General features: G+C 54.4%; 2 protein-coding genes across 3 annotated transcripts; one reads left to right on the top strand and one right to left on the bottom strand.

Moving 5' to 3' along the window:
• Positions 1-9,833: 9,833 nt before the first annotated feature.
• On the top strand, positions 9,834-13,805 carry PRF1 (perforin 1). Its single transcript, XM_040975894.1, has 3 exons — positions 9,834-9,942; positions 10,760-11,331; positions 12,414-13,805. Exons 2-3 carry the CDS (start codon positions 10,793-10,795, stop codon positions 13,543-13,545), a joined length of 1,671 nt encoding a protein of 556 aa, XP_040831828.1. The 5' UTR covers positions 9,834-9,942; positions 10,760-10,792; the 3' UTR covers positions 13,546-13,805.
• A 12,583-nt stretch (positions 13,806-26,388) lies between these two features.
• Positions 26,389-51,700, bottom strand: PALD1 (phosphatase domain containing paladin 1). Of its 2 annotated transcripts, XM_040975893.1 has the most exons (20): positions 51,487-51,700; positions 49,515-49,617; positions 48,836-49,015; positions 48,288-48,452; positions 47,858-48,018; positions 47,668-47,743; positions 45,455-45,606; positions 45,099-45,186; positions 44,872-44,964; positions 44,281-44,292; positions 42,323-42,418; positions 41,964-42,092; positions 41,555-41,671; positions 41,321-41,476; positions 40,995-41,210; positions 39,648-39,788; positions 39,378-39,449; positions 37,937-38,077; positions 29,161-29,316; positions 26,389-28,103 (listed from the first exon to the last, which is right to left on the bottom strand). In XM_040975893.1, the coding sequence occupies exons 1-20, from the start codon at positions 51,672-51,674 to the stop codon at positions 27,951-27,953; spliced, it is 2,595 nt and encodes an 864-aa protein (XP_040831827.1). In that variant the 5' UTR covers positions 51,675-51,700; the 3' UTR covers positions 26,389-27,950. The 2 variants fall into 2 exon arrangements, with proteins under 2 accessions (XP_040831827.1, XP_040831826.1); XM_040975892.1 differs by lacking the exon at positions 44,281-44,292.
• Positions 51,701-70,273: the final 18,573 nt, after the last annotated feature.

The following is a 70,273-nucleotide window of genomic DNA, read 5'->3' as shown; positions in this document are numbered from 1 at the left end:
ATGGCACCCTCCCAGAAAGTGCTGTATCTGCCGGCATCACACCTCGCTGTCCAAACTGGAAAGGGCTCTGAAGGGTTGAGCTACTCCAGGGTTAGGCCAACCGCAGCTGAAGCCACCAAGAGATTATTCCCCTGGGGCCATGGCAGCACGAGCCTTGCTCACACTCCCCTCACTCCCTACATCTCACAGGCCACTCTGGGGCCAGGCCCAGGGAAGGGCTGTGCCCAGCCTGGGGGCCTGCCTTTTGTAGAAGACTCCCAGTCTTACATGAGGGTTGCTAGCAAACCTGCCCAACTACATCTAACAAACCTGCTGCATGAAGATCTCTCTCTTTCAGGGCCCTCGGCTCTGTAAGATCCTGGAAGAGAGGATCAGGAGCAAAAACGAGGGTGAGATGTAGATACCTGGGGGAGTGTCTCCTAGCAGAGACTGTGGGACCAAGAAGGGCAAGTCCATGAGCTGAGAGGGGACAGGCACCCTGGCCCCTTCACCATGAGAGCAAACAGAGCAGCAGCCCAGAGACAGCCCTCACTGCTTCCCTGTCCCTAGCCACAAAGAAGGCCCAGGAAACTGAGACTTCCTCCAGCGGCTCAGAACCGAACAAAGTCCACAGTAGAATGGGTACCTGTGGGAGACCTGGCTCAAACCTCCCTGCTTCCCCCATGCCTTCCCCTTCCTTCACTGTAAAACTGAAACCTAGGGCCAGCACTAAGGCATAGCAAGCTAATCTTCTGCCTGCAACACCAGCATTCCATATGGGCACCGATTCAAGTCCTGACTGCCGGACTTCCAATCCAGCTGCCTGTTATTGCACCTGGGAGAGCAGCAGAAGATGGTCTAGGTCCTGAGGCTCCGGAACCCTTGTGGGAAACCTGAAAGAAGCATCTAGCTCCTGGCTTCAACCTGGCCCAGGCCTGGATATTGTAGCCATTTGGGAGATGAACCCTCTCTCTATAACTGTGCCTTTCAGAAAAATAGATCTTGGCGGATTGGCAGGGGTGGGGGGGTGCGGGATGGCGGGAGAACTGAACCATGAGAAATTGCAGAAAGATGAATTGGAAGTTCAAAAGGCAACAGTGCCATGCATGGAGCAGACAGTGGAGATGCACCAGCCAAGGTCACACTGTAGCAGAAAGGCAGCTCTGATACTTGCACTCTGGCTCCCCAACATCAGCCAGCAGAACCCGAGGCTGCTTATCAATGTGTCTACCATGCGCAAGACCTGGGAGGGCCTGGCAGAGGCAAGCAATGCTGACAGAGGTCAGACGGGTTCCATTTAAATCCCAGTCCTCACCACCCTGTGGCACCACTTTTCCCACTGTGTTTTGTTTCACTGCACTCATGGTGAGTTACCCAGGAACACAAATTGTGAGCTCAGCAAGTGGGAAAGTGAGGAAAAGCGAGGGGCTCCCAGCTGAGCCTGTGGACGGATACAGAAACCCTGTGCAACCCACGCGGAGTGGCACAGGCAGGAGAGGCCATACTGAGCCTGATGCAGGCAGTCCCGTATGCTACCAGCGGACAGCCCAGCAGCAGAGCCCACACATGGCATCGCGGCCACAGGCTGAGCCCAGCTCTCTACTCTTTCCCCTCACCAGAGGAAGCACACAGCAGCAGAAGCACACGCTGTCGGCCAGCCCTTCATCTTCAGTGACCCTCTGTGACTTGCAGAAAGAAGCAGAACAGAGCTGCTTTGGCTGAGCACGTAGGGACTCAGAGTCAGAGGGCAATCACAGGATCTGGGCGTCCTCTGACCCCCCACAAGGCAGATGGAGCGTTGGCTGTGTGTGACACCAGAGTAACCATGGCCTGGCTTGCACAGAACTTCCTGGTGTCAGTACATAAAGTCCCTTTCTCAGAGGTTTGTGGTCTGCAGTCAGCTCCATGGTGCCCCTGAGCAGGAGCACGTAGGCCAGATTGAGGCCAGAGGGTGAGTCCTGTCTCTCACTGGCTAGCGCCTCCTGGCCTGCTCCTCTTGGGCATCCTCCTCCTGCTGGCTTCTGCTCGCCCAGACCCCTGTGCCCACGGCCGTTTCTGGACAACCAGTGAAGGTGTGGCCAACCTCCACCACACGGGTTTCTTCCCAGGGGACACACGCAGGTTCCTGCAGCCCCACAGTACTCACACCCTCTGTGAAAACCTCGTGCCCATGCGTGATGCTCACTCCCAGGGTGGGGCCAGTGCTCTGGGCCAACATTTCCTGGTAAGGACCAGAGGCAACCCAACTCTGCTGAGAAAGTGGCAGAGGAGGAGGTGGCTAGCATCTGTCATAATGGATGGGTCAGGCTGTACATGAGCCCCATGCTAGAGACCCACACTCTGAGGCTGCCAACTTCACAGATCAGAAGATGGATCCCATGCAACACAGTAGGTGGTGAGGGGTTTTTCCAGATGGGCAAACACCGGGGTGAAGCCTGCAGAGCTGGGGATGGAGGAGGAGCAGTGCCTCACTTACACTCAGAAGCAGAAACCAGAAGAGCAGAAGCCTCCCACAGCGCCTCCCAGAGGCCTGGCCTGGAGTTGCAAGACCAACCAAGGCACCTCTTCCCAGTGCACATGCATCAGACACTGCTCTCCCTTCCCTTTGCACTGGGGAGTTAACTACTTCAAAAGGGTGCTTCTCTCTCTCTTTCTGTCTCTCGCTCTCAGTACAAGATTGTCTTTTTCTACCTGATGGTCTAGCCTTGGCTATGGACACCTGAGCAAAACCCCTTTGTCCAGCAGCAAGGAGCCCAACTCACCTGTTTCCTCACAAGCCTTCTCTTGCGCACAGGTGCCTCCCGTCCTTGGCACATTTCAACAGGCTCCTGCTTTGACCCTCACAACAGCCCTGGCCATGGACAGGACTAATTTGGGCCTGGGTACAGAAGTGGACTTTGGATAGCCTGCCCCAACACCTCTGGTTCGTGCATGCGTAGCCACATTCCTTGGCCAGCAGCTGGTTTCAATCAGGTAGCTGTTGCTCCCCAGAAAGTTCCAGGATCATCTGGCCTGTGTCAGTCCTTTGTACACACTGGTTCATTTGGTCTCCACAGCAACATCGAGTTAGTGGTTGAGTAGTGGCTATGGGTGTTACAGCTGAGGACACAGAATCTTCAAGAGGTTCCATACTTATCCAAGGTGGGCTTTTCATTGCAAAGCAGAGCAGGATTCTGGATCGCAGAATTCTGAGCTCCTTCATGGTACCAAAACGTCCGTTGTTTGTAGTCTCCTCTGAGTACACATTCTTGTCTTAGTTGTCTCTGTAACCATCAGTCCTGGCACATGGCAGGTGCTAAGACTTCCGTGGTGAGCAATGTGCAGGAGCACGGACAGCATGCTGTGCCTGTCAGATGCATGGAGCACAGAGGCAGATGGAAAAGTCCCGGGCACTGCTCAGCTGCTTCCAAGGAGCCGTTAGTCAACTCTTACTCAGACTTTCTTTTTGTCTTTCCTTTCAGGTTTCAGCTCAGTAAGGTATTTACGTTCTCCCAAGTCATGGCCACAATCTATCAGAAACTCCCAGCCGTGGCCAAGTAGGGCTGCCTGGACAGACCCAAGTCATTAAGCTGTGTAATCCAAGGGGTTTTCATGGAACCATCACAGATCTACTGTTCTTTAACAGGAATTGAAAATCAGGGGCTCAGAGACAAGGGTGAAATTCAGTTTTTCCAGACATTGGAATTGAATGTTCTACGCAGCTTGCTGAGCTGGTCTCCTAGAAGAGCGCTGGCCCTAAGCCAGGTAATCTGGGTTGGGTCCCTGCTCTGCCACTTACTGGCTTTTGGACATGGAGAAAGTACTTCCTGCTGGGTCTCAGAATTTTTTTTATTGAAAAAAAAAAAGAATAGAAGTTCTGCCTGTGTCATGACATTGGTAGGCACAGATGAAATCATGGATGTGAGACTCCTTGGAAACTGTAGTCTGAACTATCTTGAAAACAAGAGGGTGAGTTGTGGACTCCAAAAGGGAGGGGCAGGGGCTGCCATTCTTAAGTACATCTTAGGGAACCCAGACGCAAATGAGTGGGTGAGGAGGAGGCACCAGTGATGGTGGAGAGTGAGTTGGAGAAAGAGGAGGAGGGGGAAGGTCAGGAGGTCAAAAAAGGGAAACAGAAGGGCAGGGAGGAGGTGGAGCCTGGTCCTCGGAGGACTGGCTGCATTCCAGGAAGTGCCTTGGGTCAGAGACCCTCACAGCAGTCTCCAGGGTGTGTGGCCGCATCGCAGACGTACACAAGCACACGCGGAGGAGAGGCTGCTGAGCCGTCCTCTGCTGCTTTCCCAGGCACATCATCAGGACGTTGCAGCAGCTGGGGATGGAACCAGCGCTCTGACATGGGATAACAGCATCTCAGGCAGTGGCTTGTCTTGCAGTGCTACAGGCTGGGCCCCTAGATTCCTTCAGTAGAGATTTAACATGGCAGACTGAACTGCAAATCAAGGAGTTCCAAAGGCCCCCTGCATGCTGCTAAAGTTGAGTCAACCTCATAGAAAAATGCTGTTAGTCTGAATTAGATTCCAACAGAAACCTATGCAGAGCCAATATCCACCATAAATTTAGATCTCTGGGTTAAAACAAAACAAAAAATTCCTTCAGTAAATTTGGTGAATTAACTGATGGCTGCCTAACCAACCAGAGTCCTCGGAGTCTTCCAACATAAAACTGGAAGACAAGAATTATCCAGCACATAGTAGGCAATCAATAAATATTTACAGAAAGAACAAAGATCAGATACTACAGACTAGCTCTCTTTCAAAGCTCCCCTGTTACAAAATACCTAGGAAGCCTGGATCAAGCACAGTAACATCCATCAAAAGGGAGAGCTGAAGCCTTTCAAAAGGAAACAGAGGTGTCGAAAAGTCAGAGAAGGGGCAGGGTGAGAGTGAAGGAGGTCACTCTGCCAAGGAGAGCCTGAGGATGTATGCCCGGCCAAGAAAACCAGAGGTTCACTCACATGCCAGTGACCACATGGGCAGGGCAAGCAGCATGTTCTTCTGGAATTGGAGAGAAGGGGAATTACAGCAGGGCCCACCCCATGTGAAGCCCGAATAAATATGCCAAGGGTGGACGATGTCAATGAAAGGACAGACTCTAAGAGGGAAAGGCAGTCGAGAAAGAACCGTGTTTGTCTCAGTCTCAAGTGGCAGTGGGAGGGGAGGGTCTCCTTAAATTTCATAACCACAGACCTACCTTCCCATTCATTTGAGGTTCTAATTATGCCACATGCCAAGCCACCAGATAAACACAAATAGGTGTGGGTGAGTGGAACCTTAGGGAAGTAAGCACAACCTGTTTCAGAAGCACATTTTGCTTCTCTGGCTTCATGCAATTCCTGCAGGTAACAGGCAGCCAGGAAAGAGCCCACGATCTACAACTGCATACAAAATTCGAAAGGAAACACAGGTCACCCACGGGAGATCCAGCTGCTGCAACAAAAGGACTTGTTAGATATAAAACCCCAGACTAGCACGTTTGAATGTGTGTGAGTTTTTAAAGAAAGCATGATCATTAAATTTGAAAGAATTAAAAAGAGAGTTTATGGGACCAGCATGGTAGCTTAGCAGCTAAAGTCCTCGCCTTGCACCCGCCAGGATCCTATATGGGCACCGGTTCTAATCTCAGCAGCCCTGCTTCCCATCCAACTCCCTGCTTGTGGCCTGGGAAAGCAATTAAGGATGGCCCAAAGCCTGTGTCACGACTTCATAACACAAGAGAAGGGAAGATCCCTAAGGCTTGAAAAGTTAAAAAGCTCACCCAGAACCTTCCTCTTAACTCACAGGCGAAGGAATAAGCCAAGCGGAAATGTAGAAAGTTAAGAAATGCCCCCATGCTAACACTTGAGAGATAAAATAAAAAAGATTCTTAATTTCTTACATTAATTCTTAATCCTTACATTAATTCTTAATGTAAGAAATGCTTACATTGAGAAGAAAGACTGAAAAATAATGAATATGGATCAACTCACACAGTTATAAAGGGAACAGTGGGAATGTAAAGAATGCAGGAAAGGGACAGAAATGAAAAGATAAGAAGGAAAGTCATAAAATGGAGAATAATGTAACCTACAGGCCAATAAAACCAGGAACACATTTCCTTGCTTAAAAAAAAATCATACAATCTTAGCCAGACTAATCAAGAAACACAAAGAAAAGCCATTTAAAAAAAAGTTTTTTTGACCAAAAGGGGGCATTTTTTATAAAGACAAAGGAAGTATATTACAGACAACCTCATGCCCACAAGTGTGAAATTTTAGACTAGAAAAAAAAACAATGTAACTCGGTCAAGCCAATACCAGAAAAGGCAACAGCAGGCATGAACCTGAATAGAACTGTAACAACTAACGAAAGTTTACCCAACTTCTGAATAGAGGGCCAAACTCTTCCAAGGTACAGAACAAGAGAAAAAGAGTCGCTGGCTCATTTTATAAGACTAAAGGCAAAACAGGCAGAACTGTGGGTAACACGTTTGAGGGGTGTCAAGGAAGAACTTCAAAGTTTCTCAAGCCCATCAGGAAGGGACCAGAGAATGAAAACAGCATCTCTGGCTGCATTTGAATCTTTAAAACACGCACAACAGTTAAACAGTAAACATTTGCTTTCTTAAAACACCTCTGGTTATAGTTCATGGCTGTGGGGCTGGAGTTTAGGTAGCAAGTACAATGGATAGAAACAGACATAATCAGGATCAATCTGCCCTTCATGTACTCTCTTTTAATTCTCTTTTTAATTAGAGAGAAAGAGAGTGCTCCCTTTTACCGTTTCACTCCCCAGATGCTAGCAATGACTAGGGGTAGGCCAGGGCTGAAGCCAAGAGCTGGGTGGCAAACCCACCTATTTGAGCAAATACCTGCTGCTCCTGAGTGTGCACATTGGCAGGACCAGGAAGCAGAGCCAGGAATGAGACCCAGGCACCCCATCACATGGGACACAGGCTCCTTAATTAGCATCTTGACCACTGGACTAAACTACCCTTTCCAAACCATGCACTATGTGCAGAGTAGCATCTTAGTCTGTTCCCACTGGTAGAATAAAATATTTCAGAGTACATATGTCTCAGGAATGTATGCCTCCAGTTCTGGAGGCCAGCTCGTCCCAGATCCAAAGACCAACAATGCAATGTACCTTATACATGGCTCCTTGTGTTATGTCCTATATAGCAGAGGGACAGAAAGGGACTCACAGTGTCCCTTGAGCCCTTTACAAATGCACTGATCCCAAGCCAATGCCATGACATAGCAGGCTAAGCCTTTGTCTGTGGCACCAGCATCCCATATGGGTACCAGTTTGAGTGCTGGCTGCTCAACTTCCAATCCAACTCCCTGCTTATGGCCTAGGAAAGCAGTAGAAGATGATCCAAGTTCTTGGGCCTCTGTACCCACAGGGAAACTCTGGAAGAAGCTCCTTGTTTCTGCCAGCCCAGCTCTTATTATTGCAGCCACTGGGAAACAAACCAGAGATGGAAGAGCTCTCTCTTTCTGTAACTCTGCCTTTCAAATAAACAAATAAGTCTTAAAACACACACACACACACACACACAAGTGAGAGAGACCACTTCATACTCACTGGCTGTAACAAAACAGAAAGAGAACAAAGAGTGGACATGAACTTGGGGGAATGGGGCCCTCATATATTGCTGGGGGGACATGACAGGGTGCAGCTGAAAATAGTTCCAGAGAACATGACACCTGGAGTTACCATATGGCCTGGCAAAGACAAAATCTCACTTAAAAAATGCACATGGCAGCATGACTCACAACAGTCAACAGTGGAGAAGCTCAGGGTTCATCAGCAACTGGATGTAAGTCTGCTTCTAATGAAACGTTATTCAGTCATGAAGTAGGATGAAGGAGGCATTCCTGCTACACCCACAAACCCTGCAGACACCATGAGAAGTGAGATAAGTGGGGCACAGAAGGTCCTGGATGACTCCACGGGCGTGGAACGTCTGACACACGCAATACCATCAAATCTAGGCTCAGAAAACCCAGGGCTTCTTTTGAGAGGTAACAAAACGCTCTAACATGGCCACGGGGACACCTCTGAACATACTCCAGCAACTGTGTCCTGGGCATTAGATGCACCACTCACCTATGCAAATGATAGTTCCATAATGATGCTCACAAGAAGCCAGCGAACAAATGAATGACACCCATGCTGAGGGAAAACTGAATGCACATTTCAAGTACTATTAAGTTTCAATTTGGCAGGGCAGCAACAAGCATCAGCTGGTCCAAAACTCTGGGCAGCTTTGGGACACGAGCCGCCCCACCAACCTCTTGACACCTGCTAAAGGCACCTTGATCATGAGTGGGAAAGATTCTCAGGAATCCCAAAGGCTTCTCTTGATTTTTCCAATACTCATCTATGTATTTATTTGAGAGGCCAGGCCAGAGAGCCCTCCTTGGCTGGTTAACCTCCTCCATGGCTATAGTGCCAGAGCTGGATCAGCCTGAAGCCACGAGCTAAGAACCCAACTCACACACGGAGCGGAAATCCAAGCCCTTGAGCCACCACCTGCTGCCTCCCAGGGTCCCTGAGTGAGAAGCTGGAATTATCCAGAACTCCAACATGAGGTGCAGCATGCTGATGTCCCAAATAACAGGTGAATCAGAAGGCAAACACCCCTCAGAAGACAGGAAAGGAGAAAGGAGTTTCCAAAAATCTTTCAGAAGTCACACAGCAGTTTCTGGTGCAGCTGGCATGAGGACCTGCTGAGAACTGGGCCCCCTTCCCTGCAGATCGCGGAGCCTCTCCGGTAGACAGGACCTAAGCTCCCCTTAGCCTTGATATCCAGGCCAGGCCATTAGTGGGGCTGGAATGGACTTGGAAGGCTACAGTTACTGGAAAGAGAGTGGAGAGGAGGTGGACCAGGTTCCTGGAAGGTGACACAAGCCCCTGTTCCCGTAAGAGCAGGGCAGTAGGGATGAACCTCAAGCCATGACCCATACGACACAGGTCACACGTGGTCTGGGCCTGTGGCTGTTTGTCCCCACTGTGCCTGCCACTGGCGATGGTGAGAAGGGGCCCCCTCATCACTTGTCCCCTAGATGGTGCTCCATGAGTCACCCCACCTGTGGAAACCACCCCCACCATGACCACTGTCAAGGTCACTGGGAGACAGCCCCAGCCTCTGGTCCCACCAAAGTTCTCTCACCTGCAAGTTCAGGTCAGGTTGGGGGCGAGCACCAGAACCACTGTCATTTTCACCAAACAGGTAGACAAGCCTTCATGTCCCCAGAATATGTTAAGGGGTCAGACCTGGACTTGGGGAGAAGGGGCAGGCAGGAAGTGGATGCCAGGTATGAAAACATTTTTCCCCTCATCATCAGATGAGAAGGTGACGGTCACACATGTTGACGGTACCACGGGCAAGCACAACTCGGGGAACCTTTTGTGTGATACTACACCTCATGTTCATAACCCCGCTGAAGTCTGCAAAAAAAAAAAAAACCCAATCTTGGCTTTTTTGATGAGGATACTAAGGCAGAGAAGCCCCATGCCAGACCGCACAACTAGTGCCTAACAGAGCTGGCACAAGCCCAGGTGGCCCTGCTTGCATTCTGGAGTGCCTGGAACATCCTGCAGGTGCACTCCTAGCATGGCAATGGTCCTGCCAGCCTGCACATCAGTACAGACTCCTCAGGAGGCTCTGCTTCTTCCACCTGCCAGCCCTGGGTCCCACACCCAGGGGGGCTCTGCGGTGAAGATGATCCTTTGGCCCCCCTAAGCTTCTTCCGTAATAGGCTGTCAACAGGGCCGGATGAGGAGCTGGCGGTGACAGGGGGTGTGCTGGTGAGACCTGTGGCCACCGCTGGGGGTGGGACAGGAAGTAGATATCATGTGAATCACCCCAGGGATAGGCTGTGGGTAGGAAGGCCTGCCTCAGGGAGCTGGCGTCAACTCTTCAAGAGCCCCAGGTTAGGCAGTAGACGCCTAGCAAGAACTTCTCTCCTGTCTACTCCAGGTAGGAATGGGACTGGGAATTGCTGGGTGGCAGGGAACGGGGCTGCCCATCTGTTTGGGGAGACTGAGGGGCAGGAAGTACCCGGGACGTTCCTGCTATGTTGTCTAGAGGGGAAAGTTTTCCCTGTAGCCAAGATGGGTCGGGCCAGAGCACTCCTCTAATCCTGGGCGCAGGGAGGCACCTGCCAGCCACCTGAGACAGGCCTCAGACAGGTGCCTGTCACAGCCAGGGCTGGGCAGTGAGTGTGTGAGAGGAGGCTTGAGTAGGAACCTCACAGACCTGCAGACATGCGGGAAGCGGCAGGTCAGCAGCTGCCAGTGTGGAAGTCAGCCCACGTCCCACTGCTCCCCACCAGCTGAGACTCACACTGAGGGAAGAGAGGGACAAGGATGAAGCCAGATTTAAATTCTGATCACAGCCTGGTGAGAGAGTGAAGACAGACAGAAAGAGCATTGCAATGGGGAAAGAAGTCTAACACTTCAGAATGTGGGCTCCCCAGGGCCCCAGGCCCTTCCCCAAGCCTAGCCCTTCTCCATTGGCCACACCCCACTCTGCACCATTAATTTAGAACCCCATTAGGCCTCCAGTGGAGAAACCCTAGCAAGGGGGCGGCTTTCCGGCTTTGTGGCCCCAGGCAAGGCGCTTGCCTTCTCTGGGTTCATCTGAACAATGTCGGGGTAGACCCAGCCTGCACAGACCACTCCAGCCCTGACATTCAGTGATTTCAGAGAAGCCTCAGCCCCTCCCCTTCCCCATGCCTTTATGCCCCACCACTGAGAGCGCACGAATCAGCCATCCTCTCTCCCTTTGCCCACAGCTTCTGCGACCCAGAAGCTCCGCCAGCAGCTCCATGGCCACCAGCCTGCTGCCCCTGGCATTCCTCCTCCTCCTGCTGCCCCTGCCCGTCCCAGCCCCCTGCTACACGGCTACACGTTCTGAGTGCAAACGTGTCCGTAAGTTTGTGCCAGGTGCATGGCTGGCCGGGGAAGGGGTGGACGTGACCACCCTCCAGCGCTCAGGCTTCTTCCCCGTGGACACACACAGTTTCCTGAGGCCTGATGGCACCTGCACCCTCTGCCGAAACCCCCTGCAGAAGAGCACCCTGCAGCACCTGCCTCTGGCACTCACCTCCTGGCGTGCCCAGGGCTCCAGCTGCCAGCGCCAAGTGGCCAAAACCCAAGTCAGCTCCATAGAGGAGGTGGCCCGGGATGCGGCCAAGAAAATCAACAATGATTGGAAAGCCGGGCTGGACGTGAATCCCCATCCTACCAGTAATGTCCAGGTGTCTGTGGCTGGCTCGCACTCCCAGGAGGCCAACTTTGCAGCTGATATGTTACATAAGGACCAGTACACCTTCAACATGGACTCGGTGGAGTGTCCCCTATACAGGTGAGGGCTGGGCAAAGGTGTCACAAACCCTGCAGGGTCAGGGTGGGGGCTGAAAAGCTGCTACTACCAGGAGGGAACCAGGTCCTCACTCCTCTCACTCATGCTACTGACCCCAGAGCTTCCTCCTGCCCACCAGGGTCCCATCTGCAGGTGCCCCGTGGATTATGGGAGCAGAATTATGCCCCAGAGCCCTGACATGGTGCCAGTGAGCATCCAACCCCTGCTTCCTGGGCACCGCCAGCTCCCTAGGGGGTCCTTCATGGATTGGGGGGTTGGAGGGACAGAGGCAAAGAAGCTGCCCGGGTCTTCCCTCCATAGTGCTATGTGGCTTTGGGCATCTTACTTCTCTCTGAGCCTCAGTTATTCCACCAATGCTCATGTCTTCCTGTGCCAAGGCTACAGTGCTGAGTGACAGTCCCTGGGGAGCAGGCAGAGGTCTGGGACCCAGGTCCCATGTCACACATATCTTGCTGCTAGGCTTGAAAGTCCCATCCACTCCATTCTCCATGGCTGACCCTCCAGGTACCTGGTTTGACTTTCAGAACTGGAGGCCATACCTTTAGAGCAAGCCAGGATATTCTACAACTGTCAGGAGCCAGGTACTCAGGGTTTAATCCAAGCGGACAGACCAGGTTCCAAACACAGACAGATACCATACCATCAGGGTAGTCTCACTGTCGTGTGTGTGTGTGTGTGTGTGTGTGTGTGTGTGTGTGTGTGTGTGTTGTGTGAAAGGCAGAATTACACACAGATGGACAGAAAAGGAGAAGAGAGAGGACTTCCAACCACAATAGCCAGGGTTGGGCCAGCCCAATGCCAGGAGCCTGGAGATTCATCCAGGCCGCCAAAATGGGTGCAGGGGCCCAAGCACTTGGGCCATCTTCCACTGCTTTCCCAGGCCATAGGTAGGGAGCTGGATCAGAAGTGGAGCAGCCAGGACTCAAACAGGAGTCCATATGGCTGAATGACACAGCTCAACCCATGCACCGCAATGCCGGGCCCCAGGAACAATCTGGCAGGAGTTCCCTAGTGAGGGAATACTGCTCTCTGTGCCCCTACCTTGTTTCTTTCTCCCCACCCAGTTTTCACGTGGCACACAAACCCCCTCTGCACCGGGACTTCAGGAGAGCTCTCAGAGACCTGCCCCCCTACTTCAACACTTCCACGGAGCTCGATTACCAGAGGCTCATTTCCAACTACGGCACCCACTTCATCCGGGCTGTGGAGCTCGGCGGCCGCATCTCAGCCCTCACTGCCCTGCGCACCTGTGAGCTAACCCTGGGTGGACTCACAGCTGATGAGGTGGCAGACTGCCTGACCGTGGAGGCCCAGGCCAGCATCTACGGTGAGAGGGCCAAAGCCTCCTCTGAGTACAAGGCCTGCCAGGAAAAGCAGCAGAAGCACAAGATGACCACCTCTTTCCACCAGACCTTTCATGAACGCAAAACACAGGTGGTGGGCGGCCACCACACCTCCATGTCTGACCTCCTGTTTGGGAGACAGGCTGGGCCCGAGCAGTTCTCAACCTGGGTGGCCTCGCTGCCTGCCAGCCCCAACCTACTGGACTACAGTCTAGAACCCCTGCACCTGCTCCTGGACAGCCAGGACCCACGACGGGAGGCGCTACAGCAGGCAGTGAGCAAGTACCTGAAAAGCAAGGCACGCTGGAGGGACTGCAACCGGCCCTGCCCCCCAGGGCAGCAGAAGAACCCCCGAGATCCATGCCAGTGTCAGTGCCCCAGCTCAGAGGCCACCAACCAGGACTGCTGCCCACGGAAGCGAGGCCTGGCCCGGCTGGAGGTCATGAACTTCCAGGCCTCGGGTCTGTGGGGGGATTGGATCACAGCCACAGACGCATATGTGAAGGCCTTCTTCGGTGGTCAGGAACTGAGGACAGACACCGTGTGGAACAACAACAATCCCAGGTGGAGGACACGGCTGGACTTTGGGGACGTAGTCCTGGTCACACAGGGGCCCCTAAGGGTGCAGGTCTGGGATGCGGACCATATCTCAAGTGATGACCTCCTTGGCACCTGTGACCGATCTCCACAGTCGGGAACCCATGAGGTATCGTGCAAACTGAACCACGGCCATCTGAAGTTCACCTATCGGGCCACCTGCCTGCACCACCTGGGTGGGGCTACCTGCCTGGATTACAAACCCCACAGACTCCTGCAGGAAGCCCCTGGAAACCGGAGTGGGGCTGTGTGGTAATAGCAGCGAGCAGCTCTCTTGATGGGAACCCTGGCCACCCTGCTTATTCCCACTAAACAGATGGAGCACAGAGGCTCCACCTTTTTTCCCCAAGGTGACTGAGTTCACAGACCAATGCTGAATCCCCTATCTGAACCACCTTGGTTCTGCCACCCTCGGGAGCTGTACACAACCACCACCAGAGTTGAGGCAGAGGCCAGGAGGCCCTTCTGTCCACGTGGTTCAGAGCTTGTCCCTAGAACCCTCCCCTTGCAATTCTCTTTTTTTTTTTAATAGACATCAGCTGAACCAAGTCAGAACTGTGTCTTTTTCTTTAAAGTTAATTTTGATGTGTTTTGAAAGGCAGAGTTAACAGAGAGCAGGAGAGACACAGAGAGATCTTCCAACCGTTGGTTCACTTCCCAAATGACTGCAACAACCAAGCCACAAACAGGAGCCAGGAGCTTCTTCTGGGTCTCCCATGTGGATGCAGGGTCCCAAGGTTTTGGGCCATCCTCTGCTATTACCCCAGATGCATTAGTGGGGAGCTGGAAAGGAAGTAGAGCAGCTGGGATTTGAACTACTGGCATCCACATGGGATGCCAGCACAGTAGGTAGTGGCTTTACACTCAGCACCAGCTCCTGCATTGCTTTCTAGGGAGGCAGTTCTTTATTCCCACAGATCTAACCCTCTGCCTTGCTTTTCTGTTTGAGCCTTTGCCCAACACACATTGCCTCTCAGTCTCTCCCTGCCCCACTGTACACACAGCTTGACGAAACCAACCTACATGATGCAGTGGCACCTGTGACAGAGGAGAGAACAGGGACCAAACACACCCCAGGGGTCAACTCCTCCATCTGACACTCACATGCCGTGGCAGACAGGCCACATATATAAGCTCTTTCTCACTGGGCTGCAAAATATCTTACTATCCTAACTTTCCAATTCAAGAAATCATGGCAGGAACTGGAGGGCAACCAGCTGCTAGCAGGAAGACAGCAGCGAACAGAGAGGATGGTGCAGGGCTGAACAGCAAGTGTCTCCTGCCCACAGGTTGGGGCTGGCCACAGGTTGGCTCCCAGCTGGAATGGGAACCCAGGCATTCCCTTTCTCAGAATAATGTGGCCATGAGCCTGACTTCATGAAAATAAGCTCATGTGGAATCTATGACACAAGCCAGAAGGAACATGTACACAGGTCGGCCCCGACCCAAGGCTGTCCATTACACAAACTCTGTTTCCTACAGAATGTTCTGGCACTGGCTGGAAAGTTCCCCCATCTCAACTTGAAGGGGAAGGGCAGTGGGCTCAGCACTGCAGAGTAGGGTGGGGAGGGTGTCGCAGAGGGCCTCCTGCCTCAGTACACAGGACCCTGGGATAGGGTCAAGATTCGGGGTAGCATCCTAGATATGGTGAGTTGCCTATGCAGGGTCACAGTGAGAATTAATTCCCTCCCAGGGAGTGAGCTCACTGCTTCCTAAGGCAGCTGCAGCACTCTCACCATGCCCTCATGTATGCTGCACACCTCTTTGTAAACCCAGCCCTGGCCCCAGCCCCAGGGAGTCGATGTATCTAAACCTGCGGCCCGTCTCCAGTAGGGTCAGGCCAAGGGCCACTGGCTTGATCATGATTTGTGCAGCTGCTTCCCCTCGTTCTTCTCCTGTGAGACACGGAGGGGCCACTCTCTGCCTGCAGGATGTGGAAATGGGATGGACTGGCACCTCTCTCCTCTGGTACTAATGACAGAAATGAGAGTCTCTTGGGGGGAAGAGTCTTAATTCTCAGTGCTCCTGTTCCCCGCTGGAGTCCACTCCTCCACTGCCCAGTGAGGTCCTGTTCAATCTTGACTTCCATAACCCCGCCGGCACAGCTCTCCTAGAACTAGAGACTGAGCATCAGCCTGGGTGTTCACTGTTGGGGACGGGTGTGTCTGGTACAGTGGGACCAAGGTCATGGGGGAGGGTCTCTTGGGGTGGGGAGGGTTAATAGGGACACTTGGTCACAGGCAAGCCCCAGGCAGTGGCCAAGGACTGGCATCTGGGGCCACAGAGATGAAACGTCCAACTAGCACTCACCCCAGGCCTGTCCATTGAGACCAGTCCTGTGGACCTGACTTGGGGTCAGGACTTACCCCAACCTCAGATGGTTCTCCTGAGGATAAGAGGACCAGAGAATGCCCTCATCCATACCCCAAGGTACCCTGTTCACCTCAGCCCCTGGCACCCAGAATGGGCAGGCCCGGCAGCCCCATCTTTATCAGCCCACAAGGCTGGCCACATCCCAGGAGCCCCACCCTCCTGCCTCTGTCTCTGCCAAGCAGAGCCAGGATGGCTGCTATTGTTTCTGCAATTTGTTGCAATCTCAGAGCTCCCAGCTCATCTCTGCAGCAGCTGTGACATCAGTGTGACATCAGCCTCAGACCGCTGGTGGGACACCAGCTGACCCCCAGGGGAATGTCATGTGTCTCTCCTTCCCTTCATTCCCAGGCCTCTGGTTCCACTTGGCCCCAGGGCCTCCGCCCCAGGGCCTGCTACCAGCAGGAGGCTGTGGTTAGGACTGGACACACCTAGCTCCCATGTCTAGTTTGGGGCTTCCTGGAACTTCATTCAGTAAAGCATTTTCCTAAGTTGGAAAAGTTAATCGCTCCCTTTTCCTGCCCATTCATTCCATTTTCTTCCCACAAACACCAGAAGTGAAATGGGAGTGAAGAGCGCGTCCCAGGGCTGACTCCCCAGCCTTCCCAAAAGGCTGGACTGGTGGCTTTCCACCACCCTGATGCTGGATTGTTTCCAGCAAGGGTAAAACGTAGGCAGCATTCCCAAGCATGCAGTTGGTCATCAGTGGTACTAACTGCATTTCCAATGCTTTAATATTGCATGAGGTTCACAGCACAAACTTCTGCATTCTTCTCCACAAAAAGTCTGCACCCGTCAAACACTGACATCCCAGCAAGTATTTAGCCTAGTGGTTAGGACACATGTGCCCCACATCAGGGTGCCTGGGTTCAAGTCCCAGCTCTGACTCCTGCTTCCTACTACTGCAGATCCTGGAAGCAAGTAGTGACGGCTCATGAAAGCTGGCTCGCACCACCCACGAAGGAGCCCTGCATTGAGTTCCTGGCCAGCTTCTGCAGGCATCTGGGTAGTGATCCAGCAGCTAGCTCTCCCTGCCTCTCAAATACAAAAATAGCGGCTATTGTTGTGGTGTAGGGAGGTTAATCCACTGCCTATAAGACTGGCATCCCATATGGGCACTGGTTCAAGACCCAACTGTTCCACTTTTGATCCAGTTCCTTGCTGCTGTGTCTGGGAAAGCAGCAAAGGACTGCCTAAAAGCTTGGGCCCTTACACCCACATGAGAAATCTGGATAAAGTGCCTGTCTTCAGTCAGGTTATATCCCAGCCCTGAGAGCCACTTGGGGAGTGACCCAGCAGATGGAAGACCTCCTTCTGTGTCTCCTTCTCTCGGTCACTCCTGCAAGTAAATAAAAGTAAATCTAAAAAAATAATAAATTAAAAAACAATGACTGCCCCAGTCCTTCTTCTTTCTCTAAGTTGCCTATTCCAGGTTCTTCATATTAAAGTGAAATCAGATAAGACTTTCTGCTGTTTCTGGCTTAGTTTTCCTAGCACCGTGTTCTCAGGATCAGTCCATGACACAGCATGAACCAAAATGTCCTTCCTTTGTGGCTGAAAATGCCCGTTGTGTACCAGGACCACGCTTTGTCCACCAGTGGGTACTCGTGTGATTTCTGACTTTGGTGTCATGAATAACACTACCATGGACATTGCCTGTTGGTGTCTCTGTTCTCAACACACACACACACACACACACACCAAGAATGCACACGAGAGGGCTGCCAAAGTGTCAAGGAAAACGGAATTCACAGACAACGCAAATTTTCCACGCACAGCTTCTACATGCAGGTGTGGAGCTGCTGAGTCAGATGGAAGCTCACTCTTTTAGCCTTTAGAGAAACCAAACTTTTCCACTTGGGGCCACAAACTTCTCAGCTGGCCTCTGCCTTGGCCATCCTGGACCCACTTTCCCACCCGTCAGACCAGGACTTGAACCCAGATCCTGTACAGCCCTGCAGCATCAGAGAGATCCCTGACACCCGTGGAAGAGCCATGATGACTTCAGATCCCCCCTCCCCCAGGAGCTGCAGGGGACCCAGTCCCCACTGCTCTGTCCCCCATGCTGTTCTCCAGGGGAGAGGAGGGAGTGGGGAGGCAAAGGGAAGGAGGTGAACAATTGGGAATCTATCACCAGGCATCAGCATCCTTTTTTTAAGATTTATTTATTTTTATTGGAAAGGCAGCTATACAGAGAGAAGGGGAAACAGGAAGATCTTCCATTTGCTGATTCACTCCCCAAGTGGCTGCAATGACTGGAGCTTAGCAGATTCCAAGTCAGGAGCTTCTTTTGGGTTTCCCAAGTGGGTACAGGGTCCCAAGGCTTTGGGCTGTCTTGGACTGGTTTCCCAGACCACAAGCAGGGAACTGAGAGGGAAGTAGAGTAGCCGGGATATGAATCGGCACCCATATGGGATCCTAGAGGATGCAAGGCAAGGAGTTTAGCTGCTAGGCTACCACACTGGGCCCACCAGCATCCTTTCACCCAAGGTACCACCTCCTCCTGTCTTATTCACCAGTCTGCATAGCCACTCGCACATGCCTGGAATGCACACCGATGAGTGAAGGAAGGACAGCAGTCCCACCCCGTTGGGGCTTATCCATCCCAGGATTCCCACAAAGACTGCCACAGAAGAGGACATTTGTGGAACTAACATGAATGACAATGATGAGGAATTGAGATCAGAGTGTTAGGTGGGTGGGCAGGGTGGGGCCTTGGGGATGGAGGCTGGATCAGGTAGGGAACAGAACTTGGCTCCCATGCCCTCTTCTGGAGCAGAAGTTAGATCCCCCAGCTGGATGTGGGTGTTCCAGGGAACACCTGATGGAAAGGCAGATTTTACAGAGAGCAGGATAGGAAGATCTGCCATTCGCTGGTTCACTCCCCAAATGGCCTCAACAGCCAGAGCAGAGCTAATCCAAAGCCAGGAGCCAGGAGCTTCATCGAGGTCTCCCACATGGGTATAGGGGTACAAGAAGCTGGACCGGTTTTTGCTGTTTTCCCAGGCCACAAGCGGGGAGCTGCATGGGAAGTGGAGCATCTGGGACCAGAACCAATGCCTGATGGGATATCAGTGCCTGCAGGGAATAAGCCTGTTGAGCCATAGTGCCTCCCACCAGGCTGTGTACTTTGATTTACAGGAGCCAGGAAAGCCTCAGAAGCCTCCCAGCTAGAGATGCTGAGACTCTGAGCAGAGGCCCTTGGCCTGAGTCCACCACATCAGATCACATTTCCTGTCCAATCCCACTGCTACTCCACTCTTCACTCCCACTGAATCTAAACACAGGTCCTTTTCCCCAGGGGTCAGTGTCATGGCACAGCACGTGAAATTGCCACTTGTGACACCAGCATCCTGGATCAGAGCACCAGCTGCTCCACTTTCAATCCTGGAAAAGCAGCAGAAGATGGGAGTTCAGACTGTTGGCTTTGGCCCACCCCAGCCTGTGATCACAGCCATTTGATGAGTGAACCAGTAGATGGAAGATCTCTCTCTCTCTCTGCTTTCAAACAAATCTTTAGAAAAAAAAAAAATGAGGAAGAAAGGAGGGCAGGAGGAAGGAACATGATCAAGGCTTTGGGACCCTGCACCCACGTGGGAGACCCGGAAGAGGCTCCTGGCTTCGGATCGGCATAGCATCGGCCCGTTGCGCTCACTTGGGGAGTGAATCATCGGATGGAAGATCTTCCTCTCTGTCTCTCCTCTCTGTATATCCGCCTTTCCAATGAAAAAATAATAAAAATAAATCTTTAAAAAAAAAAAAAAAAAGCTTTTGCTGAATGTTGGTCCAAAAACAGGACACAAGCCAAATAAGGACCACAATGAGTGTTGCATCTGCTGTTTTAAAAACCCAAACCACTGAGCCTGGTGTGGTAGCCTCGCAGCTAAAGTCCTCACTTTACACATGCTGAAATTCCATATGGGAACTGGTTCTAATCCTGGCAGCTCTGCTTCCTATCCGGCTCCCTGCTTGTGGTCTGGAAAAGCAGTCAAGGAACTTCTTCCAGGTTTCCCACACAGGACTCTTGGGACCCTGCACCCGCAAGGTGACCAGGAGACCCAGAAGAAGTTCCTGGCTCCTGGCTTTGGATTGCCTCAGCTCCAGCTGTTGCAGTCGCTTGGGGAGTGAATCAACGGATGGAAGATCTTCCTCTCTGTCTCCTCCTCTCTGTATAAGTGACTTTTCAATTAAAAAAATTAATAAAAATAAATCTTAAAAAAAAAAAAAACATCAAGAGCAGGCACAGAGCCTAGCAGCCAGATGCCCGTGGCCCAGCAGCTGGAATGTTTCAGTCCGAGTCCAGGCATTGGCTCCTCACTCTGGTTTCTTGACTCCTCTGTGAACTCATGGGAACCTAACTTGTGGTTGGAGGTTCGAGTTCAAGTGCTGGGGAAGTGGAACTATTTGGTGGTTTAATATAGTCCAGCTTTGTGTCCATTCAGGAAAAATAAGCCATCTTCTCTATCTCCCACCAGTCACACCGTTTTCAGACGAGTTAAAGAGCTAAGCGTAGGGGCTGGTACTCAGTGCAGCAAGTGAAGTCACTGCTGGTAACACTCATATCCCACGGCAGAGTGCAGGTTCTAGTCCCAGCTTCTCTACATTTCTAATCCAGCTCCCTGCTAATGTACCTGGGAGGCAGCAGATGATGGGTGAAGTGCTTGGGGTTCCTATCATCCACACAGACCAGGACGGAGTTCTAGGCTCCTGACTTCAGCCTAGCCCAGTCTTGGCTGCTGAAGCCATTTGGGGAGTAAACGAGCAAGGGAAAGACATCACTCTTTGTCTCTCTCTATGACTTTTTCATATGAATAAATATGTGTTAAAAAAAAATAAAGAACTAAATGTGCTGAAACCTTAAGGAAACCACAGAAAAAGGTATGAGGAATCTTCAAGATATTCATGGAAAATGTGCATTGTGAAAAACTCAAGCACCCCACAGAGGTGCTGGCTTGAGTCCTGGTTGTTCCACTTCCAATCCAGCTCCTTGCTAATACGCCTGGGAAAGCAGTCGAAAGTGTTTGAAGCACTTGGACCCTTACAAACACATGGGAGACATGGAAGAAGTTCCTGGCTCTTGGGTTTGGATTGAACCAGCCCAGGTCAGCCCATTGAGGCCAACTGAGAAGTGAACCAGTGGACAGAAGATCTCTCTTCTCCCTTTAAAATAAGCAAAATATTCTTTTAAAAAATTCTCTTTAAAAATCTTATGCATGGGGCCCAGCTCGATAGCGCAGAGGTTAAAGTCCTCGCCTTGCACACGCCAGGATCCCATATGGTCACTGGTTTTAATTCCGGCGGCCCCCGCTTCCCATCCAGCTCCTTGCTCGTGGCCTGGGAAAGCAGTCCAGGACAGCCCAAAGCCTTGGGACTCTGCACCCATGTGGGAGACCTGGAAGAGCTCCTGGTTCCTGGCTTTGGATTGCCTCAGCTCCAGCCATTGCAGTCACTTGGGGAGTCAACCATTGAACGAAAAGATCTTCCTCTCTGTCTCTCCTCCTCTCTTCATATCTGCTTTTCCAATAAAAATAAATCTTAAAAAAAATCTTATGCATGAATTTCACAAAAATTTTTGCACCAAAATAAATTTATATTTGAATTTCATTTTTCCCATAAATTTTCTTAATTACCTTCAAATAAAACCTTGGGTATAGAAGGAATACTTGTACTAACAAAAATGCAATATTACAATTTCTTGTGACAAACACCTTGCAAATGTCTCAACAGACATACTGAGAGAAAGAACTAAACACAGCAACTCAACAGAGAAATCAGCAAAAACATCAAAGGATAAACCCAGCAGCCAATAAACACTAGGTAAGACTCGGCGACCTAATGAGAAAGCCACACACTCAGATCAAAGTAAGACTTTTCTATCCCTCATCAAATTGGCCAACCTCAGACCTCAAGTTCTGACTGAGTTGAGCACGGGGATGCCAGGGCTGTCTTAAACTGTGGGTGCTTCCTCCAGCCCCATTTGGTTCGGAGACAGAGTGACAAGCACTTCCGATGGGCCACGCACCATTACACACACACACACGTCACCAGTACCGGGTGAAGCGGAGGGTGTGGGAGAAGAGAAGGTGCAAAGCGAAACCGAAAAGACCCTGGTTGCAGATGAGCTGTTGGGGGAACCTCACAACAGCACCAAGGGGTCTGAGTAGTTGCAGGAACTTGACCCTGGGTCCCCACAGCCCGGTTGCTTTCCCCTCAAAACCCTCCCCAGACCACAGGCAAGAAGTCCTGACACTTCTTGCTCCTAAGGCCACCTGGGCAGTCAACTCAGCCATGGGCTCCCACTCTGGGCTCCCCGGGAGCTGGCAGGATAGGTGGCGCAAGGTGACAGCAGTGCACCTGCTGAAGTATGTGCTTTAATGAAGAGCAGACAAGGGCATTTCAGGGTAGATGGTGGAGACTTGTGGAAATGATGAACATGGACAATGAAGCAACATCCTCCACCTAACCAACCGACAAGACCACACACCAAAGCCCCAAAGCCCGGACCACATGATTCATACAAGAGAAAAGGTTAGTGGCCGACATACGTAAAGCCTCACTATTCAACAGAAGTGTCACATTAGGCAGTTCAGCCATTTAGCCAGGTGATTAAGACGCCTACATCCCACATCTGTGTGCTGTCTGGGTTCGATGTCCGGCTCCAGCATCCAGCTCCAGCATCCAGCTCCAGTTCTCTGCAGTCAGTGGGGCTGGCCTCAGGACTCAGGACCCTGCCGCCCACATGTGAACCTTGGATTGAGTTTCCACTCCCAGCTTTTGGCCATCACAGTCATTTGCAGATGAACTAATAGGAGTTCTCTGAATGTCTGTCTTCTTTTAGAATAATTAAAAATGTATAGAATACATTTATATAAATAATTATATAATAAAATATAACTATATAATTTGTATAAAATAAATATGTATGGTAAGTATGAGATTCTCTCCAAAATCATGAAACTCCCAAACATATCTAGACCACATCCCGGGCGGCACCAGCAGAGGCCAGCCAAGGGCAGGCTCCTGAGCTGCAGAATGGGAAGTCTCTGAATTGGGACAGATGTAAAGCAAGCATGGGAAGCAGCTCTCCCCTTGGTGTAAGGGGCAGTGGGAGCATCACACACAGACAGAGTGTAACAACAGCTATAGCCTTCTCCCTCCGCGCACAGCATCAAGAAGCAAGTGTGTGTACCTCTGTTGGTCCTCGTGGGAGGGCCAGCTGGGGGAGTGGGACAGGGAGGGGCAGCATGCTCAATCGAGAACTGGATCTTACAAAGTCAGGACCCATGGGGTTCATGTCCACCAAGTGGTGCCAGAGAAGGGTCAACCTTCACCCTGGAGACCAACGCAAGGGGAAGGGGATATGGTTCAATTCCGAGCCATAGAGTCAGGATGGGATGAAGTGGGGAGGGGGAGAAGGGGCAGTATTCAGGGAAACAAAAAGAAAGGAGGGGTAGGGACTGACGGAGGTAAAGGGGTTACCAGGGCTTCCCAGGTGCCAACCCCAGGGGCTAGAGCACTTACCCTACACTGTCCTTTTCATTGCTGGGTTTAAGTAGGCATGAAGACCTTTATAAACAGAAGCGGGGGAAAAAGCTCAAAGGGAAGTTAGGCAAGATCTCATGGCAGGCTTGGGGGACCAGACAGTCAGGCTACTCACCTGGGGGCCAGGCCCTCACCAGGCAGGAAGGATGTGGAGGGGAGTTCTGGCAGGGACCTGGCTGGGGTGCTTGACCGCACATAAGCACAGACCCAAGGCCTCATCTCTCACCTCCCAGGTTGGTCACCTGCACTGGGAGCGCATGCGGTGAGGTCTGAAGCTCTAGAGCAGCAGGGATGGCCATGTGACAGTAATGAGCCGTGTGGGCAAGCAGGGCCTCTTCCACTTTCCCGTAACTGCTGAAACCCCCTCCTGCTAACTCACGTTTTACAATTATCATTCAGCAATGTAGACTGGCATTAAGAAATGGCTTAACACAGAAGTCTTTAAAATAACTGGCCATTTGAACTAACCAAGAAAGGATCAAATTAAATCATAAAACTTTCCTTTCTTCTAATTTAATTTCATTTAAAAAAAAAAAAAGAAAAAGGATAGGCAGAGACAAACAAATGGAAATCTCCCATCTGGTGGTTCACTTTGCCCCACAATAGCTTAGGCTGACCTGGGTCGAAGCTGGGAGCCTAGAACCCAACCCAGGTCTCCCATGTGGGTGGCAGAGACCCAAGTGTAGGAGTCATTTCCTGTGCCTCCTAGGATGCACATTAACAGAAAGTTGGAATTGGGAATAGAGCGGGGATTCAACCCAAGAATGCAGGGTGTGGGTATCCCAAACACTAGGCCCGAGATCTGCTCCTAAAAAACAATCTCTAGGGCCCAGTGTGGTGCCTAGTGGCTAAAGTTCTCGTTTTGCATCCACTGGGGTCCCATAAAGGCACTGGTTCATGTCCTGGGTGCAGCTCCCTGCTTATGGCCTAGGAAAGCAGTCGAGGACGACCCAAAGTCTTGGGACCCTCCACCCATGTGGGAGACCCAAAAGAAGCTCCTGACTCCTGGCTTTGGATCAGTTCAGCTCTGGCTGTTGTGGCCACTTGAGGAGTTAATCAATGCATGGAAGATCTTCCTCTCTGTCTCTCCTTTTCTCTGTAAATCTGCCTTTCCAATAAAAATAAATGGTTTTTTTAAAAGACACCTTGCAATTGGCAAAAATCGTACAGGATATCCCAATGTGCGTTATTCATCATGCAATGGCTACACTGAGCTCATTAATGCATGCAATTTCTAGGCATGAAAACACATTCTACACAGGTAGAACTTTGCAATACAACACCCTCCTGCTGAGAGCTCTTCAAACTACTCCTCACTGGTCCTCTGGCTAGTATTTATTCCCACAGCCCCACCTCTGGGAACCAGCATCTTAAGTTGTGTGAGTTCTACTTGAAACATCCAAATGAGAACTTGTGGCTCTTGCCCGTGGGTGTCTAGTTTATGTCACTCAGCGTCATGTCCCCCAGGCTCACTGATGTCATCATGACAGAGGTTCTTCTTGTTGAAGGCTTCATGACATTCCATGACACATCAGCACTACACTCTCCATCCACTCACCTGCTGATGGGCACTGGTGTGGGTTCATACCTTGGCTGCTGCGAGGGAGGCTGCAGTGGACTGAGCCGGGCAGGGGCCTCCTCCACAGACTCATTTCCTATCTGCTCTGTTGCTATTGCCCAGGAAGCAGAGCTGCCCCCGCTAACTTTGTGAGTCTCCTCCGTGCTGCTTCCCACCAACAGGCTCCACCCTCTTGCCAGTGCAGGGGGCCTTCTGACTTTTCACACCCGCTATTCTAGCAGGTGCAAATGCCACCTCACTGAGGCTTCCCTACGCATCTCTCAGGATTAGCCATGACACTGGACATGTTTTCTTATTAATTTATTATTTTTATTGCAAAGTCAGATATACAGAGAGGAAGACAGAGAGGAAGATCTTCTGTCTGCTGATTCACTCCCCAAGTAACTGCAACAGCCGGTGCTGTGCCAATCCAAAGCCAGAAGCCAGGAACAACCTCCTCCAGGTTTCCCACGTGGGTGCAGAGTCCCGAGGCTTTGCACCATCCTCGACTGCTTTCCCAGGCCACAAGTAGGGAACTGCATGGGAACTGGAGCTGCTAGGATTAGAATTGATGCCTACATGGGATCCTAGCACTTTCAAGATGAGGACTTTTAGTGACTAGGTCACTGCTCCGGGCCCTGCACTGGATATGTTTTCAAATCTGTCGGACATCTGCAGGTCTTATTAGGAGACATCTGCCAAGTTGTCATTTTTAAATGACAGAGAGGAAGATCTTCCGTCCGTTGATTCACTCCCCAAGTGAGTGCAACGGCCAATGCTATGCCGATCCGAAGCCAGGATCCAGGAGCTTCTTCTGGGTCTTCCACATAGGTGCAGGGTCCCAAAGCTTTGGGCCGTCCTCAACTGCTTTCCCAGGCCACAAGCAGGGAGCTGGATGGGAAGTGGAGCTGCTGGGATTAGAACTGGCGCCCATATGGGATCCCCGCGGGTTCAAGGCAAGGACTTTAGCCACTAGGCCACGCCGCCAGGCCCCCAAGCATGTTTTAGACCTTCATTTAGTGATTGTTTCCTTGGCCATGTTAACCCACTGAATGGGACTAGCAGTACTGACAAGGAGCCAGTCCTATTGGTACAATCCCAGAGCCTAAAGCAGGCCTAGGGGAGACATCCACCCACTCCTGGGGGCTTCTCAGCCTTGCCCCTATCCCAAGTGAGAATGGCAGAGCCATATCCCCATCCCCAAGACTCCACGCCAGCATGCAGGAACCACACACAGCCTCTGGGGTGCAGGGAAGACGACTGCCACACCATGCTCAACTTTTCTGCCAGCCTGCACACTTCCCTCCTGACCACCATCCACTGATAGTGGGCCTGCAACCCAAAGGGCCCTGCAGGGAGCTGGCCAGAGGCCTGGGGGCGGTGTTGTCCACCTCACCCTCTCTACTCATCAGTCTCCCTACACAAGTGTGCTCAACTAACCAAGCACCTGAAACACCTGCCCACGAGTGTCAGCACAGGAAGTGAAAGCTGAGGGTCCACCTTCCACGCACTTTGTTCCCTACTGCCGTGAGAATTAGCTTGTCACATTGCTTTCCTTGGAGGGGGAAGCTCAGCATGACAGTCCTGCACAGGCCAGGACACGACTGCGGGCAGGAAGGAAGAGGGTAGGGACTCTGCAAAACCCTATCTAAAGCCCAAAGTGCAAGAGGCCGATGCTCTTGACCCATACTCTCCAACTCGGAAGGAGCAGGCACTCCAGCTGAGCAGCCCCACCTGTCCACATGACAGACGCCTCGGTACACCGCACACATTCAGCTGGTTTTAATGCTCAAAAGCTCTGTACAAAAAAAAAAAAAAAAAAGTAATAACCTCTGGATCCTCACAACACCCCTGTGAGGTAGGTATGCCGGTATTCTCCCATTTGATAGATGGGGAAACTGAGGCTGAGGCAGAGGTGAAGTGCCTGGTCCCAGCACAGCACAGCTGAAGAGTCAGAGACAACCACAAGCACACCGAGGATCCTTCCTGGTTCAGCTCCATCCTGCCTTCTCTTGATGTTGGTGCAGAGAATGCTACCCATCTTCATCTGTGCAGTATGACGAGCAAAGCTGAACAGAGAGCGAACACACCTAAACACAGCAGTTCTGCCTCGACCACGGAGTGCAATGCTGTCTGGCACCGAGCAGCTCTGCATGGCATGGGCCTCTGCTCCCACCTCACGGCTCTGGGCTCCTGCCAAAGTGCCCGAGCCCAGCAAGGTGGCCAGTTGGATGGCGGACAACCTCCTCCTCACTGGCCAGTGCCCGGGTTCCAGCAGACACTGGCCCTGGGCTGGAACAGTTGCAGGACTGCCACACGGCCCTCCTCTGCCACCACCCCTGCCGAGCAGCCTTCCACATGCGCACACAGGCCTAGCTGGAGGCCTCCACAGCCTTAGGGTCTGACCCTCCTGTTCCTAACTGTGGGTGGCCCAGGAACCTCAGCAAGGGAAGCCTGGCATCTGAGTGACACCCCTCCTTGCGCCACCCTGAGCCCAGTGCTTCACATGCCCACTGACCCAAACCCAGTGCTCCCTGACTGGAGCTCCTGCTGCAGCCAGTAGGCAGCTGGGGCCCTCCTGGGCACTCGGGGCAGAGGGCAGGCGCAGCAGGATCTCAGCTCCAGGCTGTGGCTTCCTCAGCACCTCCCACCTGGCTCTCAGGCACTCTGCTGTACCTGGTCCCCAAGAGGGACTCTGGGTACCTCTGGCCTCTTGGGACCCTCTACCACCTTGTCAGCCCCCAGGGAGAGGAATGGGCCAAGGAAGGAGAGAGACCGGGGCCTCTGCCCACCCACAGCCATGCAAGCTGCCCATGTGGTTTCCTAGGCCAGAGGGGACATTGGGAAGCCAGACAGATGTGAGGAGGGCAGCCAGGGTAGGGGGGTGAGAGTATGAGGGTGGGGAGGGAGGGCAGGGAAGAGGCAATGGACAGAACAGCTAGAGGGAGCAAGGGAAGGGAACCGACACTGGTGGGGGGCTGCAGACCGGGACACTGTGTATGGTGATTCGGGGAGGGTGCCCCTGGAGGCTGACCACATGCTGTGCTAAGTGTCTCACATAGAGCTCTTTCCACACAGGCTACCCAGCCCATCCCAATCACTCCAGGAAGAGGAGGCAGTACAGGACCTGTTGAGACACCTCCAGGCTTGCGTGGAGCCCTACCAGGAGAAGCTAGGAAGAAGCACCATCCCTACAGGAAGTCCCCCGTGGCTGAGGGTTCGGGGCTGTCGGGCCACTGCTGCCATCGGTAGCGCAGCCTGGAGCAGGGCTGGTCCTCGCTGCCCTCCAGCTCGGGGAAGCCCAGCTGGTTGAGCAGCTCATAGACTCCCGCACTGGCTGCCACCTGCGGAGGAGAACAGAGATGGCACAGCATTTCAGGGTGTCTAGGTGACCCTACCCCTGGCACTGCCTGAAGCCCCTGGCACCATCCAAAGTCCAGGGATGAGTTGGGGACGGAGCTGCCTCCCGCAATCCCAGCCACCTCCACAACTGCCTCCCAGGACTGTGCCTGGAGACTACCTGCACTGGGCACTCAACAGGGAGCTAGCGTCCCAGGAATGCAGGCCTGAGCTCTGGGATCACCACTGGGACCTGCACTAGGGCTGGAGTGGCTGCCTGGGTGCAGCAGCAAACAGCAGCCCCTTGGTGGGGGCTCGAGCTGTGGGCAGACCAGTTGGGGCCTCACCCCATAGCACAGGCAGCCGCACCACACGCTTATCATCCCCTACTCTGCCCCCATCTCTCCCACCACCCTAGGGGACAGGAGAAGCAGCTGCTACCAAGAACAGAGACAGTCCTGCCCTCCTCTTCCTGGTCACCTTCATCCCTGGGTCCCAAGGATGGCACTCACACTGTTGCAGGGACAGCCCTCGTCCTTGCCCAACACCTGCAGCCTGCCCAGGGGCTCAAGGAGGAAACTGAACTCAGACCTGCTCCAGACGGTGGCTCAGGCATAGCTGGGCTGCCAGCTCCATGATCCACCTGTTCAGCTCAGGGCAGCTGATTCCAATCTGGTATCTGGATTATCCAGGTCTGCTGGTGAGGTCAACAGATGCTGCTTCCTGGCACAGGCATAATTACAGGAAGCGGGGAATGCCTTGCTCCCGGCCTGCAGGTGCCAGGCACAGCTCTTGCCTCTAAAAACAGCCGGGCCCAGAGCAAAGCCAGAGTTTGAGCTCAGAGGGATGGAGGTGGCTGAGAGCCACTGCAGCATCTCAAGCCAGCAACCTGCTCTAACACAGACTCAGAACAAGCTATGCAACCTCTCTGCACCCAGTCTCCCCTCTATTCAATGGGTGCATAGCAGACTCTGTAAGGTATACCCGCCTAACAGGTACGGCAGGTGCTGCACTGCATGCACACAGGCCAGTAAGGCAGCCCCCGGGCACCCCTCTTCTCACCTCCCGCATCCAGGTACTGAAGGGTCTCTGCCAAGAGGCTGCCTTCTCCAGGTGAAGGTAGGCATTGAAGAGAATCAGGTACACGTAGCGCTCCAGGTACTGCAGGCTCCGCAGCCGCAGCCTCCATGCCTCCCGCTCCTCTCGGGCAGCCTTGGCCTGTACAGCAGGATGGGAGGAGTCAGTGCGAGGGCTCCAGTGCCCCCATCGCACACCTGCACCCCACTGCCCCTGGGCAGGGAGGGGGTGACCACACAGCATCCAGAGGGTACATCCCTCTGCTGGTGCTACGGGAAGGACCTGGGGCCTAGGCATGAGACCCCTTCCTTCCAAGAGGGCCTGCAGGACCCGAGCCTGCCTCTCCTCCTGTGAACACTGCACTATTCTGGGACCCCCAGAAGAGGACAGGCTGTCAGTTCTGACCACAGGGAGGGCCCTTACCACCAAAACCTGCTGCCTCTGGCCCTGGCCCCTCCAGGGTTAAAGCAGACCTCATGTGCCTCCCTCTGGCTTCTCAGACCTGCCCCCAGAGGGAGAGAGGGTTCTGACCATGACCTTGAAGGGGACTGATGGATGGCAGTGAGTGTCAGGGCTGAGCTCTCCCGATTCTGCCTTGTGGAGGCAGCGCCAGCCCCTCTCTCCCTCCCCTGGCCTGAGCTCCTCATATCAGGGTGCCCTACAGGTCCCCAGTGATATCCCTACCTGTTGTCCAAAAGCTCAGGAGTGGAGGCAGAAGAGGTGTGTGACCCCTGCCTTCCCTCTGGCCAGGGCAGAGGTGGGGTGTGGGGTGGGGAGGACCAGACAAGATCTCAGAGCAAAGAGAGGCTCCAGGGCAGCCAAGGAGCAGGGGCCAGGGGGCAAGGGCGTATGTCCAACCTAGGGCGTCTCTTTCGCTCAGCCACTGCAGCATTACCTGTCTGGGAACCAGACCCAGGCCAGGGAGAGACGGGGACAGCCACACAAGTGAACAACATGTTTCCGGGAGCACATGGGAGGTCAGCTGGGCGATAAGGCATGAGAAGGCAATCCAAGTGGGAGACCCGGTTGTGGTAGGTAGACTCTGGGCAGCTAAGGAAGCCCATTTTCCAGGTGAGCGACTCAAGGCTGTGTCCCTGAGAACCCCTGGGAAGACTTGAGCAGCAGGGGAGGGCACTGGCGCAGCAGCAGCAGCTTTCCAAGGCCACAATTTGCACCGAGCCTCCAGGTTCCCCTGGCAGCTCTCTCTGCTGCAAGAGCTGGGCTCTCAATGGTTGCAAGTCTTCCTGCGCAGCACCCAATGCGACTCGTGTGTGCCTCCTCAGCTGCATCAGGAATGCCAAACTATCCTCCTTTCCCCACCCCCGGGCCCCAAGAACTGGCACTGGAGGCAGGTCCCTACGTGTGTCCCTACCCTCCCCTTACTTGCCCCTTCCAGGTTCCTGCCACCTCTACTTCCAGGGTTGTGTACCTGGGCAGTAACTGGCCTGGCTGACCCACCTACCCAGAGGGAGCTCTGGGGCCTCAGGGTGGGAGGCAGACAGCAGCCAGAGCCCAGGAGGGCTGTAGGAGCAGGGATCGCTGCTCTGACTGCCAGAGAATTCTGTGCACAGGGTCCTAGTCTCACTCTTCTGCTGAACTCACAGTCTCCCTGGTCTACAGAGGAAGGCTCTGGCAGCTGGAAGGGGAGAGAAGCGGGGGCAGCTGCTCACTGTGCAGAGCACACGGACACCCTTGAACCCTCACCAGGAGGCCAGAAGCAACCGCCCCACATTTCCCAAAGACACTGCTGGCCAGGGTTAGAAGAGGCTTGTGGTCTGATGGGGAAGAAGCTAGGTTCAAAGCAAGCAGACCTGTGCACCACTGGGCGCAGGCCAGGAAGCCAGAGGAAGTGACACCTGGAGGGGCACCTGAGGCAGGCCAGGAAGACTGTGACACAAGGAGGGGTCAAAGATGAAGTCTGGGGCCCGGCGGCACGGCCTAGCGGCTAAAAGTCCTCGTCTTGTACACACCAGGATCCCATATGGGCACCACTTCTAATCCCAGCAGCTCCTCTTCCCATCCAGCTCCCTGCTTGTGGCCTGGGAAAGCAGCTGAGGACGGCCCAACGCTTTGGGACCCTGCACCCGCGTGGGAGACCTGGAGGAGGTTCCCGGCTCCTGGCTCCTGGCTCCTGGCTCTGGATCAGCACAGCACCGGCCGTTGCACTCACTTGGGGAGTGAATCATCGGACGGAAGATCTTCCTCTCTGTCTCTCCTCCTCTATATATATCTGACTTTGTATTAAAAATAAATAAATCTTTTTAGAAAAACCAAAAAAATAAAAGATGGAGTCTGGCCCAGGACAGGAAGCAGAGAGGAGCTGGTGGCAGGGGTGAGGAGTACAGTGGAAAGGCCAGGTCCAGAGAGGTGTGAACTTGACCCTGTAGGGTCAATCAAGTAAAGACTGTGAGGACTTCAGGCTGGGGACGTCCCACAGCTGCCGTTGCAGGTGGTCAGGCCAGGTGCGAGCAGGTCGCTGAGGGTTTTAAGGATTATCTTAAGGCACATTAAGCACGTGCTCAAAACATCAGCCGATTGATTGATCAGTGTTACTTAGAAATCAGGCAGGGAACCATCGAGAAAAGCCTTTCCCTAAACACAAACCATGATCCGTGCAACATGCCCCTGCCTCTCTCACTCCTTGCTGCCTCCCTCCACCTCCCCTGCTGCCCGCCCTCCGACTGTGTCCTGTCCCCACATCCGCCTAAGCCCCCGTGCAAAAGCCTCTTTAAAAGCAGGTGAAGAAACCGCTGCAATTCCCCTGGACAAGAACCACCCTGTGAGGTGTGAGAAGCCTTCAAGTTTCGACCACAGCCACAGCCAAGGTCAAGGTCACAGCTGTATGGCCCTGACCTGAGCATGCCCACTCCCGGGGACGACGCTGGAGGGGCAGCGGCAGCATGAACATTTCCTTCCCAGAGGGTAGAATCATCTACGCCCAAACCACTGAGCCCAGGGGACACCTGCCACCCCCGAGTTTCCATGGCACTTCCTGTCCGCTCACAGGGCTGTGATTTGGGTCAGGGACAAGGATGCATCTTTTTACCAAACCCCTGGCTTCCTCAAGACAGCACTGCATTAGCGCCGCCCAGATGCTGGCCGCCTCCCTGGGGCAAGCCCAGTGAGGCTTGTTTAGACCGCTTGGCATGCCAGGCTGTCATTAGCAGTGGTGGAGCCTAACAAGACTTCCTCACCCACTGAGACTGGGCCCTAAAATAGAAGGAGGCTGGGTCATGATGTGGGGGCATTGGCCAGCGCCCTGGACACCTCAGGCCTCTCCAAGGACCAAAGATCAAAGTCCTTAGCCCCGTGCCCACTCCAAGCCTGTCTGCTGTCCCAATGTGGAGACAGAAGTTCAGAGTACAGAGATGTTCAACAGAAGTCTCCCCATCCTCTGTGCACACTCACACACGCACACACATGCACAGCGCCAACTGGCCAGACATCCTCTCTAATCTGGAGGTGGCTGAGACCTGTGACTTCAGGGCAGGTCACCAGGGGTCCGGTCACCAAGAGCCACCCACCCTGCCCCCAAGCCTGCAGTCAGCTTCATAAGACCACCAACATGCAGAAATACAGATCCCCCCAGCTGTAGGCAATGTAAGTGCCTGCACTGTATCTATGTAAGTGGGAGAAAAGCAGCCAACAGCTGGTGGGCATTCTAGACCTGGTTAATGCCAAATTTGTGTTAACTATACCAGTGTGCTGGCATACTCTCCTATCTCATCTATTCTAGTTTTTGTTCTTTTTTTTTTTCAAGATATGTGGAGGGGGGGGCAGACACAGGCACACCAACAGAAAGGCTGTGGGGGCCAGCATGTGAGTGCTGCAGGCTGGCATGGCATAATGCCAGAGGACCAGACATGGGGCACTCTGGTTTGCTCAGGGAAGCAGGCCTGGAGGTGTGTGGGAGAGAAGACTGCTGAGGAAGAATGCATCAAGTGAGGAGTGACTTCTGGGAACTTCCACCAACCTGGCTACTGTACTTGAAGGTAAACAAGGGGGTTAAGACTGTGTAGTTCAGTGGAGGGAAACTGGAGGACCTTTTGAGGCCAAACCAATACACCTGCCCACATGGGAGACCTGAACAGGGCTCCTTGCTATCAACCACTATCTACCAGCGCACACAAAAGTAATGGCTGGGGGGGCATGCCCGGCAGGGCTTGAACACAGTACCTGCCAGGGACTTTGGGGCAGAGGGTACAGCATGTTAGGCTGGGCCATGACACTAAGCAGCACATGAGAGAACTGGATCTGGGAACAGATTCTGTGTGGGATCGTGCGCTCACCTCTGTGGGACTGCCATAACAGCTGATTTGCTCCAGGGCTGGGGTCGTGACAGGCTGAGCTAGGCATGACCATAGAACTCAACATCACTCATGGGTACCGGGGTTGGGAACAAGCTGGGCTGGTCCAGGCTATAGTGCCCACAGACACACCCAAGAACTGATACGTGGCAACCACCAGCTCACACAAAAGCCAACACTGTGGGAGCAGACTGCTGGGTGTTGGCCTAGCACCTGTTAACACATGTGAGATCTGGGTCTGAGAGTGAGCCTAGTGGGGAACTTGAGGAACTTCCCTGGTGGGCCATCGCTCCCACTGGTGAGTGTATGAGCTAGGGCTGGGTGTTGGTCAGGCCAGGCAGGGCTGCTTCACTTGTTGGCAAGTGTGTTGGTTGGCTCTGTAGAGGTTGGACCAGGCAGGGCCAGTTCATATCGCCCATTGGTGAATCCAAACGCCGGAATGGAATATAGATTGGGCTGCGCCGGGTTGGGTCGCAACACAATCCAGTTCATATAAGGGCTAGGACTGGGGGTTGGCTGGGCTAGGCTAGGCTGTAGCCCCCACCAGTGTGAGCCAGAATTGGGAGAGGGCCAGGCCAAGCCAGGCTGCAGCACCCACTGGCAAATGCCGAGGCTATGCTAGACTGGGTGCAGCACACATGAGACCAAGAGAGGAGGGGGCAAAGCTGGGAGGGAAGCTGTGTGGGGCTCCCCTGATGGGTCACTATTCCCACTGGACAGCATGAGTTGGGATGGGGGCCGACCAGACTGGGCAGAGCTAAATCACCTGTTGGCCTCATGTGAGCTGGATTAGGGAAATGCCAGGCTGGACTGATTTCCTTCTGGTGGTGCATGCATAAGTCAGAGTGGGTGTGGGTTGGCTGGGCTTTGCCACGGCATCAGCTGGCAGATGCTGGCACTGGGGGCAAATTCTGTCAAGTTAAACTGCAGAACCACCTGGAGAGAGCATGACCTGGGAGTGTGAGTGGGTTCATTAGGGAAGTAGGCACCTCCCTTTTGGGTTGCCACTCCAACTAGTGAGCATGAGAACCAGGATTGGGGCAGGCATGGCTAGACAGAGAGTGGCACCCACCGGCAAATGTGTAGACTGGATGGTGGGGCTGGTTGGGTTGAACTGGGTTTCAATGCCCATTGACCTGTATGAGAGCTGAACGGGACATGGGACAGACAGGACAAGTCTGCTGTACACACTGGAAAGCATGGAAACCAGGGCAGGGAGCAAGCCTGGTGGGCGTTCTTGCAGGTCGCTCCAACTAGGCTGCAGCTCCCACCAGTTTGTGTTAGGGTCCGGTGTGTGCTGGGCAGGATCGGGTTGGGCTGCAGCACTCATTTGGTTTATGTAGAAGACAGGGCTGGAAACAGAACTGACCCAGCAACTGCAACCACAAGCATGTGCATAAGATGACTGGGTGATAGACTATGCCAGATCCTGTACTGAAAAGCACACACAAGAATCAGGTCTGGGATCATCTCAGATGAAGTTTCTTTGAGGATTCCTCCCAACTGAATCACTGGACTCAGAACCCCAACCATGGAGAGAACTGCAGGTTCCATGGTCTGACCGTGGAGTGCATGTGTCAGAGCTGGGCCTCCTCAGTGGCTCAGACAGAGCAGTGGTCAGCATATCCAGGTGCACATAGAGGCAGTACACTGGAGCCTGCAGAGGACACCTGATACCATAACAGAGGACAGAACAAATTGATCAACTACCCTGGCCAAGTGTTGGCAGTGAATATCTGGGCAAATGGAGACTCTAAGGTGGACCGTGTCAGCCAGTGGATTCTGGAGAGATTTCATCGTGCTTAGAGTAGTGAGATCAGCAGTAATTCAGAACTGTTGAACTATTGAAATCTCTTGAGCAGGATCCTCAGAACATGTCCCACATCTGGGACCCCGGGGTGGTGTCAGGTGGCTGCCCTCCATCCCAGGGTGCAGAAGAGTTTGGGAGGCTGGGTGTGGCTCCTCTCCTTATCTTCACCCTTCCCCCAGGAAAAAAAAAGAATATGGAAATGGTGATCTCTCCCACCTTCCTGTGACCCTTGACCCTTATCATCGTAATCAACTATGTGAAAAATCATCAAAAAATAAAAATCCTTTTAAAAAAATTCTAAAGTAGAATCTGTCCTGAACTCAGCTCACCGGTGCCACCTGGTGGCCATGCTGGGACTCAAGGACCCTGTTTACCCGGCAGAGATCAGCAGCGCCCTGGCCTGGGGAACAGGGTTGGGGGCCAAAGAGACCACCCACAAAAGTCTTCTTCTCCCACATCCTTACCAGAGTCCACACCCAGAACAGAGCCAGAACAAGCACCTCTGTCGCCAGCCCCAGTCACGCCTGCCGTCCCCCAACCACAGAGTTCGCCAACCCCACCTCCAACGCCTTGAGGGACCTGCGTGGGCACCAAACCGCCCTGGCTGCTCTCCACTCGCGGGGCACCTGGCAGCCTCTCAGCCTTGGCCCACATATTCTCCCCTCTGTCTCACAATGGGACTTGTGTGAACCCAGCCCTGGGCAGTATCTCCACCCTCCCCACAGCTCAGGCAGGTCGTGCCTTCTGACCCAGCTTGTGTGTCCACAAAGGACATGCAGACAGCTGTGGTGTGGGCATGGGGTGTGAAGGAAGGGGCTCTGACGGCCCTGGCCAGCCAAGAACCCTGTCTCCACCGCTTGGCTCGTTGCTGCCACCTGGTGGCACCACACACAACCTTAACACAAAGCCACACTAGACTCAGGGTAACTACCCCTAGCCCTGGAGGACTTGGACAAGCTCTCTTCTGGAACCCCAGGGCGCCCTTCCACACCCACCTCTGCAGCTTCATCTCCACACATGCCCTCTTCCCTGATGACCTCTGACCTGGAATACAGTGGAGGTCATGGAGGAGCAGGTACCTGGCACAGTGGCTGAGATGCCTGCCTGGGTCCACTACTGGGGTGCTTGGGTTTGAGTCCCAGCCCAGGTTCCTGACTTCAGCTTCCTGTGAATGCAGACCCTGAGAGGTGGTGGTGGCTGCAGTGTTGGGTTCCTGCCACCCTTGGGAGAGACCTGGACAGAGGCTCTGAGCTTTGGCCCCAGACAGCAATCCCTGGGCACATCTGGGGAGTGAACCAGCAGATGGGAGCTGTTTCTCTCCTCTCTCTCTGTCCCTGTGTCTCTCTGCCGTCAGAGTAAAAGTAGCTTTTTAAGGACATGGGGAAATGGGGTTAAAGCAGAATGCAAATTTACCATGGGCCTTTAAAAAAAAAAAATCTTCCATCCGCTGGCCAGGAGCTTCTTCCAGGTCTCCTACATGTGTGCAAGATCCAAAGGCTTTGGGCCTTCCTCCTCTGCTTTTCCAGGTGCTTTAGCAGGGAACTGTGCCAGAAGCACAGCAGCGGGACAAGAACTGATGCCCATATGTAATGCCGGTGCTTACAGAGTGAAGGACTAACTTGCTGTGCCACAGTGCCAATCCCTACCATAAACTTCACAAATAACCCTTGTATACAGGGGCTGTCGGAATGGAGGTTAACAACAAAACCCACACTGCCTGGTGACCCTGCCGCCACCCTGACACTGCAGTGCCCCTGTCACACATCTGTGGGGATGTGGATGCAGACAAACCTCCCGCCCCGCCACCCATAACTGCAGTACAATCAGGCCAGGCGTTGCGGTGGAAGAAGCTAAGCCTCCGCACGTGACACCGCCATCCCTTACGGGCTTTGGTCCCTACCACCACGCAGGAAACCCAGGTGACGCTCCAGGCTCCTGGCTTGGCCCACTGTAGCCATCTGGGAAATGAACCAGAGGACAGCAGTCCTCTCTGACTGCCTCCTCCTCTCTCTCTGTAATTCTGCCTCTCAAATAAGTTTTAAAAAATAGATAAATCTTTTTTTTTAAAAGGAAGCACAATCCTGCCCAAGCTGTGGCCAGCGAGATTGGAAGTCAATTACCACATCAATGCATTCACTGGGCTGCGCTTTCCTTCCGACGCTAGGGGGCACACCTTCCGCTGGCCAGGGACCAGGTTGACTGTAAAACCACCTTCCACCAAATCTCAGCAGCCTGGGATGCCGCAGGTCCCAACTGCATCAAGAGCTCCAGCCAGGAGCTTACCTGTACCAGCCAGGAGCTCACCTGTACCAGCCAGGAGCTCACCTGTACCAGCCAGGAGCTTACCTGTACCAGCCAGGAGCTCACCTGTACCAGCCAGGTCCTGGCAGGTGCATTCTCTGGACGTTCACAAAGCGTCAAAACCACTTAATGAGCACCTGTTAGAATACATCCCACTAGGAGCGACACAGGCTTGCACCTGGACCAGCACACATCCCACAGCACACTGCAGTCAGGTGACTGTGGCATGGACCTGGGGACGTTTCCATACTAACAGTCATCTCCACTTCTAGAAGATGAAAAAGCACCTGCAGCCGATGTGGGGGTCCCAGGACCCCAGGCCCCTGGGCTGCGGCAGGCTCACCTGGCGGTAGGTACAGATAATGATCTCCCGCAGGTGGTAGTGCATGGGCGTCATGGTCTCACTGACCGTGTCCAGCGCCGCATCCACCTCCTTCTTCACGCGGAGCCCCTCAGGCAGCAGCTGCACCACCTTCATCACCACCTGGGACCAGGGCAGGGGTTCCTTAGGCACCAAGCCGGTAGCCCCGGCTCCAGGTTGAGCCCACTCCTATGGCTGGGCTCTGGACATCCGCCCCTGCCTGTCACATGTTCTCACACTGCAGGGGGAGGAGGCGGAAGCTCAGGGACACTGGACTGGGCAATGATTTCTTAAATGCAACAAAAAAAAAAGCAAAAACAAAGTGGACTTCACCAAAAACAGCTTTGGTGAAGAGACATCCAGTGTTGGTGAGCACACAGGCAGGCTGGGGCCCTTGCACCCCGCTGCTGCAGGTGGGAAATGGCACAGCGGTGGGGACAGTTCCTGGAAACAATGGACAGCAAGGCCTCCTGTCCAGCACCTCTCTCCTGGGTGCGCACACACAGGGACCGGGGCAGGGGGACCCGGAGATTTACACAGCCCCAAGTCCCAACAGCAAGACCGGTGTCCTGCAAGGGACAATGGGGAAAACGGCAGGCAAGGGGACTCTGACACCTGCCACAGGGAGCCTCGGGAGCACCCCGCTGAGCACAATCACATATGAGACATGAGACTCCACTGCCCTGAGGCCCCAGCACAGCCGGGTCCACGGAGCCAGGATGGAGGAGGGGGCTGGGGCAGGGGTGGCTAGGGAGTCCCTGCCTTATGGGCACAGAGACTCCGAACAATGGCGACAGCTACAGAGCCTGATGAAGGCGATTGGAGGCGCCTTTCCTGTAGCAAGAATCTCTCCCAGATAGGAGAGAAGAGCAGAAGCAGTGAGAGGGAGGCAAGAGCAGCAGCAGATGCAAAGGCCCGGGGGCAGAAAAGCCTGGCCAGGAGGAAGGACTGCAGCCCGGGACAGGGGGCAGGTATGAGGAGAGGCTGGCCAGGACAGGGGAGCTGACCCGTCCACGTGCTTGCACAGGGAGATGCCTGCAGAGCTAATGGCTTCCCAATCACTGTGCCCAGTGGAAACTGGGCAGAACAGGCTGCACGTCATAGCCACCAAATGTAGCTGGCTTCCCAGTGCCTAGGAGATGGCCATCAGCACTACACTGACAAGAGCAAAGCTCCTGACCCATCCCTCAGCAGGGTCAGGTGGGGTATGGGAATGCCTGGCTCACCTTCTCTGTGGACACCTGCCAGGGCCCCTCAAAGCCAAGGTACCCTGTGCCTCAGTTTACTTGTCAATAAAATGGGCGTAAGAAAGCATGTTCAGGAAGAGGTGACAGTACTAGATGGGGCTTTGCCAATGCCCCCAGGCCTGCCAGCAGGGACTCTACCCATTGCCCCTCTGAGGTGCCCTCCAAGGGGTACTCACCTGAAACTCGCCCTTGGTGAACTTGGCATCAGGCACACTCACAAATTCCTCCTCACCCACCTCGGGGAAACCCTGAGTGGGAACAGATGCTGAGACAGGGGCCCCTGCCCAGGCTGCATCCACCCCCACCCCAGGGACCTGCCACAGCAGGGCAGGAGGGTGTCTGCCCAGACCTGAGGAGGCTCCAGGCACCATCTCATTCCCTCCCCTCCCGCCACAGCCAGTGTCCCTGGGGCAGAGCCAGGTCCTCCCACAGGGAGCCTCACGCACTCGGATGTGCCAGAAGACCAGTACGGCTACCACCATGGCCATCGTGGTCCGGCCCTGGCCGCTGAGGCAGCTGAACACAAAGCCGCTGTCGGGGTCCTTGGCTAGGGCAGCCTGCAGGGCCTGGAGAAGCCGGTCAAAGTCCTAGTGGAGAGGCCAAGGCCCGAGTTGGGGTGAGCGGACTCTGGGCTGCAGCGTTCCGACAGGGACCCCACCCAGACACTGCCCTAGTGCCAGCAGCTCAGTGCATTCACACAACTCATGGAGGCCATACACATGCAGCAGCTTCTTTTGGTACAGCTGTCCCTGCCCCAGACATGCGGGGTGGAGGTGGGAGCAAGCACCCTACACCCCTGGGCCTCGGGGCACCCATCCTCCTCTCGGCGGGACACGTGTATGCACCCCCATGCGTGCACCCCAGGGCTGCTCCAGCTCCACCTGCAGTCACTGCATCGCAGGACCACCAGGGGGCAGCACACCACAGGAGGCAGCGGCCAGAACTGAGGCCACAAGGTCCCCCCCTCCCCGGCAGCAGCAGCACAACCGGGTCACCCAGAGACCACAAGCAGCACAGCAGAGACGCACGCACCCCCCCCCATAACTCGTCTACATGGCTGAAAGACCCGAACACCCAGGGAACACATGCCATGACTTGTCCACAAGACACACGTGACATGCTCACATCCACACACATGCCAATAGTTTACCGCGTCCTGCTCCCTAAGCCCAGACATGGACCTGCACTGCTGAGCACCAAGACAGTTCTAGCACCAACCAGCACCATGACGACCCAGCACCAGTACCACTGTGTACTAAGATGACCCAGTACCAGTACCAATTAGTACCATGACAACCCAGCACCAGTACCACTGAGCACCAAGGTGACCCAGCATGCCACTGACCACCAAGATAACATAGTACCAGTACACTAAGAACCAAGGTGACCCAGCACCAGCACCAATGAACACCAAGATGACCTAGCACAAGTACCACTGAGCATCAAGATGACCCAGCACCCAGCACCACTCAGAACCAAGATGACCCAGCACTGACAGCATGCAGTACCCCTGTAGGTGTGTCTTCTCTGAAAGACACACACCCCACAGAAACCAGGATCATGGCAACATACACTCTCCTGCAAGATGCACTGTGCCCACACACACACACACACACACACACCCCTGAAACAATCACCCAGCACATCATGGGCCCTCAAAAGACTCAGGAAAATGGACACAATGGAAAACTCAGCATGGACCTGAAACACCTTCACCACAGACACACACAGCCGTCTCCCAAGAGTCCCATGCCCATCCTCTGGCTGTGGGGCTCCGGGCCCTTCCTCCTCACCTCTTCCTGGGGGGCACAGAAGTCAGGCAGAGGCACACGGTGGTAGGTGAGACCAGGGCAGGTGGCACGCTGCTGGCTGAAGACCTCCTGCATGGTCAGGCACGTCTGGAACCGGGCACTAGTGCCAGGGACAGGAAGGCCCTTGGTGCCAGGGACAGGCACCTTGGTGCCAGGGACAGGCAGGCCAAGCTGGGCCTTCAGCTGCATCTCCAGGGCCTGGGTAGGAAGGCACAGGTGCTGAGGCAGACTGCAGCCTAGCCCCATCCGAGGCCAGGGAGGACATGGGGCTCCCAGGTTGGCCGCTCCCAAGGGCTACCACCCCTCACCTCCAGCTGGGCAGGGCCCAGGGGCGGCCCAGGCAGACGCAGACTGTGGGTGTGCCCGTCACACTCCAGCACAGCCTCCGGCCTCAGGTTCACCCAGACCACCTGCCGCAACTTCCGCTTGGCATCCGTCAAATAGGCCAGGATGCTGCCCAGGGCCTGTGGGACACAGGGTGGTGGGTGGCAGCACTCCATCTAGCCCTCCCCCGGCCCTGAGGAGCCAGCATTGTTGGTCACCTTGATGCTGGGCTGGGCCATGCCATAGATGGACAACCGGGGCACCCGTCGGAAATTGGCCACGTCCATCTCCCGAACGGTGCTGAGGGCATCCGGGGACACGAGATCATCTGCTCCCTGCAGGGAAAGCACAGAACTGAGGACCCTCAGCCACAACGAGCAGAGGAGGGACAGAACAGTGATTTTGCACACCAGCCTGGCCAGGGCAGAGCAGCACACCCATTCTCAGGATGGGAAAAGCTGAGGCTCAGAAATGAGAAGCTGGTGGCAGAGATGCTGAGGCTCTGGACTCTTGAACTTCCGCATCCAACAGACAATGCTTAACCCAAGCCCCAGGAACCCCCTGCTCAGTGGGCAGGGGATCCATCCCCCCACCCCCACCCCCCACTAAGGACAGCCACACACTCACCAGGGAGCCCTTGGCAATGAGATCTCTGGGGGACAAGGGCCCCGCCAGGCTCGGTGTCACAGGCAGGCGGCACAGCTCAGGGTGGGCACACAGCCAGCGGCTGAAACTGAGGGCGAGGGCCAGCGGGTACTGCAGCCCGTGGCAGAGAGAGGCAGCGTTTAGGGGTGCAGGGTGATCCTGGGCTCTGCCTGCCTGCCCCTGGCCACCACTGCCCTGGCTGAGGATGCAGAAAGTAGAGCAGGGGCAAGGTGCAGGGCTACTCCCACCCTTCCTCCCCATTCCACCAGGGTCCCCCAGCAACACGGGAAGCACCCCAGAGTAGAGGCCCTGGGAGGAGGGGCAGGACATTCCACACCCACCTGTTCATGAAGGTAGTAGTTAAACAGGAGCAGGTAGAAGTATCGCTCCAGACTCCACAGCGCCCTCTGCCAGACACTGTGCCTGCGGCCACTTTCCTGGAGAAGCAGCCAGCAAAAAGGCCGGGGTATTAAATGGGAGGAACTCCTTAGGTCATCCTGTCCCCTTCCCCAGAAAGGTGGGAGGGCAGCCTAACTCCACAACACGGTTCTGCTAAGTGTCTAACCACTTACTGCAGGAGAGGCTGCCAGTGACAATAGCAAGTTCCCCAGCAGACACCACCCCTCTGCCCCAGATCTGGACTGGACAGAGGTTCCCTGGCTCTGCTCCCTCCCCAGCCCCGTACCATGTCCTGCACCCTCCATGTTAAATAAATAAGTGTGCACACCACCACCCACCCACACCCACTGGAGCCAGAGGCTCTCCTATGGGAACTGGGTCCCCCTACCCCGTCTCCAGCCATGCTCCAGGGGCCCATGACAGACCCCTGGTTTACAGAGGCAGAGGCTCAGTAGACAAGGCAGGGTGGGAGCAAGCAACTTCCTCAAGTCACACAGCGAGGGCAAACACTGCTGAATCCCCAAATCTCCAAAGCCCAACTCTGCATCCTCCAGGGCAGGGGCCATGACAGAGAACTGGGGATCCCCTCTTCAACCCTGGGTGTCAGGGTACCCCTGGCTGGGTCAGCCTTCCCAGGAGGGCAAGTGAGATTGGCCCAGGCCCCAAAGAAGGCTCCTGCCAGTTGATCCAACTGATCCAAGCTCCAGCCTCAGCAAACTTCTCCAGTGACTCAGGAAACTTCCATGTCTGTGGGCAGCAACAATTCGACCATAACAACAGGAGAGCAGGCAGGGAACCAGCAAGACTGCACCACTAACACTGGCCCACAGGGGGCAGGTAACTCACCCAACAGGTTAAATGCCTGCCTCTCACACTTGGGTGCTCAGGCTCAGTCCTGGCTCCAGCTTCCTGCTAAAGCACCCCCTGGAGGCAGCAGGGGATGGCTCACCTAGCTGGGTCCCTGCCACATCCTTATCCATGGGAGAACCTGGACTAGGCTCACAGCTCCCAGCTTCAGTCCAGTCTGGCCAGGTCCTGACACTGTGAGGATCTGGGTAATGGGTAGAAGATATTCCCTGACTCCTGCCTCCCAGATAATTTTTTCAATGATTTACAAAATCGGGTGAGGGGGCTAGATTTGACTCAGGAGTTTGCTGACCCTGATCTAGACCAAGGAAAGAGTTGTTAAGTTCCTGGAAGATTTCTCGCTCAAATGGCTGCTCAGCACATGTGGATGAGGAGCCAGAACAACCCAGGAAGACACCACCACCTGGTGAGTCACACAAGAGCCGGTCCAGAGACACCTGCTGTGCCACACGTCCACAGCAGCTGCACAAGCCACAGAGCCCCACTCATGAACAGAGAGATGGAGGCACAGGGTGGACGAGGCACAGGTTGCCCGAGCACATGCACCTGTGAGTGGCATGCACAGTAGGGCCCAGGATCAGGCCCCAGGCAGCTGGCTCCAAGCTGAGATTCACGTATGAGGCCAGGGTGGCCAAGCACAGTCCAGGTTTGAGTCACTGAGCCGCCAGCAATCTCAGTGACAGACCCCAGGGAGCAGGATGGGGCGGGTGGAAGCTGGGAAGGCAACAAAGCAGATGGGAAGCAATGCTGGGATGACTTTGACAAGCCAGTCCGAGCAGATGCTCCACGTGCTCCCAGCAGCCAAGTGCTCCTTTTCCTTTTCTCATGTCTCCCAGCTCTCAGTCCTAGAATACTACCTTTAAGCAATATTTCTTTAAAATATATATATAATTGATTTGAAAAGCCAAGTTATAGAGAGGAAGAAAAAGAGAGATCTTCCAACCATTGATTCACTTCTCACGTGGCCATGAAGATGGGGGCTAGGCCTGGAACACCATCTGGATCTCCCATGTGGGTGCACGGGCCCCCATGCTTGAGTCATCCTCTGGGTTTTCCCAGGTGCATTAGCAAGGAGTTGGATGAGAAGTAGAGCAGCCGGAACCTGAAGGAACTTGAACCGGCACATAAGCAATGCTGGTGACAAAGTCATCAGTTTAACCCACAGTGCCCCAGTCCCTAGAAGGCATTTCTTAAAAGTGTTCAAGAAGAAAAGGGTCCTGAGCCTCTAGATCCTTCTCAAACACTGTGTCTACCAGAGTGGGAAAACACGCAGGCCGAGGGAGCCCACTGGCCTCTGCCCTGCCAGGGGCTGCTGGGCAGACTGAACCGAGGCCTCCTGGAGAATTCCCCGAAGCTCTGCCTGTGGGGGGAGCCGAACGGTCCAGGTCGCATCTGAATCCAGAGGCTCTGGCCGCCCTGGCCAGCAGCCCCTTCCTCCATCCTGTTTATGCTGCAGTCAAGAGGAACTGATCTGGGAAACATAAACTTCCCTAGGCGCTCCTTCCTGCTGGGCCTTGCGCCTTAGCTCACCTTCCTCCCAACCCCGGAAAAGTCAGCCTGAAAGAACACAGCCGACCCTCCGCAGCCAGTGTGCTGCAGGGCTCTGGGTCGGCCCGGGCCTCACCTCAGGCCCAGCGCTGTCCAGCTCCCTCTGGTTTTTCAAGACTACTTCCTTCAGGTCCTGCAGCTCTGCACATGCACTGATGGCTTGGTCCACCTGGACAGGAAACAGGACGGGGGACAGGAGAGGCGGGTAGGCAAAACAGAAGGGTTGATAGGAAAGATGCACACGGCATGGAGAAGAAGAGGAGTGACTGCGGGCCCCCGTGGCCATGCCCCAGCCCCACTCACCTCCTCCACCATTTTCTGGCCCTGAGGCACCACCCGAAGGAAGCTCTGGATCACCTCGAACTGCTCCATGGGCAGTGGCCGGGCAGTCCTGGCAGGGCAGCATCAGTCATGGGGGATCACGAAGCCCAGCCCCACACACCCAGCCACTAGGGTGGGAAGCAGAGGGCTCCCTCCAAGCAGGAAAACACACTGAGAGGCCCAGTGATGCTGTCAGGTCATACAGCACGGGGTTGGGGAGCAGGGAATGAGGTCCAGGTGCCAGTGCTGGCTCTGGGCTCCTGGCCATGCCCCTGCCAACCCCAGGGCCAGCACGCCCCCTGCCCTCCTCACCCTCCCATAGCCCCAGGGCCACTCACTCTGGCTGAGAGGTGGTCCTGCTACGGTGAAGCAGGATGAGGGTCCCCAGGACCATGCCCAAGTTAGCTCTGCCCACACCCGTCTGGCAGATGAAGAGGAGGGCAGGGGGCGGCCCGTGGCTATCGCGGAGCGGCAGCAGGCTGGGGGTCTCCTGGGAAAAGACCATGGCCATGAGGCAGCCACATGTCCCCAAGGCCTAAGGCTGGGGCCCAAGCCAGGGAAATGAAACAGCAGCCCGCTACCCCAGCACGTGGAGCAAGCTGGTGCTGCCAGCCAGGCAGCTCAACCTCTCATGCCAAATCCACAGCCCAAGCTGCTCCACTTGCCCCACTCGGAACCTGGAAGGCACCCAATGAGCTGGTGTACAAGTGTCTAGGTCCTGGGACTGACGACTACTCAGGGGAGCTGGGCCTGCATGCAAAACTTCCTGGGAGACACAAACACAGGGGCTGGCACAGAAACTGCCAGGATCCAGGAAGTACTGGCTGAAAAGGAAGGATGAGGCTCGCCTGCTCCCCTAAAGCAATGAGGTAGAGTAGGTATGGCAACCTGGCCAAGACCACACAGCATCTGAGCAGCAGAGCCATGACTGCACCTGGTCCTCCAGCAGCCAGTGCTACAAGCGGCTGCTCAAACGTGCACAAGGCAACACACATGCATGACCACACAGGGGCACACACATAACTTCTTCCATACAGGTGTGCACACATCCATGCTATACAAGAGTACTTAAGAGTTGACAGAAAAATAGAATTGAAAGATAAATTTATTTTGGGTGAGGTGAGCTGGTGTGGTGGCATACTCGGCTAACTCACCTATATAGTGCTGGCATCCCATATAGGTGCCAGTTTGTTTCCTAGCTGTTCCATTTTCCATAACATCCCATTCAGCTCCTGCTTGTAGCCTGGGAAGGCAGCAGAGGATGGCCCAAAGCCTTGGGACCCTGCATCCGTGTGGGAGACCCAGAAGAAGCTCTTGGTTCCTGCCTTCAGATTAGTTTTGCTCCGATCATCGCAGCCATTTGGGGAGTAAATGAGCAGATGGAAGATCTCTGTCTCTCCCTTTCTCCCTCTCTGACTTTAAAACAAAATGAATAAATTTTTCAAACCTGCATGAATGCCAATTGTTTAAATTTTTTTTGGGGGGGGGGGCTGGCGTGATGGCTCAGGACTAAATCCTCGCCTTGCATGCACCAAGATCCCATATGGGCACCAGTTCATGTCCCTGCTTGTGGCTTGGGAAAGCAATTAAGGACGGCCCAAAGCTTGGGACTCTGCATTTGCATGGAAGACCTGGAATAGGCTCCTGGCTCCTGGCTTTGGATCAGCTCAGCTCCAGCTGTTGCAGCCACTTGGAGTGTGAACCAGCAGATGGAAGATCTTTCTGTCTCTCCTTCTCTCTATAAATCTGCTTTTCCAATAAAAACAAGTAAATCTTTTTAAAAATAAACTTTCATTTTTATTTTAGATCAAAAAAAAACTGTTGAAATTCACACATAAAAGAAAGCTTCTTGGAAAATGTGCATTATGAAAAAACTATGCTGAGATTTCCAAACATTTTTGCACCAAAATCAACTGACTTCTTAAATTTTTTTAAAAGGTTTATTTTATTTTATTGGAAAATCAGATGTACAAAGAGGAAGATCCTGCATCTGCTGGTTCATTCCCCAAGTAGCCACAACAGCTGGAGCTGAGCCGATCTGAAGCCGGGAGCCAGGAGCCTCTTCCAGGTCTCCCATGCAGGTGCACAGTCCCAAGGCTTTGGGCCATCCTCTACGGCTTTTTTAGGCCACAAGCAGGGAGCTAGATGGAAAGTCAGGCTGCCGGGACACAAACTGGAACCCATATGGGATCCCAGTACATGCAAGGAGAGGACTTTAGCCGCTAGGCTACTGCACCAGGCCTCTTTTTGTTAATAATTTTCAACATCGATTTTATTTATTTGAAAGCTATAGGCAGGAGGAGGGAGAAATGAGAGAATGAATTCAAACCCAGTCAGATACCCTCCCTTGCTTTTAATTCCATTTTCCGTGAATTTTTGCAGTGCCCTCACACACACATACACACACACACGGGCATGTGTCCAACATGCAGAGACATAGAACTTGCATACTGCACGCTCACTACTAAAGACCCTGACACCAGTCCAACCCAGAGGCCCCAGGCACACCACAGAGCCACGCTTGCCCCAGCAAGCCACCCTGCCCACTTACCCGCAGGACACGGACAAAGGAATCCAACTGAGCTTCTAGAGGGGCTCCTTGCTCTGGCAGAGGCAGCCGGTGGTACCTGCCAGGTGAGGGAGCCCATCAGGCAGGCCCCCTGCCGTGAGGGAGTGAGGGGGGCATGACAGATGGCAGGAGTGGTAGAGCAGCTGCAAGGGCACCCGGGGCCAGGCGCTACCTGTAGCTGGGCTGCAGGAAGAGGGGCCGCTTGTACACCTCCTCGGGCACATGCACGTCGTCCTCCCCCCGGATGGCCACAGTGTGGGGCTCACCCCGCAGGTCCTCCGTGTCATGGTACACGTGGTATGTATTCTCACTCAGTCGGGCAAAGTCATGGATCTGGCAGAAGGTGCAGGAGGCTAAGGGCCACAATCCCCCAACACACACCCAGCTGAGCTCAGGGAGCACCAGGCCCCAGGCCCGAGAGCAGCAGTGCCAGATCAAGGGCTCTGTGCAGGGAGTGATGGCAGGGGCAGGGAAGGCTCAGGTGGCCAGGAGCTGCAGACAAGCCCACAGCACAGCCAGCAGAGCCAGGCCCAGGGAGGTGTGTCCAGCTGCCTGAGGCCCCAGAGAGGGGAGCTCTGCCGAGCCCGCTGGCCTGGCCTCACCTCTTTGCGGATGGCCAGCTCCAGGCTCTCGGCAGGGACCCCAGGGCCAAGGCCCTGGAGGTTGTGGGGCAGACTCTGCTTGTCCCGAGGTGTGTAGGGCACAAAGTCCTCCTTGGCACGCAGGAACAGCACCGGCTCCTCCCGCACGCAGAAGATAATACACTCCTGTGGGAGCCCAGGGTAAGAGGGACTTCCATATCAGCCAGCACTCGCAGCAGCCACTCCCTAGCCCGGTCTCGGGCCTCTGTCCAGGCCCAGCCTCCCTCCCTGAGCTCCCAGCACTCCATCCTAGCTTTGCCACCTGACTCCTACCCCAGAGGCAAAACTCAGCACACCAAAGCAACCTCCAATGCCGCCTCAATGCCATCATCAGAACGTCTCAGCCCATGTAGACCACAACGGCCATCCCTGCATTTGGCAGGGCCTGGTCTAGGCCACCACCTTCTCTCCCCAGTGCATAGCCAGGCCCCCTCCTGAGAGTCATTTTCCCAGAGTTGAAGGGCTATCCTGGGCAGCAGAGTACCTAGAGGGGCTAGCCTAGTGCTTACCTTGTACCCATCCTTCTGGAGTTTCTGGAGCACCTGTCTGAAGCCCAACAGGCTGGGCTGTCCCATGCCAAACACAGCGAGACTGCCCCGTGCCTGTCGGAAGTTGGGGGCACCACAGTTCCCCAAGGTGCCCAGCATGTCTGTCTTCTCAGTGACATCCCGCACCAGGAAGTAGCGACCCTGGCAAGGGGACAGACACAGGGCATCACTCAGATAGGGCAGGGGTAACTTCTATAAGCGGGGCTCTGTCCTGAGCTCCAGGGGACAGGAAGTGGAGACAGAACGGGTACCCAAGTGCTTGTCCACATCCCAAAACATCCATCTTGGATCCAGCTTCCTGCTAACGCACCTGGGGAGCAGCAGAGGGTGGCTCCTGGCCAGCGTGGCCCACCCCCAGTTACTACAGCCATGCGGGAAGTAAATGAGCAGGTACAGGATTGATTGCTCTCCCTCTCCCTGCCCCCATTTCCAATATACATTTCAAATAAAGATATTTTTTTTCCCTAAAAAAGTCAGGGACCAGCACAACAGCACAGTGGGTAAAGCCGTGGTCTGTAACAACAGCATTCTGTATGCGTCCTGTGGGATGGGGTGGAGCCAGTGCAGGTGCAGGAGGGAACCCCTGAAGGAAGAGGATGGAGGAGGAAGCAGAGGCTGTCAGGGAAGGGCTTGACCTCACCTGCACCAGGTAGTGCTCGGGGGTGGCATCCGAGAGCCGGCCCACGGTATAGTGAGCCTTGAGTGGTTCATCATGGATCTGGAACTCCTCCTTGCAGTTGTACCTGCCAGGGGCAGGATGGAAACCACATCAGGTCAAGGTCCCATTTGTGCTCAGAATCAGGGTCCCATCTGCCCTCCCTGAACCTAGGACCACCCACCCATTTGGGGCAGAAATAGATCACTGCCCACCAGTATCCACTGCCACCTAGCCCTTCAGCATCAGGACCCTAGAATTGAAAATAGAAAATGGGTAACCCCAATGTGGACTACATATCCCAGCCTCCCTTTCAGCTATCAAGGGACTAAGTTCTGGCCAATAAGATATGAGGAAAAATGCCACGTGCAAATGTTGAGCCATTCCTAAAAGGAAGACACTTTCTGCTTTGTTTTTGCTCCTTCTTTCCGGCTTAAATCCTGACGTAATGGTAGAAACAGAAGTCACCTCAGTCCAGAAAATGGAAGCCACCTGCTGATGTCACTGGGGTAGTAAGCAAGGTTGCTGGCCCATGAGGACGCCAGAGCTCAAAGCACCTACAGCGCCATGAATGAGAGCAGCAGTGTCTCAATAAAACTTAATTTACAAGAATGGATGGTAGGCCACTGCTGACCACAGGGTGCTGTTTGTCAGCCTATGTTTCATCACATGATCTCTAAGGTTCCTTCCCCCGAGAACACTCCACAACCCAAACAGTAGAGTGCCCCTGGCTGCCTCCAAGCCCTGAGCACAATGCCGCATGCTAGATTTCACACTTGGCCAGTGGCTCTTAGGAGACACACACTTTGCCAAATCCTTATGAATTTTCATCTACTTGAAAGGCAGAGCAACAGAGAGAGACTTTCCATCTGCTGGCTCACTCTCCAAATGCTGACCATAGCCAGGAACTCCACCCAAGTCTCCCAAGTGGCTGCCTGGGACTCTGTCCCTGGGCTATCCTCCGCTGCTCTCAGCAGGAAGCCAGATTGCAAACAAAGTAGTGGGGACCTGAACTGGAACCCCTGACGCAGGCTGTGAGCCATCAGCACCACGCCACCTGCCCCAGTTAACTGCTTTGCGAGTCATCTAACTAAAGCCCAGAAGGGGAAAGGGACCTGCTCCCGGTCACACGGCCATGGGGGGTGGGGGCAGGACCAGGCCTGGGACACGCTGCCTTCAAGGTGCGAACCCACTCTAGATGTCTGTCAGTACAGAAACGACACATCATGTCTCACTCAGCATCTCTTCTCCCCGTCATGGGCACAGTGAGAATTTATGGCACCTTTTCCAGTCAGGCACGGGAGCCCGACCCTTCCTACCCCTCAGCCCTCCTGACACACAGGCCCCGCTGCTCCGTCCTGAGCTCCCCACCTCACGGAAGGCAGGGATGCAGGGTGGGCAGGTGTCATGGAAAGAACAAAGCTTCCCAAGTCACTGGAAATGGAGCCAAGATCCTCTCCAAGCTCCAGTCCTTGGGCCCTTCGGGACAGACAGGTGCCAAAGCTCTGCGTACATGCACAGTGGCCCTGAGCCTCTCACAGGGCACCGCCAGCCCCACAGGAGAGACTCCTGCAGACCCACACCACCAGCACCAAGCGGCAGTTCCCAGCTTCCTGCCTTGGCCCTCAAAGGCCCTCGTGGGTTACCTCGGTTTCCAATCAGACCAATAAAACAGCTAAAGTCTGTTTATCTACGAACTCCCTCTGAAAATGTTCAGCCAAAAAGGGTCTTCAAAAGGGTCTCCCTCAAGCTCCTCCCCAGAGGTCGCTGGTCCTGTGGTTGTGTAAGGAATATAGGCTCAGGGACACATGACAAAGCACCCCCAACCTTGTCCCCCACATGTCACGCGGCTCTGGACAAACCTCTCTGGGCCTCGGTGTCTTCACCTACAAAACCAAAGTCAGGCTAGGTGCTCGAGGCCACCACACCTCCCGGCAGGTAGGTGCCTGTCACTCACGTGATCACGATGGGGGCCACCTTGTTGGGGATGATGGACTTGGCCTTGCTATTGTGCAAGCTGGTGGTCTGGAAGGAGTGCACGCTGAGTGAATGTCGACCATCCATTGCGCCCGCGGAGCCTGGGAGGCTCTCAAAGGCAGCCGCCGCCGACACCGTCTGCTGGGCCGTGCTGGCCGTTGTACCCATAGTCTGCCGGCAGCCTCAGGACCCAAGACCTGTGGGCAAAGAGGGCATGTAGTGAAGGGGGAGGTGGAACCAGCCAGGGCAGGGATGGACCCCTTTGCCCCAGCATATGATGAAGGGGGTGCCCACTCTGGCTGGAGAAATGTAGGCAGCCACGCCACTTCTGCTTGGGTGCTCAGAAACACACAAGCTCTGGGGCAGGGAATGGCCTAAGAACTCAGCGTCATTCAGGATGCCTGCATCCCGTACTGGAGAGCCTGGGTTCGAGTCCCAGCTCTACTCCCAGATCCAGCTGCCTGCTAATGGCAACCAGGAAGGCAGCAGGTGATATATCTCCAGTCTTAACCCATGTGGGAGACCTGGACCAAGTTCCCAGCACCTGGCCTGGGAGTCAATCGACAATAATATTTAAAAGACAATACAGTGGTAGCTCCTTGTTGATGCTTTGCAAAAGTTACGGATCTGCAAAGGCATCAAGAACACAGCCTTGAGTGTTGTGGCGCAGCTGGTTAAGCTGCCACTTGGAATGCACATATCTCATAACACAGTGCCTGTCCTCCTTCTGATCCAGCTTCCTGCTGGGGCACCCTGGGAAGCAGTGGAGGATGGCTCCACCTGAACAGAGACCCAGCTGGACTTCCTGCTCCTGGCTTCAGCCTGGCCAGGCAGCCCTGGCTGTCATGGATCTATGGGGAATGAACCAGCACATGGAAGCTCCCACATGTGTTCACTCTCTCTCTCTCTAGCTTGATTGTTCTCTTTCTAGCTCTGCCTTACAAACACACGAAAAAATAAAACAAAAAAGGGACACCCAGGGCCAGCACAATGGCTCAATCCTCTGCATGCAAATGCCAGTATCCCTACATAGGCCCTGGTTTGTATTCCGGTTGCACCACTTCACATCTAACCCCTTGGTAATAGCCTGAGAAAACAGTAGAGCATGTCCCAAGTCCTTGGGCTTCATGGAAGACTTGGAAAAAGCTCCTGGTTCTTGGCTTAGAATTAGCTCAGCTCGGGCCACTGCAGCCTTTTAGGGAATGAACCAGTGCATAAAAGATCTTTCTCTGTCTCTTTTTCTCTCTGTAGCTCTGCCTAAAAATTAATCTTTTAAAAAAATGTTTTTTTAAAGACATTGCCAAGACCCTGAGAGTTTACAGTCTCTCAGGATCTGTAGCCTAGTGGCTAAAGTCCTCACCTTGCACACCCAGGATCCCATATGGGTGCCAGTCTGTATTCCAGCAGCTCCACTTCCCGTCCAGCTCTCTATTTGTAGCCTGGGAAAGCAGTCAAGGACAGCCCAAGCCCTGGGACCCTGTACCCGCATGGGAAATCCAGAAGAGGCTCCTAGCTCCTGGCTTCGGATCAGCTCAGCTCTGGCCATTGCAGCCACTTGGGGAGTGAATCAGTGGACAAAGAATCTTCCTCTCTCTCTTCTCTCTGTATATCTGACTTTCCAATAATAAATAAATCTTTTTTTAAAAAGAAAAAGAAAACAAAAACAACTAAGAACTGGCCATGCTACATCTAGGATCTTAGTCGTGGGCTCCTGGCTGGGAGGAGAACCAGGGGCAAGCAGCAAAGATGCAGGAAAACATTCCAGCCGCAGACTCGTATGATGAGGGCACACATGCCCCGACAGGCGAGCTCTCGGTGCCTCCAGGGTCACAGGAGATGCCATCAGCTGCATCTGCCCTTGACATGAACCCTGCCCCTGGCAGCACACGGGGACTTGAGCCTCAGGTGTTGAAGGTTTGCCCCCTCTTTTCGTCAGAAGTGTAAAGGTTTTTCCTATCTTGGACTATACGCACCTCCTCAGGTCTGGCCATTCCCCCTACCCCACCAGGGCTGAGGCATGTGAGCTGGGACACTCCCCAACAGGACAGCAGCTCTGAGAGGGGGAGGACTCAGGGTGGCCCTCCAGCTGCCACTTTGACTCCATGTCACCAGTCCCAACAGGCCCCCAACAATGCAGACCCCAGTTTCCCAGACCCCTCCCAGCAGCCTGGGTGGGAACAGCCTAAGAGAAAGGGATTAAGGGAGCGGGAGCAGTAGCCAGAAGTGGGCGGGGCCTGCAGGGAACAACAGCTGGCCACAGCTGCAGGGCCAAGGCCAGGCCTCAGGCCTGTGGTTCCCACAGGGCCGGGCTCACACTGACTGGCACCTCTGCCTTTCCTGCCCCTGGCCAGCCGCAGCAGGCGATGGATGACAGGCCCCAGCTGGTGCCTGGAGCCAATGCAGATGTGCACAATGCGAGGACAGAGGCAGAACCGGTCCTTTGAAAACTGAGCCCACTGAAAGCCACTCACACATCCACCAAGTGGTAAGCCTGTGACCCGGACATGGTGGAGCCGGGCAAGAGCTGTGAGACAGTGACCCCCAGGGTCAGCAGACTGGGAGGAGCCAGCTGGGCTCCCAAAGACACCCCCACCCAACAGCAGAAGCCCACGCATGGGGAGAAAGCAAGTGAGTTCACAGGCAGTTCTGGGGGACAACAGCACCTTCAGAGACAGTCAGCCTACACCTTACCCACAGACGAGCCATAGCAGACATCCATCTTGGTAAACAACAAAAGCAACACGCACCCCCCCCCCACAGCCTCTGCTCCCACATGTTGGCCCTCCAAGCGCACCTCCCTTGCAGCTCTCCACCGGGCCCCCTCTCTGTGAAATGGGGACAAGAGCTGCACTGAGAACCAGGCAGCTGTGAAACAGGAGTAACAGCACGTGATGGCCTCAGAGGACCCTGCCAGGCCACCCTGAACTTTTCTCCCCAAGAACACCTGGGCCCGGCCCACTACCACCTGTAAATGATTTGGAGGTGCAGGGGCAGTGCATGGGCTCAGCAGGCCCAGCTAACCTCTCCATCAGTCCAGCATAGTACCATACCATCATTGCTGTCCTCACTAATACTCAACTCCATAGGCACAGAAGGAAGTTCCCACCGCTCCTGGCCTCCCTCAGCAACCAGGAGACCCCAGCCCCACTCTGGGACCATGGGCAAGTCCCCCCGCTCTCCTAGGACAGAAGTGTACCCCATGCAGTCACATCAGCCCCCAGGCACCCCCCACAACCCATCCCCTACTTGTAGCCCAATGCTGCCCAAGCCAGATTCCATCCGTGCCTTTCACTTGGTATGGGGATCCATTCCCACTTTCATCCCATAACCCCTCACACAGGACTGTCCAGAATGTCCCCTCCTGGGCCAGGCCATGGTATAACCCCGATAGCCCCTTTCTACCTGGTAACCCCATTCCTTAGTCACCTCATTAGAAGCAAACATCTGGCCTGGCACCTAAAAGGCCACTTGGGACGACCACATCGCACACGAGAGCCAAGGTTTGAGTCCTGGCTCTGTTTCCAATCCCAGCTTCTCGCTGAGACACATACTGAGAGGCAGCAGGCAAGCGCTCCAGGCCTGGGGCCCCTGAATGGAGTCCCCCGTCCTTGGGTTCTTGTCACCCACATGGGAGACTCCAATGGAGCTCGACTGACAGCTTCAGGCTGGCCCAGTCCCGGCTCTACAAACATCCGGGGATTGAACCTGCAGATGAAGCATCTCTTTCTTGCGTGCCCCACCCTGCAAGAGCACATGTGCATTCTTAGAGCCAGCGGGGCCCTGGGCCTGTCCACCTACCCACACCACAGGCGTCAACAAGCCCAGCACAGTCTCAGGAAACATCCCCCCTTCAGTTCTCGGGAGCCTGGGGCAGCAAGCAGCTGGCCCCAAAGCACTTAGCTTCCTTAAGAGAGTGTGATAGAAGCAGCCCCTAGCTCCATGTCTCTCCCCTGGGCGAGCTTTGTCCCACACCTTCCACATGGAAGCTGGAGCCCCACTCTTCCAGGAAGCCCTCCCTCTCTGCACCCCGACACCTGTAACGTCCACAGTCCTTCATGAGCCTCGCAAGCCAGGATGCTCCATTCCCTGCATTTCATGAAGTTCCCAGTAGGACGTGCATCCTGCCTGGCTCTGGGGAGAGGGTGGCCAGGTAATTGCTGAGAACAAACCAGCCTAGAGAGGGAGGCCGGGGTCTCTGAACTATTTTACTTCCCGACCCAGGCTCAGGGGCTGGGCCAGGCCAGCGTTCCACAGCCAGTGCACACACAAGCCTGAGGGACAGCTCCACAGATAGCAATGGTTCCTGCAAAGCAGGCAGAATACGGTACCTCTCCTTCTCCCCCTCTCTCCGTCTGGCTTATCTGTCACTTCTAAAATTCCAACAAGCAACATAACTGAGGATTTTAAGCACAGTTATTTGTACCAGTTTCTTCTTCTTTTCTATTCAATGATTTATTTGTTTTAAACATTTAGCAGGGCCCAGTGCGATAGCCTAGTGGCTAAAGTCTTCCCCTTGCATCTTCCACAATCCAACATGGGCACCAGTTCATATACCGGCTGGTGTACTTCCCATCCATCTCCCTACTTGTACCCTGGGAAAGCAGTCAAGGACAGCCCAAAGCTTTGGGACCCTGCACCCACGTGGGAGACCCGAAGAGGCTCCTGGCTTCGGATCGGCATAGCATCGGCTATTGCTCTCACTTGGGGAGTGAATCATCGGATGGAAGATCTTCCTCTCTGTCTCTCCTCTCTGTATATCCGCCTTTCCAATAAAAATAAAATAAATCTTAAAAAAAAAAAAAAGAGTTAGATATAGAAAGATAGAGATCTTCCATTTACTGATTCACTCCTCAGATGGCCTCAACAGCCAGGACCACACTGAAGCCAGGAGCTTTTTCCCATGTGTGTGGCAGGGGCCCAAACAGCTGGGTCATCAGCTGCCTTCCCAGGTATATTAGCAAGGAACTGGATCAGACATGGAGTAGCCAGGTCTTGAACTACCACCTATACGGAACGCTGACATCACAGGCAGCAGTTTTATCTGCTGTACCACAATGCCAGCCCATGGTCCCATCACACAGGGTGTGCCCACCCCCACCCTGAGGCTCCCCTGCTCCTTCAACTGCACAGCTGGACCCAGCCCCCAACCCAGGACCGGTGCCTCCTGGAGGTCCTGTGCCTGGTGTTGACTCCACTGCACTGCTGGCGGGTCCTGCTGCTGCACGCCCCGCCTTCACCACCAACAGCAGCCCTCGAGAGCCAAGGAGGGGCTGCGACCCCCACTTCACAGGAGACAGCGAGGGAAGCATAAAATAGCTAGTGCCGGGGGATGGCTGCCCAGCACACGCGAGTGTCCTACCCATTCACAGCCTCTGCCAGGGCCTCCTCTCTCTCACTAGATCTGCTCAAAATCTAAACACTTAGAGCTGGAATTCCAGGAGTCCGCCACCTGCTGAATTATGTGTCTAGCAAATACTCCTGTTTCCCTATACCAGATAAAAGGATCTGAAAAGTTAAAATCAGAGAAGGCATGGGGAGACTGCCGTGTGCCCAGCAGGTGTGGCTGGCTGTCACCGCGTGCTGGACTGTGGGGACCTCCTCAGGCAGGCAGGAACGTCCGACATTGGAATGACAACACTTCGAGGTGGGCTGGAAGCATGCAGTAGACCAGGTTAGACAGAGCGGCGGGTCGAGGTGTTGGCAGGTGGGGCCAGCTGGGGGTGGCAGCAGAGTCAGGTTTGGGATCGGACTACAGGGGGGCCCACCGGCCTAGGAGTAGCTGCAGTGCAGGCGTGGCCTCAGCGATCAGACAAGCGGCCAGCATAGCTCACCAGATAGGTAGAAGGCAGAGCAGGGGGTCTCGGGGTGGCAGACTGTCCTACAACCTGCATCAGTCACTAAGTTGCCAGATGCTTGGTGGCACACAGCAGCCTCCGCACCTCCCGTGCAGCCCCTGGGGCTACAGGGAGACAGAGCACAAGGGAACAGAGGCAACATCATATGCCAACTTCTAACCCCATCCCATGAAAGACATCCCCCTTCCCTCACCTTGCTGCCTGGAACACAGATGCAATGGCAGAAGTCTCGCAGCCCTCCTGGGCCACGAATACATGAAGCCACACACTAGGAACTACGATCAACCCCTCTCCCCGGCCCAGAAAAACATGGAACAGAACCACCACCCCAGCCTGATCCGTGGAGTTCCAGGATCTCCCTGGATGGATAAATAAACCTTCATCTCATGTAAAGCCCTGTTGTTTGGTTTTTCCTACTCCTTGAAGCCAAATCTAATCCTGACTAATGCACCTTATTATTTTTAGGCTTGAACCTCGGTGACCACATGCCACGTGGCCACAGCACAGGACCGACTTCACCCTCTCACAGAGGGTGAACACCAGGCTGTAGGGCTGTAGACTCAGCCAGAGCTTACCGTGAGCTGGGGATCCAGAAGCCATCATGCCCAGCCCCCAGGGTCCTCAGGCAGTGGGGGAGGCACGCACAGGAGACCATGTGAGCAGTGCCATTGGCCACAGCTCAGCCCTCACACCCACCACTCCCTCCCCACCCTAAGCGTCCAGGACCCACTTGCAATCGCTCCCTGGCCAGCCCTCTCTGCACCATCACTTCCAGCAGCAGTGCAGCTCTAGGCTCCAGAAGCAGATGTGCAGCCTCTTGCCCTCAGCCACAGCTTGCAGCCCCTCCAACGAGAAAGGTCCAGCTCTAGGGCCAGACAACAACCTGAGGGGGACAGCCTCTGCCCTCCTGGCTCCCACTCCCTGGAATCTCATCCCCACTCGTACACTCTCACCATCCTCCTTCGCTCACACTCCACCCCATCCAACCCTGGCCTTGACCCCCACAGGCCTTCATTTCTGAGTTGGCTGCTCTTCCATGCCCAGTCCCCAACAGGATCAAAGCCACAGTGTCCGTAGGTCCCAACATCATCTTACCATGTGGATGTCCTAGTCACTCTCTCGCCAGAGCTTCCACACAAGGCTATGAGAAGACCACTGTCCCACTGAGCCAGTGAACAACACTGAGGCACCAAGGGTGGAACATAGCGACAAGCCCAGGCCTCTGGTTCCACAGCCCAGGTTCTTCTGACCACAATGCCCCCTGGCTGCCCGCTTCCCTCTCTTCCGAGGCCACCAGGCTTTCCCAGCAAAAACAGGGATGCTCGCAGCAGAACCCTGTGGTGGACCTGGGGGAGGGGTCCCCTACCAGGGCTGCAGCTTCCCACTTGCCCCTGGCAGCCAGATGCCCCGTGTGGGTAACAATGGAACTAAAAATAGGGCAGTCCTTCTTGGCGGGGGAGGGGGGACTGAGCAGCCAGCTGCAGGAAACATCTGCCTCAGCTGCAGAACAAACGCACAGGAAGTGGCCCCTGCAGGGCTCCCTACCATGCAGGGTGGGGCGGGACAGGCACATCCAACTGTCATCAAGCCAGCAAGCTGGGAGCTCAGCCCTGCCCCTCGCCTGCCTGCTCTGGGCCCTCAAACTCCCAACACACTAGGCATACACACAAACACATAAATACACGTACATGCATGTCGTCAGGGAGGGAGAGCCAAATGTGGCTTGGAGACCCTAGTCTGCTCCCCTCACTTTAAAGATACAGAAATGAAGGCCCAGAGGTGGCCAGGGTCACACCCACAGTCCCACAGCCAGACATCCCTGCCCCCTCCCATTGCCCCACTCTCTAGCTCCCAGTCTGCAGCTGGAGGGAACACACACCCCCTGACCTTTGCAAAACCCAGCTGATGAACGCTGACACAACTGGGGACCAAGCAGAGGCGGTGGGTTCCACAGTCTGCACGAAGTCTGAACCTCGGGCACTTGGCTGCAAACAGCTCAGCAGGGCCACCTCGTCACTTGTTCTCGCTGGCCTTGAAGAACCTAGGCGTTTTCTGCCTTTTGTGATTCTGCCTTAATGGCTTGGCTGGGGGCTGTGTGAACCTCAGGCCTGATAGTCTATGTGACACCTGGCAGGTCACGTAGGCAGACCACTCCTCAGGAAGGAGGTACCTGGTGTTTGATAAGATTCACAGCCCAATAGCTTATCAATTTGTACTTTTTAAAAGTTGCTTGTTTCAAACCCACCAATAGAAGCCTGCTAAGTCATGACTGTATAATTAATAGCCTGAAATGTATAAGAACTGGGGGGCTTGGGCTCTGGGGCCCTACCCTTGGCTCTTCTGGCTCGCACTTCTTTTGTCCTCCTTGTGGATCCTTGCAGCCTCAGCTGCGGCTGCCCCTCCCCCGCCCAGCATGCTGGGCTCGGGGAGGTCGCTGGGTTACCTAGGCTAACCTGAATAAACCACCTTTTTGCCTCAGCACCGACTTCAGACTTGATGATTATCTGGGGGTTTCAAAAAACCGGCACAACAGCCTCAGCACAGCACAGGTGCCACTCTTCCTCCACCGCTGCCCCTTGGATCTGGCAGTGACACAACAACCTCATGCTCTCTCCATTCACTCTTCCTGCCCACCCCCCACCATCCCCTGCACCAGGAAGCCTTCCTCAACTTCCCCTCTTCATCTTCCAAACATGGGTGTCTCCCCACACTAAAGTCCACCAGCCAGGGGTGGGGAGACCCTACTAGCCTGGCACATAGAGCCTCCTGAACAAACATAAACAAGAAAGACTGCTGGAGAATGCCAGAAGGATCGACTCTGCAATGTCTGTGTCATGAAAATGAGTGAGACGGGGCCCAGAGCCCATCACACAACCATCGCTCCAGGTTTGGGCTACTTTTGGGAGAATATGGTGGAACACAGAGTGGGAGTTGGAGCCCTACATGGTTGAGAAGGCCCATGGAGAAGGGACATGTTGACAAGAGGCTGTGGGTTCCAACTGTGGGAAAAGAAACCATGAAAGTGCTCCTACCCGAGAGGCAGGCCCTGGCCATTCAGGACGGAGCCTGGCTGGGTGCTTTACACCTGCTGCTCAGAGGGGCAAGGAAAAGAGGACCCACAGAAACACACAGGCCAACTCCTTATTCCCCCAGACCAAAGGCATCAGTACTTGAGGAATCTCACTTTTCATAAATGCTTATTTTCTTTGACTTCCAAGAATGACAAAGGAGGGATAGAGATGGGGTATAGGGGAGCAAAGAAAGACAGAAAGATCTCCCATCTTCTGGCTTACTCCCCAAATGCTCCCAATAACTAGCAGTGGGCCAGGCAGATGAGAAACTCCACCTGGTCTCCCCCATGGGTTGCAGGAACCAAGGCCTTGATCTGTAGCCCACTGCCTCCCAGGACGCATCAGCAGGAAGCTGGGTTAGAAGCGGAGGAGCCCAGTCCCAGCCACTCTGACACAGCATGTGGGTATCCCAGGCAGCAGCTCAATCTGTTATGCCACAATACCCACCCACAAATGATGAGCTGGGCCTCAGCTCCAGCCATTTCCGGGCATTTGGGGAGATCTATCTCTATTGTTCTCCCTGTCTTTAAAATAAATACTTTTTTAAAACAGAAAGAGAGAGAGAAGAAACAAATGACCAACAAATATGGAAGGAAAAAATTCAATCTAGTTTGTAAGTTAAACACTGGAAACAAAACGATACCAGGTACAGTACTGCCCAGGCCCATTTTGGAGGTAAGGCAGGATGGACATCCCAGTGCTGGCCCTGATCCTGGGCCTGGGGCCTGCTCTCTCTCTCCAAGCATGCCAATCTGGCGAGGTTTCTAAGGATTGACCAACATGCTGCACATGGGCACAGCAATTCTTCCAGCGACTTACGCAACAGAAGTAAGCCCTAGCCACAGAGGGGCCCAGTGCAGCCTAGTTCACCCAAGTCAGACCAGAGATCTCTCTCGCGGCAACAACAACCCAGGTTCAAAGTGCTCTAGGTGTCAGCATGCAGTCACCAACACAGAGAAAGTAACAAACATCACTGACAAAACATGGCACCCAGGAAGACCGCACATGCCAATGCCGTGGAACTCCCCTCTCTCCCACACCCAGGAACAGTGACCCCATGCAATACACAGAAAATCAGGTGAGAGCTGGCACCTGCAGCAGGGGGCAGGGCATGATGATGAGGCTCTAGGGGTGCCCTGACTGGTCCCCCAACCTGGGGTGCCCTGGTTTCATAGATCCCTCAAGCCCCCTGCCTACCTGTGCTGGGCAGTAGTCCTTTCCCATGTGCCTTTATACGCAGTTTGGACAAAAGAATGAGGCAGCCAACCAGAGAGACAAAGGGAGACAGCTGCTCACTGATTATTTTTTTAAAACGCACCAAATTATTTCCGAGTTACATCCCTTAAAAAGCAGAGAGGCCTCTCAGACACAGCTGTGCACACATGTTGCAGAAAACCTGGGAGCCTGGATGGGGAGCCAGGACCACGGCCAGGAGCAGGAAGCGGAGACAGCTTGTCTCATCCTCCTGAGTGTCTTTATTTTCCTACAATAAACACCTGCCACTCACAGGAGAGGGAGGGAAGGAGGGAGAGAGAGGGAGAGGCAGAAGCAAGCAGAGAGCAAGATCTACAGGGCATGGCCATAGGCCTGCAGCCCTCCTGACAGCCATAGACAGAGTACAAATACCCACCCACCCAGGAAAGGCTAGGTTTCCAGGATCAGAAAGTCCCCCAGTCTCTCCAAGCCTCACGACCCGAAGGCAGTAAGGGTGACATGAGATCACAATGCCCCTAATGCCCGGGTGGCTCTCACAGGCAGATGCACCCAGCTCAACAGAAAGGGAGCCCGGCTGAGCAGAGCAGCTTCCTATCTCACACTGCCAGTCTCTGCACCTTAGCCCCTCCCAGGCCTCAGGGCACTCCAGGAGTCAAAACAGCAAGCCACACATTGCACTTGATGTTAAGTAACCTTCTCCAGCACCCCCATGCCCATCATGCCCACCAAAGACCCCCAGTGGAATGCACAGGCAGGAAAGGTGGACGGCCTACCCAGACAGGAAGTGACCTCTCCGGATGAATGACAGGCCCACATTCCAGCGGGAGTCCCCACCTGCTGCTGACCCTCAGGGTCATGGGAGCCAGGAGTGGGTGGGCACATGGAAGCCAAGGAGGAAACAGGATTCGGTGTGGAAGGCCAGGCACATGGCAGTCCCCCCGGCAGGGAAGTGACTTCATTTCACACTCTGTCCTCTTGGCTTCCGCCCCTGGCAAGGGACACACTTAACCCTGAGAGGCCCAGGGCTGGCCAGGTCAGACAGTCGAGCCTTCTCCCCCACCAGCGCCTCTGCCACTGTACAGAGCAGCACAAAGGAGGAAGGCGTGAACTGACCCAGCAGGAATGCAGGCAAGGTTTCCTGGTGGAGGAACTGGGCCAGAATTGGGAGCAACATCTGACACAGACAGAAGGAGAGGACTCAGCTGGGTCCTGCAGGGAGCCACTCGGGAGCAGGAAAGAGACACAGGATGGAGCGGGGTGGGGCCAGGCTCCCAGTGCTCATTGGAGCACACACAATTCCCTACTGTCACTCCATTCCTACAAGTGCCCTGTGGACTGAGCTGGCCCCCAGAGGGGTTGAGGGATGCAGAGTGGCTTGAAACCCAGTCAGGCCTCCCTGCCCTAACCTCCTCCCAGCCCACCCGCCAAAGCAAAACCTACAACCCTGACAGTGAGGCCTGCTGGACTGTCAGGGCAGCGGTTGGCAAGCGAGTACACCACAGCCTCCACCCTCCTGGGTTGGGTTTCTCTCGCCTCCTGTCTCACTCCCTCACCCCCGCAACTCCTGGTGGCTGATGCCAGGAGTGACATCCTGCTGTGTGGCCTGCCAGCTTTGCACTGGGATACGGTGGGGTGGGTGTGGGGGGAAGGAGGAGGAGTTCCAGGAGGCAGCTACATAAAGAAGCTTTCAGCAAAGAGCTGGGGCCCCAGCAGGGTGCCATGGACCTGGGAGGAGGGGCCCACTGACCACAGCCCAAGTGCCAAATGGTGCCACCATGAGAAAGAAACAAGGACACTGTGGCTCAGGGAGGCGTCTGGGCCTGCCCTGGGATCAGCCATGAGGAGCACAAGCTGGATGGTCACGCAGTCCCGCATGCAGTCCAGGCTGCCCATGATGTGTTGTGTGATCTTGGTCAAGCTGCTGAGCTTCTCTGAGCCTAGAACCTTTACCGGTAAGAGGAGATTCTTTCTAGTCCTTAGTTCATGAAGACATGGTAAGGATTGCACACAACAACCTGTGTGTACAGAAGGGGTCCCACCTTGTACCTCTCAGGGTTTATTTCCATTCCTACCATCAGCTGACCTTCCCACATCCAATCCTGAAGATGTGAGGTGCCTTCAGAATGTGCTCTGGCACGCTGTCTGTGTCGTCTGCGTCTGGCACAGTGGCAGAGCAAGCTAATCCTCCACCTGTGCCACTAGCATCCCTCATCAGTACCGGCTCTTATCCTAACTGCTCCATTTCCAATCCAGCTCTCTGCTTATGGCCTGGGAAAGCAGTGGAAGAAAACCCAAGGCTCTGGGCCCCTACACCAATGTGGGAGACTGGAAAAAGCTCCTGGCTCCCAGCTTTGGATCTGCTCAGCTCTGGCCATCACAGCCATCTGTAGTGAACTAGCGGATGGAAGAGCTGCAGCCTGAAAAAGGAAGGAAGTCCTGACACAAACTTCAACAGTTAGGGACCCTAAGGACATTACACTCAGTGTTTTAAAGGAGCCAGACACAAAATGACTGCATGCCCAGCCAGCCTCCCAAGCCAGTGTCCTGCTCTCGCCGACTCTGGGAGGCAGCAGGCAATGGCTCAAGCACATGGCCCCGGCCTCCCACGTGGAAGACCTGGGTTGAGTTTCCAGCTCCAGCCCAGCCCAGGCCTGGCAGCTGCAGCCATGTGGGATAGAAACAGGCTTGCTCATTATAAACTACAACTACTGTCAGACTATGCTCATGTCTGGTTACTAGAGCAGTCAAACGCACAAACAGGCAGTGACAGTGGTCCCAGGGTGTGCAGAGAGGGGGTAAGAAGTGGGTGCTGCATGGGTACTAAGCTTGAGCTGGAGAGGAGAGCATGCCAGCTCCTCCCCACCTCTCACTGGCAGCCCCTGCCAAGGAGGGCAAACAGGGCCTGGTCTCCACCTCTGGAGCCTGGGACGTGGCAGGAGGTGGAGGAGACTGCCATGCAGTGGGCCTGTTCAAGACCCTGGCAGTGGGAAATGGTTAGGATTTACCATGGCGGGGGCAGGGAAAGGCTGCATAACCACCAGGCCATGGGCAGTTCCCTTCATGGAACAACAAGGACCCACCCCAGGCATGCATCCCAGGCCAGCGGGTGTGAATTACAAGCTGTTCAGAGCCCTGGGTATCCATAACCACCACAAACCAGAAATGCGGTGAAGGCCTGTGCACAAGTGTCCTGTCCACACACAGGACACGACACAGCAGACACAGATGACATAGACACAGGATCTGTGCCATACGGTCCCAGCCAGCCAGGAACAGGTCTGGCTGCATGGTGCACTGATGTAAAGTTCAAGAACAGGCCAACTAATGCTGGGGAGGCAGGAGGTGAGGAGCTGACTAGGCACAGGTGGCAGGGATTCCCACGGGACACAGAGAGGTCCTAGACCTTGAGCAGAGTGGCAGCACGCTCACCAAGCGACACCCTAATTCACACTGGAACAGACAGCTCAGCCTGCAGAAGACCAAAGAAACAGTAGCTCCCATTTGGTCAGTGAGAAGGGGCTGTGAGCAAAGCCAGGATCCAGAACTCCAGCCAGGTCTCCCAAGTGGGTGCAGGGACCTAGATACTTAGGCCAGCTTCTGCTGCTTTTTCAAGCACATTAGAAGGGACCTGGATGGAAAATGAAGCAGCTGGGACTTGAACCAGTGCCCACTTGTTAAGCTCCCTTTTACAATAAGCTTTTTCCCTTAAGAGGACAGCACACACATATACACCCCAGTTGATACAAGTGATTGCATCCCTGCCTGGTATGTCATTATTTGAAAGACAGAGTGAGAGAGAAACCATAAGTGAGCTCACATTTGCTGGTGTTCTTCCCAAATGCACTCAATTCCTGGGGTGAGGTCTGAACCTGGGCCAAAGCCAGCCTCCCAGGGTCTACATCTGCAGAAAACTCAAGTCAGGAGTCGGAGACAGATACCAGCCTAGGAACTCCAATCTGGGATACGGGCGTCTTTTTATCTTCATCACCATCACTGGTCTAAAAGGCAGAGACAGAGGCAGAGTGAGACTGATAGTAAATGCAGGGGTGCGGAGATGGAGAGTTCTCCCATCTGCTGGGCCTCTCCCCAGATGCCTGCAACAGCTGGAGCTGAACCAGGCTGAAGCCAGGAACTGGACACTCCATCCAGGACCCCATGTGGGTGGCAGGGATCCAAGCATGGGAGCCCTCCCTCAGCTTGGGTCCCAGGATTAGCAGGAAGCTGGATAGGGAACCAGGTCAGGACATGAACCCAGACACTAAAACATGAGGTGCAATTGCCACTCATCAGGGCTTCACTCTTGGGAGCAGCCTTCACCCCCTTGAGATGCAGGCATTTTAACCAGCATCTGTATTCTACAGGCTACACACTGGCTCCACCCTGCATGATCACCTGCCTCCCATTTATTCTTTTTTTTTTTAAGATTTATTTTTATTATTTTTTCATTGGAAAGGCGGATATACAGAGAGGAGAGACAGAGAGGAAGATCTTCCGTCCGATGATTCACTCCCCAAGTGAGCGCAACGGGCCGATACTATGCCGATCCGAAGCCAGGAGCCTCTTCCGGGTCTCCCACGCGGGTGCAGGTTCCCAAAGCTTTGGGCCGTCCTCGGCTGCTTTCCCGGGCCACAGGCAGGGAGCTGGAAGGGAAGCGGGGCTGCCGGGATTAGAACCGGCGCCCATATGGGATCCCGGGCGTGCAAGGCGAGGACCTTTAACCACTTGCGCCACCGCGCCGGGCCCCTCCCATTTATTCTATCACTACTACTCATTCAATGAAGAACTAAGCATCGAGTGTGAACCAGACAGGCATGGTCCTGGACCCTCAAGAGAGCATACCTCACCACTAGAGAGGACAGGGAAAAGTCGACAGAAAGACAACTGAGACGCATGGTGGGTTGGGTTGCAAGGGGCTCCGAGGCTAGGACAGAAAATGCAGAAGGTATGACAATGCTTCATATTAGGTCTGATGGCCACAGAAGACCTGTATTGACACAGGAAGAGTAAGAGAGGCCAGGCCATGGAAGCAAGCATTAGAAGCAACAGGTACCAACATCCTGAGACTAAGAGGAGACGGGACCTCACTTCCCCACCACAGGCTGCCCCAGCATCCTGTGTGCATGACCCAGCGTTGTGGCAGGTACTTGAGTGTAGGAACGCCTGCCACACTCCAAAGGCTCAGATGGAAGGGCATGGCCACTGCCCAGCCAGCTTCCAAAAAGCTACAGCAGTTCACACAGCAACTGGCTCCCTCTGGCAGGGTAGGTCTCCCTACATCTTCACAATTTCAAAATGTTCCCCAGTTGCTGCATTTCCAACCCCACAAAAGTGCCCTACTTCCTTGTCTGGGAAGCAGAAAAAAAATGCCATTCCTTGTCAAGAGAAACCTACCAGCTGCAGAGATGGCACCTACCAGATCTCTGCACAGACGCCAAGGGTGACTGCCAAGTCCATGTCCACCATGCTGCCAAAAGGGACTTCCCACAGGAAGCTCGGGGTGCTCAGATCCACAAGGTTAACTAACACAGCTTTCTTGGATGGATTCAGGGACATAGGAAAGTGGCAGTGGCCACTGGGCTAATAAGCCAGAGCCCACAAGCAGGAGTTTCAGAAACAAGTGCCAGTCAACCTCCCCAGGGCATTGGCTGTGCGGGAGATGCTACTCCTGCAGTTGGCGATACAGAAGACAACAGCCTGTCTGGGACATGCCAACAGCAGGCACAGAATATACTGTACCTGCCAGCCACACATAGGGCATTCATGTGTAGCTCCACCCAGGGCCTCACACATGAGTAAGGGTCTGAAAGCAATGAGCCAGCCAGCTCTGAGGCTCTCCACATCCCCACGGCAGGGCCAGCCCAGGCAAAGGTTCTGAGCCAGGATGTGTTCCCAGCCTATGAAAGGATCAGTGAAGGTTGGTGGGGTGGCAGCAAGGTGGGCAGGAAGCTAGCTCCAGGATGGAGACCAGCACAGGGCAGGTTCAGAGAAGAGTCTTGACTTCTGTGTTCCTGATTTCATAAACAGAGAAGAGACAGAGAATTCCCTTCCATTGGCTCACTCCCCAAATGCCCACTATAGCAGAGGCTGGACCCCATGTCAAAGCAAAGGTCTGGGAACTCAATCTAGGTCTGTTATGTGGATGGTAGGGAGCCAGTCGGTTAGCCCATCACCACTGCCTCCCAGGGCACACCTGGGCAGAAAGCTAGGCTCAGAACAGGCCTGAGACTCAGACCCAGGCACCCCAATCTGGGTCCTGGGCATCCCAAGCAGCCTCAATTGACACACCAACTGCCCGCCCTTGCTCTGACTTTCACAGTTTGCCTGGGTCCTCAGAATTGCTGGGTTAGCAACATTCGTGGGGACACATCTGGGAGTCACCCTGGGGACCTTGGACTAGAACAGCAGGACAGGACAGGCAGACGGCTGTCCCAGGATAAGGCCAGGGGAACTGGTGATGCACAGCTTGGGAAGTGTGACAGGGGAGTCCTGGGCCCCTTTGAGCTGCCTGGGCTGAACCACCAGCGGGATGGTGTGGAGTGAGGATGGGCCATGCTGATAAGGTGGCCACAGCCTCCACCCTGCCACCCCCCCACCACCCGCTGCAATCTCAGAAAGAAGCCAGGTCCTGCCCCACAGAGAAAGAGGAACTGGCCCCGGGGCTCTCACAGGCGGCCCTGGAAAGTAACTGAGACCAAGAGGGAAGGAGTGAACAGACAGGAAATCCGGGAGCATGTCTGTCTCCTTACAGCCTGCAGCCACAGTGGGGGCTGCTCCCAGGCCCACGTGGCAAGTGGGGAAATTGAGGAAACAGGGCTACAGCGAGCACCTCTAGCCAAGAAGCCAGGAAGAGGCCAGATGAGCCAAGAGAGCAGTGGTTCTCACAGCTCCCCAGATCTACACTGTGTGGGGAAGCCCAGTGTCCCTAGCAATCCCAGGAGAGGACACAGCACAACTCAGTTCAGACTCCACACATGCCTGTGAGATCTCCAAGCTACCATTCACCAACCATAAAATCTACCCTTGAACGCAGACAAATCAGAGGTTTTCAGTTGATTCACACAGGTAGGAGGAGTCAACATGCAACTGGGAAACTTCCACACAAAATTGTTATGGATTGGAACTGGGCCACCCCACCCACTGGTACATCCCAAAGAGCACAGAGCAGCTAAACCCAAGCAAATGCTTCTCAGAGGCACCACTCCCAACAGCTTCACAGAGGAACAGCCCAAACATCCGCTGACCCTGCAGGAGGCTGGCGGGGAATGCCCACCCAATGGGGCACTACCCCTTAACAGAAAGATGGGAGTCCTGGCTAGACCGCCACATGGCCACCCAGGACATCAGCAGTCTCCAGCACTTAAGGATGCTGTAAGCAGTTTGTGGGAAATGGAACTGAAAAACAGATCTACTGGCACATCAACCATGTGAAGTCTAGACAGCTCAGCCGTGTGCACTCTGAGCATGGATTTCAAAACTGACCCAAATCGACCCCTTTTAATTCTGTCCTCTACAACCTTTAAGTGCCCTCTCATGACTCCACTTGTATAAAATATCCAAGGTGCTGGCCTTGTAGCTGGCAAGTGGTACGGCAAGTCAAGTTGCTGCCTGTGTTGGCGGCATTCCATTTGAGAGCTGATTGGAGTACTGACTGCTCCACTTCTGATCCAGCTCTCTGCTAATGCACCTGAGAAAGCAGAAGATGTCCCAAGTGGTTGGAGGAATCTCCCGGCTCCTGATTTGAGCCTGGCCCAGCCCCTGCTATTGCAGTCATTTGGGGAGTGAACCAACAGGTGGAAGGTCTGTCTCTCCTCCTCTCTCTGTAACTCTGCCTTTCAAATAAACAAATCTTTAATAGTAATGATAATAAGATACATAACTGATAAGAGGACAGGGAGCAGACTGGGGGTGACCGGCACCCCCAGGGAGGGCACAATACTGCTTCATAGACTTGAGGTTTCTTTTTGGCAGAGAGAAATGTTTTTGGAACTAGACAGAGGAGATAGTTGTGCAACACACAACTGTGCTAAATGCCACCAAATCACGTACTTTACAATGGACAAATTTTGCAGCCAGCTTGAAGTGCAGCAAATTCAGCCACCACCTGTGACTTTGACAGCCCACATCGAAACACCAGTCCAGTCTGAGTTGATCTACTTCCAATCCAGCTCCCTGCTAATGTGCCTGGGAATGCAAAGGACGGCTCAAGAACTGGATCCCCTGCCACCCCCATGGGACACCTGCATGGAGTTACAGGCTCCTGGCTTCAGCCCCAGAGCAGCCTGTGAGCACTGCATTCTGGGGAGTGAACCAACAGACACCAATCCCATATGGGATGCCAGCTTTGCAGGCAGTGGCGTTGCCAGCTGTGCCAACCCCAAAAGATCTCTTTCTCTCTTCTGTCATTGTTTTTCAAATAATTCTTTCTAAAAATGAGATGCACAGTTCTTCTCTCAGAGGACATTACACAACGTAAATTTCAGAAAGAAAGCAACAAGCTCATCGGTGGTCACCTACTACCTACCTCCTGAGCAAGCCCTGCCAGGCCATTTTGAGCTCAAGCATGCTTCTATGTTTGTGATCCAGCTCCCTCTCCATGGAGGCCATCACAGACACAGCCCAAACAAAG

Source organism: Ochotona curzoniae, unplaced genomic scaffold, assembly GCF_017591425.1.
Source record: "Ochotona curzoniae isolate NIBS_2020 unplaced genomic scaffold, NIBS_Ocur_1.0 contig_2692, whole genome shotgun sequence".
NCBI lineage: Eukaryota > Metazoa > Chordata > Mammalia > Lagomorpha > Ochotonidae > Ochotona > Ochotona curzoniae.
The sequence above is the reverse complement of the archived record's forward strand: the minus strand, read 5'-3'. Positions and strand labels throughout refer to the sequence as shown.

Excerpts from the sequence above, each read along its gene's own strand:
- PRF1 (XM_040975894.1), top strand. The coding sequence starts at position 10,793 with ATGGCCACCAGCCTGCTGCCCCTGGCATTCCTCCTCCTCCTGCTGCCC. Across the intron at positions 11,332-12,413 it reads GTGGAGTGTCCCCTATACAG|TTTTCACGTGGCACACAAAC; the intron begins GTGAGGGCTGGG and ends CTCCCCACCCAG.
- PALD1 (XM_040975893.1), bottom strand. The coding sequence starts at position 51,674 with ATGGGTACAACGGCCAGCACGGCCCAGCAGACGGTGTCGGCGGCGGCT. Across the intron at positions 41,672-41,963 it reads TCATTGCCAAGGGCTCCCTG|GGAGCAGATGATCTCGTGTC; the intron begins GTGAGTGTGTGG and ends CTTTCCCTGCAG. Across the intron at positions 29,317-37,936 it reads TTATCTGTACCTACCGCCAG|GCCAAGGCTGCCCGAGAGGA; the intron begins GTGAGCCTGCCG and ends CCTGCTGTACAG.